The sequence below is a fragment of the Pan paniscus genome, chromosome 4 (genome assembly GCF_029289425.2).
Source record: "Pan paniscus chromosome 4, NHGRI_mPanPan1-v2.0_pri, whole genome shotgun sequence".
In the NCBI taxonomy this organism is placed as follows: domain Eukaryota; kingdom Metazoa; phylum Chordata; class Mammalia; order Primates; family Hominidae; genus Pan; species Pan paniscus.
Window position 1 is genome coordinate 74,331,380 of NC_073253.2, and position 61,509 is coordinate 74,392,888.

The following is a 61,509-nucleotide window of genomic DNA, read 5'->3' on the forward strand; positions in this document are numbered from 1 at the left end:
TCTTCAACAGACTTGTACAGAAGGGCCATAGCTGTGATTGCTGTCATACAAGGAGGCAGCCCTTGAGCCACAGGGTCCAGCTGTTGGCTACAATTGCCAATAGGTCTCTGATGATCACCATGTTTCTGGGTCAGTACTCCAAATGCAGTACCCACAATTTCATGTGCAAAAAGGGAGAAAGGAAATTTGTAGTTTGGGTTTTCTAAGGCTGAGGCATCGGTTAGAATTTCCTTTATTTGTTGTACAGCTGATTGTCCCTCTGGAGTCCACATGATGGGATCACGTTGTTCATTTTTTTAGGTATGCATGCAGAGGTTGAGCCATAAGGGAGAAAGTTGGTATCCAGTTTCTATAATAGCCTGCCAGGCCCCAAAATCCTCTGAGTTGTTTCTTAGTGACAGGCATGGGGAAAGCTGAAATTCCTCTCACACTGTCAGGGTTAATACTCAGTCCTTTGACAGAGATAATATGCCCCTAATACTTAAGTCTCAGTAAATATAGCTGAAGTTTGTCTTTGGACATTTTGTGTCCCTTGATGGCTAACTGTTTGAGTAAATATAGACTATCTTCTTGAGAGGAAGAGAATGTGTCTGAACAAAGGAGAAGATCATGCACATACTGGATGAGTGTTGAGCCCTGGGTAAAAATTAAATCCTCTGGCTGGGTGCTGTGGCTCATGCCTGTAATCCCAGCACTTTGGGGGGCCGAGGTGGGTGGATCATGAGGTCAGGAGTTTGAGACCTGCCTAGCCAACATGGTGAAACCTTGCCTCTACTAAAAATACAAAAGTTAGCCAGGCATAATGGCAGGCGCCTGTAATCCCAGCTACTCCAGAGGCTGAAGCAGGAGAATCGCTTGAACCTGGGAGGCGGAGGTTGCAGTGAGCCGAGATCTACCATTGCACTCCAGCTTGGGTGACAGAGTGAGATTCCGTCTCAAAAAAAAAAAAAAATTAAATCCTCTAAATCAGCTTTTAATATTTGGGAAAAGTAAGTGAGACTTTCTGTATACTCTTGGGGCATTACTGTCCATGTGTATTGTTGTTCTTTCCAAGTAAAGGCAAATATCCAAATATTGGCTGTCTGGACCTACAGGAATACTAAAGAAGGCACTGCAGAGACCCACAACTGAGAAATACTGGCTGTGTGAGTACAGTTGATAGAAGGGTGTGTGGGTTGGGGACTGCTGGGTGTCTGGGTATTATGACATTGTTTATTGCCCTAGCGTCCTGCACAAGACTCCATCTTCTCCTGCTTGGTTTCTTGACAGGGAATATAGGGCTATTGCAGAGGCTTGTGCAGGAAATAATGAGCCCCTTTTTCAGATAATCTTGTGTGGTAGGGACAGTTTCATCTATGGCTCCCTGTCATAGAGGATATTAAGATTGAGTAGGGGTTTCTTTGGGTTTTTCTCTACCTTTATTGGAATGGCTGAGAATATATTCCCTATATCTGTATCTGACTGAGACCATAAGTGGGATGGGACATCCTTTAGCAAGTGCTCTGCTTCTGTTGTTAACAGGAAGATTGGGGAAACTAAAAGGAGTTTTACTGCTTTCTGCTCTTTATTCCAATGTTCTTTCTTCTCCCCTAATATTTCCTTCTCTGCTCCACTTCACTTTCCTTGTCACAAGATGATGTTTTAACATTATTGGTGCTAAATTGTGGTACATTGTCAGGACATTTTTTAATTTGGTATTTTTGGTCCCCTGACTCCAATTCTTAAAAAAGTTCGCCTTTTGATGAAAAAGAGATATGGGCATTATGGATGTTGAGGAGATCACAGACCAAAAGATTGACAGGGGCCCCAGGGCATATTAGAAACATATGGGACCTACTTAACGTGTCACACTTAGAGCCTGGATCAAGGGGGTGATTCCATTGAAATGATAAAGTACAAGTTTTGACCTAAAACATGAGATTGTTTTATTAGACACACCCAACATGTTAATTATTTTATTACTCTGAAGAATGAGGTTTCTAAATAAGGTGGGGTTTATCAGAGATATAGTCATGCCTGTGTCAATTAAGTCAGTTGTAAGCTCATGGTTTATTATTATATGAATCTCTCCCAATTTGTTTGTCAGGGTAGAATATTTGGAGAAGCGAAACCCCTGCACTTTCTCGGAGCATCCCTAGTCTTCGTGAGTTGCATTCTCCTGCCTTTTCTTTTGTTTCAGCCTAAGGCAGCCTCGCTTAAGGTATCCTCGTCTTTTACAGTAGTAACAGACTGGGAGGCAAGAGTCTTCAGATGGAGAGAGCTTAAAGTCTTTCTGGGGCTGAGAGGTTTGAGAAGTTAATTGCTTTAGCTGTAAATGCATAACCTGGGCAATCTTCTGTTTCTCCTTTTTTTTTTTTTTTTTTGTCATAGCGCAGGATATTTGATCAGCTAAGTTAACTAGTTCATTAGTCTAGTCATGGCCCAATTTGTCATGTGCCATTTTACAAGGGTGGCTAAATCATCATCTAGTCTGTTTAAGAAATTTGCATTTTATAATGTATTATTTTTTATTGTTTTCAAAGCAATCAACTGACATCCTGCAATACTTAAAGTTTTATCAAAATATGTTAAATAATTTAAAAGTGATTCATTTGGGTTCTGGCAGCATTGTTGGATTTTATTCCAATTCACAACCCTTTGGAACACGGAAGGAATAATATTTAACAGAGCAGTCACTCATTCCCGTGCCTCTTTATGCCTGTCTTCTGGATTTTGGGGTGCTGGTTGTTGGCTCTATTGGGCCTTCAGGGGTTAAATCTGCTATAGGGTCTGACCACTGTGCTTTTTCCAGCCATTCCTTAGCTTTAGCTTCTGAGACCAACATGTAGACTAGCTGATAAAGGTCTGAATGACCTGGGTGATAGGTTCTGATAATGAGCTCATATTTTTGGGCAAAACCAATTGGATCTTTATGGAGGTCAGGAAATTCTTTAACTATGCCTCGTAATTCAGCCTTTGACCAGGGTTGGTAGACAATTGGCAGGGATCCCTTACCTGTTACCGGTTGTTCCTGAAATGGGGCGATCATGAGAGATGTCCCTGTAGGGTCCCTCATTTTCACATCTTCCAGATGAGATGCTGCCATTGGGGCTGTCAGGGAATCATCAGGGAGTGGAGTCTTTGAAGTCAGACTACTGTTGAGTGGTAAACATGGAGGAGAAGGGGGGAACAGATCTGACCTGGAAAGTTCAGAGAGGTCAGGGTAGAGTGAGGGTGGAGGTGGAGGTAGGGGAGGTGCCAATAGCTCTTTAAGAGAGATAAAAGATTACAGAGTTCTTGATGAGCATTTCTAAGTTGTTTGTTGGCCTCCCGTAGGGAGACGAGGCAGTCTTCCTCCCTTTTGCTATTCTCCAGATACCATTGAAAGTAGCTCCCCCATTCTGGCTGTTTAGTTTTTGTGCCTGTGTTTTCCATCCTGGTTCACAGTTACACTAATTTGGGCATATCAAAAGATCCCCATTTAGGCCATTGTAACTTAGAATCTGCTTTAGTTATAGTGGTCCACTTGGTTAAATATTTGCATGACTATTTGCCACAATACCCATCCGGAGTTTCTGAAGGGGGAACTTTATGTTCCTCCGGGGTCTTAGAGACCTTATTCCCCATAATTTAGAGTTCCTTTTTGGATTTCACCAAGTTGGGATGTGTGTTGGACCCCAAATGTGCTGCTTGCAGACCTAGCTTTTCAGGGCCATCACAACCTAAACTGGTTCAGTCCACCCATGTTGCGGCTACCTGGCATATGTGTCAGGGGCTGAAGGTGTGGGAGGGGTCAGCTCCTTATATGAACCTGTCAGCTGAGATTAGACCCTAAGTATGTTCTCCTGAGGGGGAAACCTATTCAGAGGCACTGAACATCTTAGGGAGTGCTTCTCTCCATCACCCTCACGTGATTCTCAGTCACCTGAGAATGCCACAAAAGGCTGAGAGGAGCAAGGTGCTCCTATTTGTTTTTCAGAGTGGAGAATTCCACCCTCATGAGCTAGAGGGTTTGGAGTTGGTCAAACCTGATAGGGGAAAGAACCGAAACACACACACACACACACACACACACACACACACACACAAACCTAGAAACAAACAACAAAACCGTTAAGCAAAACTAACAATAATGACACAAATTATATGATTTCTGAGTGCTCTAAGTGTAAGTGGGAAATTAACACCAGCTGGTTGTTGATGCTAATTTTAGTCATTTAAAAGAATTTGTAAGACAGAATCCCAAACCTGTTCTTTACCTAGTGATGGAGGTCCAAGCTGAAGTCTGCTTTCTGCTGATACAAAAGCAGACAGGCTCACCTTCCTTGATGGAAATGAGTGGAAACTCCCACAAAAAAGGAGTTTTTTTAAACAGCAAATAAACCTCAGACCTCAAGATCCCTGATACAGAAGCAGATAGGCTCACCCTCCTTGAAGGAAACAAGTGGAAACTCCCGTAAAAAAGGAGCTTTTTGTTTGTTTGTTTGTTTTTTTAATAACAGCATATAAACCTCAGACTCCTAGATCCCTGAAAAACTTTGGAAGATCAGGGATCCCTGGAGGAAAGAGATCCTGGACTTCAGAAAATTGTCCTATTGGTTTGGGCTATGAGGTGCCCAAGCCGGAACCAAACACGAGAGATGAGAGGCTGCAGGCTGGGTCACTTTCACTCAGGATCCCTCCATGGTTACTAGATGTCAATAGAGAAAAATGATGAGACAAGCCTCAATCATTTTAGGAGATTTATTTGCCAAAGTTAAGGACGCGCACCAGGAGATAGGTCTATGCCTTTCTCCAAAGATGATTTTGAGGGTTCTAAATTTAAAGGGGAGAGGGTGGGATATTGAGAAGTACACAATTTTCATGTAAGGGGTGGGTAGGGAAAAATAGTCATTCATGCCTTTGTCTGGCTCAGTGAATCTGCATTTTTTTTTTTTTTTGAGACGGAGTCTCACTCTGTCACCAGGCTTGAGTGCAGTGGCTCGATCTTGGCTCACTGCAACCTCCGCCTCCTGGGTTCCAGCGATTCTCCTGCCTCAGCCTCTCGAGTAGCTGGGATTACAGGCACGCTTCACCACGCCCAGCTAATTTTTGTATTTTTAGGAGAGACGGGATTTCACCATCGTGGCCAGGATGGTCTTAATCTCCTGACCTTGTGATCTATCCGCCTTGGCCTGCAAAAGTGCTGGGATTATAGGCGTGAGCCACCGCACCTGGCCAACTTGCATTTTTTATATAAGATGATATAAAACAAATGGAGCAGAGAAAAAAATGCAGGGAATCTGCATTTTTACATAAGATAACATAGACAAAATTGGGCAGATATGCATTTGTGTCTGGTGGGCTGGGGGTGACTGCACCTGTAAAAATAAGCTGTCAATTTGCATTGCCATAGTGAAATTTTAAGAGCTCACTAGGAATTTCCTTGTGGGCAACATATGGGGGAGGTGTGTAGCTTTCCATCTTGTAGCCATCTTATTTAGGAACCAAAAGGGAGACACAGGTTTGTGTGACCCAGTTCCAAGCTTGACTTTTCCCTTTGGTCAAATGAGTTTTGTGTCCCCAAATTTAATTTCCTTTCATAATAACATAAAATTCTCCAAACCAACAGTAACTACTTAATATCATCAAGTATTGTGCTCATTTTTCTCTCATACTCCTATAATTTTTTAGAATTGGTTTAAATCATACTATTTAATATGCTAACACTTCTAATACCTGACCTTTCATATCTCTTTCCTTGTTTGTTTTCTCTTGGCAGCATTTCCCATGAATATATTATGTATTTCATTTCTTACTGTGTTTAGCCTCTGTCTGTCCAGCAAACATATCTGGTGTAATAATTAGCTGTCAGAATAATTGTTGAATAAATGAAGAGCTTGGAGCTTGATAGCAAGTCCTTTATTTTGCTAATGCATTATAAAAGGTATAAGACTAGATGGACTGGAGTCTTGTGAAGCCTGGTAAACCTTCCCCCCTCCACACTTCTCTTTCTCCTTCTCCCTTTCGCTCCCCCAACCCAGTGTGTGTGTGTGAGTGTATGTGTGTGTATGTTTGTGCATCTGTCTGTCTGGCTCTCTCTCTTTCTCATTTCCTCCCTCTCCACAATGGACATGTCTAGGTGAAGGATGCACAAATGTAATGCTTTAAATAAAATGTAATGCTTTAAATTCAGATTAAAAATGTAATACCTGTAGACTGAAGGCAAGAATAGTACAAGCAGAATTCAAGGGCCTATTACAGCCGGTAGATATAATCCATTGAAGGATTTCTCTGTCTGTCTAGAATTGCACTGAAAGCCTTTCCTAAAGTCTTGGTTTGAGGATAGAGAATACAAAGGTGACCATATCTGGTGTAGTGATCCCTGTCTTTCGCAGGGTTGACCCGTCAAGGGGGCAGAATTACAAGCTATTCTCAGTTTGTGCTTTGGGGAGATTATCAAAATATCTCTAGTTCTATTTTATGATACACATTCAGAATCATAGTCTCTGTGTTTGAATTTCAGTCTCCAGGTACAGACCCGGAGTGACTTCCAGAATTAGAACACTACTAGCTCCTCTTCATGAATGTTATCTTCTAAAGAGGCCCTCAGAGAGGGTAGATCAGTTTCCCTTAGGGATTGCCTCTCAGAGACATCTTGAGCTTGGGACACCAGCTAGAGATTTTCAGCAGGTTTCTGGGGAGAATGGGGGCATGGAGATGGCACTATGAGGTAATAGAGGCAGCTGGAAGGGAAGCAGAGTAACATAAGTTCAGACAGCTCCACGAAAGACAGGTGGTTTCCTTGGGGATGGAGCCTTCATTAACGTGATTTACTGAGGCCCCTGTCATTCCTGGCTCTTAGTAAGGATTTTCCAGATAGGACAGCTGTGATTACTCAGGCAGAGAAAGGTTACAGATCAGGTTACCAACCCCCTCCTACTGACTTCAGGTAGTTTGATAGGGTGAGGGCAGATTATCCCATGAAGCATGCACCCAGGGAGGAGGGGCAGCGGGAAAGAGAACGAACAGAAGGGCAAGAGAATTGGCAGGATCCGTCTCCTACCTCTTCCTAGGCCCACAGCCAGTGCCTTTGGAGTACTGAGGCGCACAGAGTCTCTTAGCCCGGCGCAGGGCGCGCAGCCTAGGCTGAGATCCGCCGCTTCTGTGGAAGTGAGCATGGCTGGGCAGCGGGTGCTGCTTCTAGTGGCCTTCCTTCTTTCTGGGGTCCTGCTCTCAGAGGCTGCCAAAATCCTGACAATATCTACACTGGGTGAGTGCTTGGCCGGAGAATTCCCAGACAGGCGCGTCCCGGATCCCCGCACTGCCAGGGCTCCAGCGAACGGCGATTGAACAGAGTTATCCAGGCGATTTTCCAGGCTGGGCTTGCGGACCTGGCTGGAGGAGGGAGAAGCACATCTAGCCATGGGGCAGAGAGGGGCCTCTATTGCTGAGGTGAGGAAGATAGTTTTTGAGAAAAGAGACTCTCCTTTCCTCTCTCTTCTTGTTCAGGACGCGCTCCCCATCCCGCAGGACTGGGGCCAGAAATTTGAGACCAGGACCAGAGTTTGAGTTCCTGGGCTGCCTTCTCCAGAGCGCAGTGGGACTTTCAGAGGCTCACCCTAAGCTCCATGGGGCCGGGAGGTGCACAGTAGCTTCCAGTAGAAACGGTGGTGACCGTTTCCAGCCTCTTGGAGACCAGGGAAAGGCACTCCTGAGGGCAGCACAGCAAATGTTGTGAAGCTGCATCTGGAGCCAGGGTGGCGCAGGCAGGTATTTCACGGCTGCAATGCCAGCGGAGTGTTTTTCTCCAGGGGAAACCTGGAGAACTGCCCAAGGCTGAGGAGAGAACCCAGGTCATTCGGATCTTTTGGAGCCTCCTTCCTTTTACCTGTGCCGCTGACCGTTTTTGAGGGATTCATGAGACTGTTAATTCTGCATTTTGGGCCTCAGTTTTATTTTATTTTTATTTCAAAGGAAGTAGAAGATGAAAGAAAATTATATATGAGCTCGATCCCAGGATCGATCTTCCCCAAGACTTTATTTTAATCCGTAGTGGGCGCTAATGGATTCCTTTTAGATCACGGAGAATCAGGGCTCGTAGAGCTGGAAGGAACCACGGATCATCTAATTTAGTGCCCATTTTGATTTTCTGAGAGGGCAACTGAGGGACAGGGAAGTGAGATGCCTTTCTTAAGAACACATGTGGCCTCCTTAATGTCCCATGAAGAATTGTTTAGGGTTTCTTACCCCAAGACCACGCTCACCACAACTTCCGCTCTGAAGCCGTTTTCACTAAGGATTTTCTTTCTTTCTTTCTTTTTTTTTGAGACGGAGTCTTGCTCTGTCGCCCAGGCTGAAGTGCAGTGGCGCCATCTCAACTCACTGCAAGCTCCGCCTCCCGGGTTCACTCCATTCTCCTGCCTCAGCCTCCCGAGTAGCTGGGCTGGGACTACAGGCGCCCGCCACCACGCCCAGCTAATTCTTTTGTATTCTTTTAGTAGAGACCGGGTTTAACCGTGTTAGCCAGGATGGTCTCGATCTCCTGACCTCGTGATCCGCCCGCCTCAAATCACTAAGAAACTGTGTTAGTTCATTTGAAGCCTTTTCCCCTACTCACTGCTACTGAGTGTTAGTAGCAGTGAAGCAACAGAGCTTCTTAACTTCTTGAAAGTACACAGCCCTCCTTCCTCAGACTTCAAGAGGGAGCTGGTGTCGTTTCTGAATCCAGACGCTGGAATCCTGGTCTTTGCCCCAGAAAGCCATTTGACTCCTTAAGACCCACTATGAATGGCTGTTTCTGTGAGGACCCCTTCTTCCTGAGTCCCTGTTCTTACATGGATTAAAATGTGAGCAAGACCGTTGCAGATTTGTACTTTATACATCCTTTGTTGCTTTAGACTATTCAAGTCTGGGTATAAGTAGACTGAGTCATTCAGAGAGCTGCGCACTATTTCTCTACTCCCCTTCCACCTCCATCCTCAAACTCTTGGCATTTTTCCATTAATTTCTCTTCTGATCTTTCTTTTTCTGCTGCTGAGAACCTTAGCTTCCAGTGAAGGGTCTGTGTTGGAACATGCACTAAGAGAAGATATTAACGTGATAAAACTTTTACCTCTTTTGAGAACCAAGCTTCTCTTTCCTTAGCATGGTAGGATTTTCCTAGAATCAGTGATTCTTTAGTTTCTGGTGCAACCAGGATCTATAGGCCCACCCCAAGGGCTCCACAGTTGTCCTCAAATATCTTAATTATAAGTTGTACATTGGCCCAAATTGAGTAATTTCCTGCCAAATACATTTTAATCACAAAGATTTGGGCTCTAAGTAGTAGCTTCTGTCCAATGGCAGTTTCTTAGACTCACCTTGTAACTTCTATATTTCTGTCTCCTACAGTAGCATACTTTTCCAGAATAGGATGAAAGATAGCTCTGACTGATTGCCCATTAGGAACTCTTCATACTAATGTACACACTACTGTGCTGTATTTTCTATTATTGCAGTTATATTTTGGAGACAATGTCTCTCTAAGGCCCCAAGTAACATGCAGCACGTACCTTAAGATGAGCAACTTTTACAGGCGTAATCACAGAGAAGCTCATTACACTGACATGGAGTCTTTGAGCCACAAGCGGAAATCTTTGATGGAGGATTGCCACAGGTCCCGAACATAGGACAGGAAGGCTTTGGATGCATGTACTGGGCATTACCCAAAGTGAGGTTGAGGAACAGGAAGCGCTTATCTCCATCTGCTCACTGTTCACCTTTCCTCTTCCCTATACTTTTTCTGCTGAATTTCCATTCCCTCCTGCCTACTCCCATATTGTCATCAGAAACTCTATTTTCATCTTTACAAAAAGACATTGTGCATTGTTTCTAGGTGGAAGCCATTACCTACTGTTGGACCGGGTGTCTCAGATTCTTCAAGAGCATGGTCATAATGTGACTATGCTTCATCAGAGTGGAAAGTTTTTGATCCCAGGTATCTTTTTTAAAAACTAATTTTTATATTATTTTACTCTAAGCAAAAAGTGATAATATATTTTTTATACAGCTGCATAGTAAAAACTTCTTTGAATCTAGTCTTATTTCAGGATGAATAAATGTGTGTGTGGGTGTGTGTTCATGTTAAGTATTGGAATTCTTATTGGGTCTGTAGACTAAGACTTCACATAACATACTTCTGTATTTTACCACTTACCTGGGTGTCATTCTATTCTAGACAACTCTCCACACATTATTATTAATTATTTTGAGGAATACTACACAATGGTATGGCTTAAAGTTTTTTTGAACAGAAATGTTTAGCCATATTTCAGGCTTTTATTATGTAAGTATAGAAGTTCTTCTTATCCCACAGGTTACTTTCTATTCTTGAGAGACTTGAAATTTATGAAAGATTTCCCAGGGAGTCTCTTAATTATTAACTAAGATGAGAATATATGATTAACACAACCTCATATGCTTGAAAAATTTGTAGCTATGCATAAGTTGTACATAGTGATGTCAGAAGTTTTTAATTGATTCATTTCCTCCAAAGAATTGTAACTAAAATGAAACTCATAAATTCCTGTTGACAGACAAGGAGACGGAGGTCCAGGGAACTGAAATAATTTGTTTAATGTCAAATGAAAAATTAATAACAGAGTTGGGCGAATCTGGGTCTTCAGGCTCTGGGTTTCTCAATCTGAGGGTTTCTGAAGCTTTGAACAACATCAAAAATTAACCATCTTGGGAGAAAAAGTCTGAGTCATTATAAAATTCTGAAGGTAAACTTCAGGCCTTGTTAATGTTTAGGTAGTTTTAATGCACTTTTGATCACCTTCTAGATTGAGTTTTGGAATGTTCACTGAATATCCTTTTTATACATTTCCCTTTGTATCTGCCTTATAGTGTCTGATTTCTCAGCAGTAATATATGGTCATCTTATTTTGGTGGTTCCAATAGCTTTTGACAAACTGCTGAAAGCTATAGACCCACTACTTTAACAGACCATGCACACCAAAATCTACAAATGATTCTGTGGATTCATGAATCTGTTCAGCTTTATCTTTGGGTTCAAGTGTTGGGCTTCAAGTGTTCTAGAGTTTCTTTCAGTATTCCTCAATCTTTGGACATTTCTGCGGTTGAGATGAAATATTCTTCCTTCTAGTTTGCAGTAGTATTTGGGTAGAGCTCTGAAAGTAGGAAAAGCACTTGATTGGGTTGTTTTTGATAGTCTGATAGCCAAATCAGTGTATTGAAATACTTGTACATTTGTAACTACATGTTTCCATCACTTCCTTATTTAAAACTTTAATAAATAAGTGACTTCAGGGATACTGAAGAAGTGTAGGTTTTTTGTGCTCACGTGCAGTATTTTTCCAACTCATAACTGAAATCTCAAGTATAGGATAGCAGCCTAAAGGAGAACATAATTATTTGAGGTTCTGACTCTTTTTCCTTTTAAAAAAATTTATACATTTTTATTGCTGCATAATAGATGTACATATTTTCAGGGTGCATGTGATAATACATTTATATAATTTGTAAGGATCAAATCAGTGTAATTGGGATATGCACGACCTTAAATATTTGTTTTTTCTTTATTCTAGAAACATTCAAACTATTCTCTTCTAGCTACTTTGAAACATACAATAGATTATTGTAAACTATAGTCACCCTACTGATCTATCAAACACTAGATCTTATTTCTTCTGTAAAGCTATAGATATGTACTCATTAATCAACCTCTATCCATATCCCCTGTCCACTACCATTTCCGGTCTCTAGTAATCACCAATCTACTCTCTACTTTCATAAGATCCTCTTTTGTAAGCTGCTACATATGGGTGAGAACATTGGATATTTTTCTTTCTGTGCTTGGCTTATTTCACTTAATATAATGGCCTCTAATTCAATACATGTTGCTGTAAATGACACAATTTCATTATTTTCTATAGCTGAATAATATTTCATTGTGGATTTAAATCACATTTTCTTTATCCGTTGTCCACTGATGTGCACTAAGGTTGATTGCTTTACTTTGGTTATTGTAAACAGTGCTGCAATAAACATGGGAATGCAGCTATCTCTTCGATATATTGACTTTTTTTCTTTTGGATTATATATCTAGTAGTGGAATTGCTGCATCATATGGTAGTCTGTCTTTAGTTTTTTGAGGAATCTTGATAGAGTTTTCCATAGCAGCTGTACTAATTTACAGTGTATGAGGGTTCCCCTTTCTTGACTTTCTTGTCAGCATTCATTATTCCGTTTTTCAGATAAAAGCCATTTTAACTGTGATGAGATGATATCACATTGTGATTTTGATTTGCATTTTTCTGAGGATAAATAATGCTGAACATTTTCTTATGTATCTGTTGGTTATTTTGAGAAATGTCTATTCAGATCTTTTTCCCATTTTTAACTATTTATTTGCTATTAGGTTGTTTGAGCTGTTTATATATTCTGGTTATTAATCCATTGTGAAAAGAATAGTTTGCAATTATTTTCTCCATTCTTTGGGTTGTCTTTTCATTTTGTTGACTGTTTCCTTTGCTGTGCAGAAGCTTTTTGGCTTGATGTAATCCCATTTGTCTATTTTTGCTTTGGTTGCCTGTACTTTTGATGTCTAACTAAAAAAGTCTTTGCTGAGACCAATGTCTTGGAATAGTTCCTCAATGTCTTCTTCTAGTAGTTTCATAGTTTTAAGTCTTAGAATTAAGTTTTAAATCCACTCTGACCTTATTTTTTTGTATGGTGAGAGACAGTGGCTTGGTTTTGTTCTTTGTGTATATCCAGTTTTACAGATTCTCCAGCACCATTTATTGTAAAGACTATCCTTTCCTCATTATATGTTCTTGGCATCTTTGTTGAAGATAAGGTTGCTATACATGTGTAGGTTTTTATCTGGGCTCTTCTGTTCCATTGGTCTATGTGTCTGTTTTCATGCCAGTACCATGCTGATTAGGTTATACTATACGTTTGCAGTATATTTTGAAGTCATGTAGTTTGATGCCTCTGGCTTTCATCTTTTTGCTCAGGATTGCTTTGGTTACTCAGGATCTTTTATGGTTCCATATACATTTTATAATTTTTTTCTATTTCTGTGAATAATGTCATTGATATTTTGATAATAATTGCATTGAATTTGTAAGTTTGCTTTGGGTAGTATTGGCATTTTAACAATATTTATTCTTCTAGTCCATGAACAAGGAATAGCTTTCTATTTATTGTGTCCTCTTCAGTTTCTTTCAGTGGAGTTTTATAGTTTTCCATATATATCTTTTACATCTTTTGTTAAATTGATTTCTAGGTATTTTATATTTTTTGTAGCTATTATAAATGGAATTTCTTTATTGCTTTCTTTTTCAGGTTGTTTGCTGTTGGCATATGGAAATGCTACTGGTTTTTGTACTTTGATTTTTTATCATGCAACTTTACTGAATTTGCTTATGAATTCTAATAGTTTTTTGCTAGGGTCTCTAGGTTTTTTAAGTATAAAATCATGTCTTCTGTGAAAAAGGCTAATTTGACTACCTCCTTTCCAATTTGGATGTCTTTATTTATTTCTCTTGCCTAACTTCTCTGTCCAGAACTTCCACTATGATGTTGAATAAAAGTAGTGAAAGTGGGCATCCTTGTCTTATTTCAGATCTTAGAGGAAAGGCTTTCAGTTTTTTGCTATTCGATATGATTTTAGTTGTGGTGTGTCATATATAGCCTTTATGATTTTGAGGTATGTTCCTTCTATACCTAGTTTGTTGAGGGTTTTTTTTTAAATCATAAAAAGGTGTTGAATTTTACTGAATGCTTTTATGCATCTATTGAAATTATCATATGGTTTTTGTTCTTGGTTCTGTTTATGTGATGTATCATGTTTGTTGATTTGCATATGTTGAACTACTCTTGCATCCCTGGGATGAATCCCACTTGATCATGGTGAATGATCTTTTTAATGTGTTGTTGAATTTGTTTTGCTAGTATTTTGTTGAGGATTTTTGCATCTATCTTCATCAGTTATATTGGCCTATAGTGTTTTTTTTCTTATTATGCCCTTGTCTGATTTTGGTATCAGAGTATGGCTGGCCCTATAGAATGAGTTTGAAAATAGCCCCTGATCTTTAATTGTTTTGAAGTCTTTCAGTAGAATTGGTTTCGTTATTTGGATGTTTGATAGAATTCATCAGTGAATTCATCAGGTTTTGGGCTTTTCTTTAATGAGAGACTCTATTATGGCTTTGATTTCATTCCTCATCATAAGTTTGTTGAGGTTTTCTATTTCTTGATTGCTCAGTCATGGTAGGTTTTACGTGCCTTGGAATTTATACTTTTCTTCTAGTTTTTCCAATTTGTTGGCATATTGTTGTTTGTAATAATATAGAGACTTTTAATGCTTCTTTGTATTTCTGTGGCCTCTGTTGTTATATCTTTTTTTCTGTTTCTGATTTTTTTTTTTGGATCTTCTTTTTTTATTTTTTAGTCTGGTGTATTAATCTGTTTTCACATTACTGTAAAGAACTGCCTGAGACTGGGTAATTTATGAAGAAAAGAGGTGTAATTGACTCACAGTTCCACACGATGTATAGGAAGCATGGCTGGGAGGCCTCAGGAAACTTACAATTGTGGCAGAAGGTGAAGAGAAAGCAAGCACATCTTACCATGGTGGAGCAGGAGAGAGAGAAGGCAAGGGAGGAGGTGCTACACATTTTCAAACATCCAGATCTCATGAGAACTCAATCACTGTCAAAAGAAGAGCAAGGGGAAATCTGCACACATGATCCAATCACCTCTCAGCAGGCCTGTCCTCCTTCACTAAGGATCACAACTTGAGATGAGGTTGGGTGGGAACACAAAGCCAAGCCATGTCATTCCGCCCCTGGCCCCTTCCAAATCTCATGTCCTTCTTACAACTCAAAACAAAACCATGCCATTTCAACAGTCCTCAAAATCTTAACTCATTCCAGCCTTAATTCAAAAGTACAAGTCCAAAGTCTCATCTGAAGCAAGACGAGTACCTTCTGCCTATGAGCCTTTTAAATCTAAAACAATTCAGTTACTTCCAAGACACCATGAGAGGATAGGCATTAGGTAAATATTCCCATTCCAAATGGGAGAAATTGTCCTAAACAAAGGGACTATAGGCCCCATGCAAGTCTGAAACCCAGCAGGGAAGCCATTAAATCTTAAAGCGCCAAAATAATTTCCTTTGATTCCATGTCTCACATCCAGGGCATGCTGATGCAAGGGGTGGGCTTGCAAGGCCTTGCATAGCTCTGCCCCTGTGGCTCTGCAAGGTATAGCCCCTATGGCTGCTTTAATGATCTGTTGTTGAGTGCCTGCAGCTTTTCCAGGAGGATGGTTCTACAATTCTGGTTTCTGGAGGACAGCTCCACTAGGCAATGCCCCAGTGGGGACTTTGTGTGAGGGCTTCAGCCCCACATTTCTCCTCTGCACTGCCCTATTAGAGGTTCTCCATGAGGGCTCCACCCCTGCAGCAGACTTCTACCTGGACATGAAGGCATTTTCATATATCCTCTGAAAACTAGGTGGAGGCTTCCAAATCTCAACTCTAGCCTTCTGCACATGTGCAGGCCTAACTCCACATGGAAACCACCAAGTCTTGGGGCTTGTACCCTCTGAAGCAATGACTTAGCTGTACCTGGGCCTCTTTTAGCTGTGGCTGGAGCTGGAACAGCTAGGGGTGCCATGCCCCAAGGCTGAACAGAGCAGTGGGGTCCTGGGCCTAGCCCACAAAACCATTTTCCCCTCCTAGGCCTCTGGGCCTGTGATTGTAGGGGCTGCCATGAACTCTCTGACATGCCCTAGAGATATTTTCCCCATTGTCTTTGTTACTAACATTTGGCTCCTCTTTACTTATGCAAACTTCTGCAGGTATCTGCTTGAATTTCTCCCCAGAAAATGGGTTTTTCTTTTCTACCACATGGTCAGGTGGCAAATTTTTCAAATGTTTATGCTATATTTCCCAGTGAAATATAAGTTCTCTTTTCTTATGCAAATGAACATGGGCTTTTAGAAGCAGCCAGACCATGTCTTGAATGCTTTGCTGCTTAGAAATTTCTTCAGCCAGATATCCTAATCATCTCTCTCAAGTTCAAAGTTTCACAGATCTCTAGAGCAAGGTCACAGTGCCACCAGTTTCTCTGCTAAAGCATAGAAAGAGTGACCTTTCTTCAGTTCCCAATAAGTTCGTCATTTCCATCTGAGACCACCTCAGCCTGGATTTCATTGTCCATATCACTATCAGCATTTTGGTCAAAATCATTCAACAAGTCTCCAGAAAGTTCCAAACTTTTCCACATCTTCCTGTCTCCTTCTGAATCCTCCAAACTGTTCCAACCTCTGCCTATTACCCAGTCGCAAAGTCATTTCCACATTTTCAGGTATCTTTATAGCAATGCCTCACTTCTCTGGTACTAATTATCTGTATTAGTATATTTCTACACTGCTATAAAGAACTACCTGAGACTGGGTAATTTATGAAGAAAAGAGGTATAATTGACTCACAATTCCACAGGCTGTACAGGAAGCGTAGCTGGGAGGCCTCAGGGAACTTACTATTACAGCAGAAGGCAAAGGGAAAGCAAGAATGTCTTACCATGGTGGAGAAGGAGAGGAAAATGAGCAAAGGAGGAAGTGCTGTACACACTTTCAAACAACAAGATATTGTGAGAACTCATTCACTATCATGAGAACAACCAGGGGGAAATCTACCCCCATAATCCAATCATCTCTCACCAGCTCCCTCTTCCAATACTAAGGATTGCAATTTGTGATAAGATTTGGATGGGAACACAGCCACACCATATCATCTGGCTAAAGATTTATTGATTTTGTTTATCCTTTTAAAAAATCAACTTTTTGTTTCATTGATCTTTGTTTTAGTCTCTATTTCATTTATTTCTGCTCTGATGTTTTTACTTTTTTCTTTCTTCTGATTTTGGGCTTTTTTTTGTTTTTATTTTTAGAGTTCCTTGAAGTGTATCATTAGATTGTTTATATGAAGCCTTCCAAACTTTTTAATATAGACATTTATTGCTATCAACTTAACTCCAGTGTTTCTTTGTTGATTTTATGTCTAGATAATCTGTCCATTACTGAGAGTGGGAAGTTGAAGTCCCCTACTGTTATATATTGCAGTCTATCTCTCTCTTTATATCTATTAATGTTTGCTTTGTATACTTGGGAGCTCTGGTGTGAGGTGCACAGATATGTAAAATTGTTATATCTTTTTGCTGAACTGACCCTTTAATCCTTCTATAGAGACCTTCTTTGTCTCTTTTTACAGTCTTTTATTGGTATTCTTTTTTCTTTTTTTTTGACAGAGTCTTGCTCTGTCAGCCAGGCTGGAGTGCAATGGCACAATCTTAGCTCACTGCAACCTCTGTCTCCTGGCCTCAAGCGATTCTTCTGCCTCAGCCTCCCAAGTAGCTGGGATTACAGGCATGTGCCACCACACCCAGCTAATTTTGGTATTTTTAGTAGAGGCGGGGTTTCACCATGTTGGCCAGGCTGGTCTCGAACTCCTGACCTCAGATAATCCACCCACTTCTGCCTCCCAAAGTGTTGGGATTACCAGCATGAGCCACCGTGCCCGACCATATTCTATTTAATCTGATATGTAAGTATAGAATTCCTGCTCTCTTTTGGTTTCCAGTTGCATGACATATGTTTTCCCATCCCTTCACTTTTACTCTACTGTGTCTTTATGGGTGCAGTGGGTTTCTTTTTATGTAGCATATAGTTGAGTCTTGTTTCTTTCTCCATCCAGCTATATGCCTTTTAATTGGAGAATTGAATCTATTTACATTCAGTGTTTTTTTTGATATGTAATTACTTACTATTGCCATTTTGTTGCTTGTTTTCTGGTTGTTTTGTAACTTTCTTTCTTTCTTTCTTTCTTTCTTTCTTTCTTTCTTTCTTTCTTTCTTCCTTTCTATTGTCTTCATTTGTGGCTAAGTTGTTTCCTCTGGCAGCATGTTTAATTCATTGTGTTTTATTTTTAATGAATCCTATTATAAATTTTTGCATTGTGGTTGCTGTGAGGCTTCTAAAAATCTTATAGACATAACAAATTATTTTAAATAAATGACAACTTAGGTCACAAAGAACAGAATACAAACAACAACCAAAAAGAGAAAGAAGACCTCTGCACTTTAACTTCATCTCTCCCTCATTTTGACTTTATGCTAGCTCAATGTGTATACTTTTATATTGTCTATCTATTAATAGGTTGCTGTGGCTATTATTTTGTTTTCAATAGATTTGTCTTTTGGGCTTCATACTAGAGTAATGAGTGGGTTTCACACCACAATTACCATATAGAGTATTCTGGGTGTGTCCATGCACTTAATCTTACCAGTGGATTTTATACCTTCAAGTATTTTATTTTTGCATGTTAGCGTTTTTTTTTTCTTTCCCAGATTGGAGAGCTCTCTTTAGCCTTTCTTATAAGACAGATCTGGTAATCTAGTAGTGGTGAATTCCCGCAGCTTTTATCTGGGAGATACTCTATCTCTCTTTCGTATTGGAAGAATAGCTTTACTGGATACAATATTCTTGGGAAACAGGTGTTTTTCTTTCAGCACTTTGAAAATGTCATTTTACTCTCCCTGGCATGTATGGTTTCCATTGTGAAGTCTATTTTCAGATGAATTAGACCTCTTTTGTATGCTACTTGGTACTTTTCTCTTGGTGCTTTTGGGATCCGCTCTTTGTCCTTGATCTTTGAGAGTTTATTATATACCTTGGGGTAGTTTTATTTGGGTCTGTTTTGTATTCTCTGACCTTCCTTTTCCTGGATATTTATCACCTTTTCAAGTTTTGGAAACTGTTGTGTTATTATTTATTTGAAGAAGATTTCTATCCCTTGCTCTTGCCCAACTCCCTCTTGAACACCAATACTTTTTAGATTTGGTCTTTTGAGGTAATTTTATATACCTTGTAAGTAATCTTTGTTCCATTTCATTCTTTTTTTTCTCTTTTTAATCCTCTGACTTTATATTTTCAAATAGCCTGTTTTTGAGCTTACTGATTCTTTCCTTTACTTGATCCATCTTGCTGTTGAATATCTCTAATGAATTATTCAGTTCAGCAAATGGGTTTCTCAGTTCCAACATTTGTTTCATTTTTTCCTATTATTTCATTTAAAACATTTTTTAGAGATAGGTCTTGTTCTGTCACCCAGGCTGGAGTACAGTGGTGGTGCAATCATAGCTCATTGCAGCCCTAAACTTCTGAGTTCAAGAGATCCTCTGCCTTAGCCTCCTGAGTAGCTGGGACTATAGGCCTGTGCCAACACATCCAGCTAATTTATTTTTTGATTTCTTTTTTTTTTTTTTTTTGAGATGGAGTCTTGCTCTGCTGCCCAGGCTAGAGTGCAGTGGTGCAATCTTGGCTCACTGCAACCTCCACCTCCCAGGTTCAAGCAATTCCCCTGCCTCAGCCTCCCAAGTAGCTGGGACTAAAGTTGCACACCACCATGTCCACCTAATTTTTTTTTTTTTTTGTATTTTTAGTAGAGACGGGGTTTCACCATGTTGGCCAGACAGGTCTCGAACTCCTGACTTCAGGAGATCCACCCACCTTGGCCTCCCAAAGTGCTGGGATTACAGGTGTGAGCCACCATGCCCAGCTGCTTTCTTTTTTTTACAGATGGGGTCTCTCTATGTTGCCCAGGCTGGTCTTGAACTCCTGGCCTCAAGCAATCCTCCCACCTCAGCTTCTGAGTAGCTGGCATTATAGGCATGAGCCACTGTGACTGGCCTAATTCAGTATTTTAAATTAAATTTCTCTGATAAATTTCTGAATTACTTTTCTGTGATATCTTGGAGATTGGTGAATTTCTTTAAAGCTGCTCTTTTGAATTCTTGGTCAGAGAGTTTACATATTGCCATCTTATTAGGGTCAGTCACTGATGTATTGCTGTGTCTGTCTGGGGAGGTCATGGTTCTCTATTTCATGTTGTTTCTTGTGGATATAGGTCTATGTCTTTGCATTGAAGGATTAGTTATTTTTTCCAGTTTTCTTTGTCTGTCTTGTCTTGGTTTCAGTTGGATATGTTTGGTTAGAGATTCTTTGCACTTTACCTGTTGATTTCTTTTTCTTGCTTTTTTCTTTTCCTACTAGGTTGCTGCCTCCTTTTCAGCTCTAGATAGCACCTTAATCCCAGGTTTGCCTTGGTTCTGGCACAATCAGAGTGCCACTCATCCTGAATGGAGAAAGTCCCAAAAGGGATATCTTGGTAGTGTAGGAAGGCTGGTTAGGGATTTGTGTCCAGAAAACCTGTGGAATGGAGCTTCTACAGCATGGTATTGCTGAACATCCACTCTGATTTGGCATCTCCTTTGACTGAGTTACACAGCAGAGTATCCAGAGTTGGGAATGGTAGTCCTGCCTCCTCCCTTTGTCTCTGGGCTCCCTTTGTCCCTGTCCTCAAGGCTATTTCTCCTTTCAGACACTCTCAGTGCTTCTTGTGGGTTGAGGCAGGGACAGGTCTTCTGTCAGAGGACCCAAGATAGTGGGGAAGTTGGTTGTCCACCTCGACTTCACTTTTTTCAGTGTAAAACTGAGAGACAGGGGAAAATTTTCGGCATGCTTGGTGCTGGGCAGATATGGGGGACGGGCATCATATATATGGAATTTCACTTGTCTTAATGTCTATTTGGAGTTTTTTCACTCTTCTGTGGCCCTTGGAATTGTCTCATTCTCATATTTGAGTTCTGGGATATTGCTGGTGATAATCTCAGCATTGTATATTTATTTTTGGTTTTCTGTAATTGCGGAGTGAAGCTAGCTTGATTCTATGATGCCATTTTGGAACCAGAAGGCCTCTTTTTCTTTCTTTCTTTCTTTAAGACAGTTTTCTGTACCTCACCATCTACCTGGTATACTTTTCTCCAAGCAACAGGTCCTCATTGTTTTTGGGTGACTGCCCAAGTTACATCAGTGATCTTCATGGGCTGACTCCAAACACTCAGGCCAGTGATTTTCTTCTCCTGACCAGAAAATTCTCATCCTGACCAGCAGGTCAGTTTTGACTTTTTTTAGTAACTAGGTAGGAGAGCAGATCAATAGCTAATATAAGGAAATCCCTGATTTTAATTCAGATTTCTAATTGGGCCACTGGGCTTTTCTCTTTATTAGTGGTGTTCACCATAGCCCTGAGGAGTGAAATGTACAACATCTTTATCTGTCATAAAAGGTAAAGTAAATTTCATATTGTTAAGATTTATGGAACTTAATAAAGTAAAATTGTCTTTCTTCTGAATATCAGAACCCATGGATAGATAATGACAGGAGTTAGACAGATAATGATCAAAATGGCATACTTTTCCCAGCTGCTTGGAAAGCTTATCTTTAGATCTTTACTAAATATCAAGAGTTGAATCAAAGATGAGTAGGGATTTGTAGAGAGGCCTTGTATGATGTCTGGGTATTATTCTACTTGATTATTTCTGGTAGTCATTCCTGGCCATGGTAGTGTTCTGACATATATGTACTGAGCTGTTCTCGGGAAGATCCCAACTTGACTTTTCTCTCTACAGCTCTCTCCCCTCTGGTATTGTTTTGTGAATTCTGTCTGCCTTGTTTTCTCTGAAATCTGAATCCATTCTCCTCCATTTAGGGAGAAGGCCTGGCCAGATGTGGCTACCTTCTCCATGAGCTCTATTATGAAAATGTTATCCAGTCAGTAATAAATGTTCTGCACTGACTGGTGTCCAGTATTTAGAAACAATTTTTTTTCATAGATTCTGTCTTCTTTATTTTTAGTTGTTTAAAGTAGGAAGGTAAATCTGCTCTATTACTTCCTCATGGCCACAGATTGAACTTCCTTTTCTTCATTTTTAAAACATTTTACAGAAGTAATATTGACTTATAAATAATAAACTGCATATATGTAAAGTATACAATTTGAAGCTGGGCACAGTGTGATATGTTTTGACTGTGTCCCCACCAGAATCTCATCTTGAATTCCCACATGTTGTGGAAGAAACCTGGTGGGAAGTAATTAAATCATGAGGACAGGTCTTTCCTGTGCTATTCTTGTGATAGTGAATAAGTCACATGAGACCTGATGGTCTTAAGAAAGGGGAGTTTCCCTGCACAAGCTCTCTCTCTCTTGCCTGCTGCGATGTAAGACATGCCTTCTGCCTTCTGCCATGATTGTGGGGCCTCCCCAGCTATGTGGAACTGTGAGTCCATTAAATATCTTTTTCTTTGTAAATTACCCAGTCTCAGGTATGTCTTTATCAGCAGCATGAAAGCAGACTAATACAGTAAATTGGTACTAGTAGAGTGGGGTGCTGCTGTAAAGATACCCAAAAATGTGGAAGTGACTTTGGAATTGGGTAACAGGCAGAGGTTGGAACAGTTTGGAGGGCTCAGAAGGAGACAGGAAGATGTGGGAAAGTTTGGAACTTCCTAGAGACTTGTTGAATTTTTTTAACAAAAACAATGATAGTGATATGGACAATGAAGTCCACGCTGAGGTGGTTTCAGATAGAGATGAGGAACTTATGAGGAACTGAAGCAAAGGTCACTCTTTGCCCCTGCCCTAGAGATTTGTGGAACTTTGAACTTGAGGGAGATGATTTAGGGTATCTGGTGGAAGAAATTTCTAAGCAGCAAAGCATTCAAGATGTGACTTGGGTGATTTTAAAAGCATTCAGTTTTATAAGTTTATAAGGGAAGCAGAGTATAAAAGTTCAAAAAATTTGCAGACTGACAATGTGATAGAAAAGAAAATCTCATTTTCTGAGGAGAAATTTAAGCTGCTGCAGTAATTGCATAAGTAAGGAGAAGCCAAGTGTTAATCCCCAAGACAGTGGGGAAAATGTCTCCAGGGCATGTCTGTGGAAAAACCATAGACACTCAGCTGCTGCCCATGAAACCAACTGGGATGGAGTCTATACCTTGCAAAGACACAGGCTGCCCAAGACCATGAGAACCTACCTCTTGCATCAGTGTGACCCAGATGTGAGGCACAGATTCAAAGGAGATCATTTTGGAGCTTTTAGATTTGACCGCCCTGTTGGATTTTTGATCTGCATGAGATCTGTAGCCCCTTTGTTTTGGCAAATTTCTTCCATTTGGAATGGCCCTATTTACCCATTGCCTCTACCCTCATTGTATCTAGGAAGTAACTAACTTGCTTTTGATTTTACAGGCTCATAGGCAGAAGGGACTTGTCTTGTCTCAGATGAGACATTGGACTGTGGACTTTTGAGTTAATGCTGAAATGAGTTAAGACTTTGGGGGACTATTGGGAAGGCATGATTGTTTTGAAATGTGAGGACATGAGATTTGGGAGTGGCCAGTGGCAGAATGATATGGGTTGGCTGTGTCCCCACCCAAATCTCATCTTGCACTTTCACATGTTATGGGAGGGACCTGGTGGGAGGTGATTGAATTATGGGGCAGTTCTTTCCCATGCTGTTCTTGTGATAGTGAATAAGTCTTATGAGATCTGATGGTTTTGTAAAAACTTGTGTGTTTCCCTACACAAGCTCTATCTCTCTTGCCTGTTGTGATATAAGATGTGCCTTTCGCCTTCTGCCATGATTGTGAGGTCTCTCCAGCCATGTGGAACTGTGAGTCCATTAGATCTATTTTTCTTTTCTTTTGGCAAATTCCCCAGTCTTGGGTATGTCTTTATCAGCACCATGAAAATGGACTAATACAGAGTGGTTCATGCTTGTAATCCCCGCACTTTGAGAGGCTGAGGCGGGTGGATCACTTGAGGTCAGGAGTTCAAGTCCAGCCTGGCCAACATGGTGAAACCCCATTTGTACTAAAAATACAAAAATTAGCCAGGCCTGGAGGTGTGCACCTGTAATCCCAGCTACTCAAGAGGCAGAGGCAGGAGAACTTCTTGAATCCCAGGAGGTGGAGGTTGCAGTGAGCCAAATCACACCACTGCACTCCAGCCTGGGTGACAAAGTGAGACTCTGTCTCAAATAGAAAAAAAGTAAAAATTGAAACATATGTACAATTTGATGTTTGAACATATGTATATACTTGTGAATCCATCAACATAATTAGGATATGAATATTTCCATCATTCCAAGAAAATTTCTTTTGTCCCTTTGCAATCCCCACTATGGGTCATCTCACCTTCCAGCTCCCATTGCTAGTTACTCACTAATATATCACTATGTGTTAGTTTGTATCTTTTAAATTTTATGTAAATGGGATTATAAGGTATGTATTCTTTTATTTTGCCTTGTTTTAATTAACATTATTGTATTAGTTCATTTCACATTGCTATGACATAATGTCTATTGCCTGAGGCAGCATAATTTATAAAGAGAAGAGGTTTATTTGACTCACAGTTCTGCAGGCTGTACAAGCATGGCACCAGCATCTGCTCAGCTTCTGGTGAGGCCTCAGGAAGTTTACTGTCATAGCAGAAGACAAAGGGGGATCTGGCTAGTCACATGATGAGAGAGGGAGCTAGAAAGAGTGGGTGGAGGTGCTAAGCTCTTTTAAATAACCAGCTCTTGTGTGAATTCACTACCATGGTGACAGCACCAAGCTGTCCATGAGGTATCTGATCCCAAGACTCAAACACCTCTCACTAGGCCCACCTCCAACTTTGGAGGTCACATTTCAATGAGATTTGGAGGGGGCAAACATCCAAAGAATATCAATTATTATTTAAAGATTCATTCATATTGTGTTTATGAGTTATTTATTCATTTTTATTGCTTACTAGTATTCTATTGTATTCGTTACTAAAATGTGTTTATTTAGTTTTCTGTTGATAGACATTTGGGTTATTTTCAGTTTGGGACTATTACAAATAAACCTGCTATGACCGTTTTGTGTACAAGTCTGTTATAACTTACTTTCTCTTCCTTCCTTCCTTCTTTCCTTCCTTCCTTCTTTCCTTTCTCTCTTTCTTTCTTTCTCTTTCTTTCTTTCCTTTCCTTTCTTTCTTTCTTTCTTTTTTCTTACTTTCTCTTCCTTCCTTTCTTTCTTTCTCTTTCTCCCTTTCTCTCTTTCTTTCTCTTTCTTTCTTTCTTCTTTTTCTTTCTCTCTCTCCTTCCTTCCTTCCTTCCCTTCCTCCCTCCCTCCGTCCCTTCTTTCCTTCTTTTTTCTTTCATATTTTTTTTTTTTGAGGCAAGCTCTTGTTCTGTTGCCCAGGCTAGAGTGCACTGGCACAATCGTGGCTCACTGCAGCCTCAAACTTGGGCTAAAGCAATCCTCTTACCTCAGCCTCTTGAGTAGCTGGAACTACAGATGTGCACCACCAATCCCAGCTAATTTATTTTTTGTAGAGTCGGTATCTCACTATGTTGCCCAGGCTGACCTCAAACTTCTGGCCTCAGGTGATCCTCCCACCTTGGCCTTTCAGAGTGCTGGGATTACAGACATGAGCTACTATGCCTGTCCTACATTCCGTTCTCTGGGTTAGCAACTAGAAGTGCAGTGGCTGAATCATACTGTTTAACTTTTTAAAAAATTGACATACTTTTCCTAAAGTGGCTGTACCATTTTAAATTCTTACCAGAAGAGAAAGTAGGGAATGAACCATTAGTTATCCTTCTTAAATTGGGTTGTTGCGGTTTTTCATTAATTTTAATCACAGGGCATATTAATACTTAGAGATGCCCTAAGAGATCTTCTATAATGCAAACTAACTCTTTTTCTACCTCCAATGTGTAGGAGCAACACAGTTTGAACTTGATAATCAGGATCACCAATTTCAATCAGTACAGTAACTTCTTTTGCCATTTGATTCAGAGGCATGGGGAGCCAAAAGTGGCTGGATTGCATTCTTACTTTTCTGTTTAATAGAATTATTTTTGTGTCTCTTGGTGGAAACATTCCTTCCTTTGGAACTAAAATCCTAGTCTGAAAGAGCATAAGGCTGCAGGAACAGGAAGCAAAAATATTGATAGTGGATCACTAGGGGAAATAGTGAGTGGTGATGCTGCCATTTCTACCCCTTGATACCTGAACCCATGAATCCTGGCTATGGGAGAAGAAACATCATATATTAGATGTGATTAAGCACATATATAGTCTCCTGGAGAACATTGCCCCAGGCTTGCAATGTATTTCCACCACCTGTAGCTGTAACTGTGTCTTTTAAAAATTCTTCAGGGAGGGATAGCATTAGGAGATATACCTAATGTAAATGACGAGTTAATGGGTGCAGCACACCAACATGGCACATGTATACATATGTAACAAACCTGCACGTTGTGCACATGTACCCTAAAACTTAAATTATAATAAAAAAATAAATAAGTAAATAAAATGAAAAAAAAAGTAAAAAAAAATCCTTCACTGTTTCATTAAGTCAGCCACTTTAGGATGGTGGGGAACATGGTAAGACGACAAATTCCATAATTACGCGCTCATGCTGCAGTTTATTTGCAGTTAAGTGAATTTCTTTGTCAGAGTCAATGCTGTGTAGAATTCCACATCAGTAGATAAGGCATTTTGTAAGTGCATGGATGGTAGCTTTGGTGGAAGCATTGCATGAAGGGAAAGCAAGTCAAATCCAGAGTAAGTGGCTTTTTGAGTAAGAATAAAGCTCTATCTCTTTCATAATGGAATTGGTCCAATGTAATCAATCTGCTACCTGGATAGCTGACTAGGTTACCCTGAGGAATGATGCTAATCAGGCAATCAATGTTGTTCTCTGTCACTGGCTGACTGCGTACTCTGCAGTGACAGTATCCAGGTCAACTTGGTGAGTGGAAGTCCAGTTTGATATGCCCATACATAAACTCCATCCCTGCTACCATGGCCACTGTGTTTATGAAACCATTAGGCAAATGACAGGGTTGGCTGAGGAAGGAACCTGGCTGTTATCCACAGAACAGGCCAACTTCTCCACTTGATTATTAAAGTTCTTGTCTGCTGAGGTCACCCTTAAGTGAGCATTTACATAGGACACAAATATATTTATGTTTTGCCCATTCAGATAGGTCTTATAACATACTTCCCCAGAACTTCTTGCCACCAATTTTTAAGTTATGTTCCTTGCAAGTCCATGATGATCTAGCCAAACCATTGGCCATAGGCAATGCAATGGACAAGTGTGGTTTGTTGTGGAAGAGAAATGTGAATACGTTTCATGCAGACTAAATGGTGTCACAGGGCTGGAGCATTGATGTATCCTTGAGGTTAGAGAGTGAAGGTGTATTGCTGACCTTGTTAGATAAAAGCAAACTGTCTTTGATGGACTTTACTAACGGGTGTCAAGAAAAATTTGCCAGATCAATAGTTGCATATCAGGTATCAGGGATTGTGCTAATTTGCTCAAGCAATGAAACTATTATCTGGAAGAGCAGCTGCAATTAGAGTTTCCTATGTGGTTATGTTTATGACATCTATCATTCTCCAAGATCCACGTGTTTTCTGCACAGGTCAAAAATGCAAGTTGAATAGGGATGTGATGGGAATCACCACCCTTGCAATCTTTAAGTCCATAATTGTGGCATTAGTCTTTGAAATCTCTGTAGAGTGCAATATTGCTTTGGTTTTCTGTTTTGCCAGATACAGGTCATTTTAGTGACTTCCACCCGTACTTTCCAACCATGTTAGCTTACACTCCACACTTCAGAGAAGCAGCATGATTATTCTGCCAATACCGAGTATATCTATTCCAATTATGCATTTCAAATCTGGGGAAATAATCACAATCAGTTTGGGGAATTAGACTCTTGGAATTAGGGTCTAATTTCAAGGTCCAATGTTCAGTAGTCTCTGAAAAATATAATTATTTTTATTTCCCCAGTGCATAGCCACACTAGTAAAAAGCTGTAGGTTCCTTTGGAGAAAGCTGGAGAAAGATTAACAGTATGTATTTCTGGTAGTGTAGTGGGGTCTTTTCCCAAGGTACTTTGCCTCCTCTTCTTTCCAGGGCTTCTGTGTCCATAAATTGTCTGAGGTCCGTGTTTTTGTAATTGAAGTTATACTTTTGTTTAATCTATTTAGGACTCCTTTGCTTGTACTGATCAAGTAACAATTTTGTAAACTGCTCATCTTCTTTTCTTTTAGGGATGCCATGATTAATTAGCTAATGCTCTAGGTCTCCATGAATCAGATTATTCTAATTATTGCTTTGACTCTGCTATTCCTCGTGGTAACCATGCGTACCTTGATTTTGGTGCTTAAGTGCTATCACTTGACCCCAGCCACCCCAAGATACAATTAACTCCATTATATTTAGGGAATCCCACTTCAAGGGCATCATAATTTCTGACCCATGAAGGAGAACAAACACAGAGCCTCTGGTGGTGCTGGGAAGCCCCTTGCAAATTTGTTTCTCACAGTCATGGTGAAAAAAATGTGTCCTCTTGTTCTGTTTCCTTCCTGCACTGGGTTAGCAGTCCTTACATCTTCATTTCCCTAAGCTGTTAGATACTTTTCAGGGTACCAAGACAGATCTGGTATTATATTTTTATTTAGTGTAGTCCACCCTTTCATCCATGTTTAATTCAATTAACCAAACAGAGCCCCTTTAACCTATTGGGCTACAACGATGAATCAAGAATCTCTGTCTAGTGGCCTCATATCAATAAATTCAATCTAATCAAACTTTACATACCTTTCACCATTACCTCACATACTCTCCTACACATATACCCTAGATTTTTGTCATACATATTGTTCTTTTGGTGTATAGTGAACCTTCTTATGGGTAACCTTTGACACTTTCTGGAGCTTGAGTCTATTTTTGAATCTAAAAATAAAGAGGGATGCTAAACAGTATCTTTCAGCAAAATAACTCAGAAAGAGACTGTACAGTTTCTCATGCAAATGAGATTAACTTCTCCAGATGGGTGTAGAAAAGTTGCTTCTACTGATAAAGAAGATTCAACAGAAGTTAGGGGTTCAATAGCCCCAGATTCATAGGATCTGCCCAAATGTCCCTATCTCAGTTTTTAGGATCTCCTTTCCTGATCATTGCCTTGACTTTAACAGAAAATACCTTGCAAGGTGGAGAATTAAATTGCACTGTAATTCAGTCTCAGGAGGAGACTGGGTTTGATTTTCACAAACATTCAACCCAGTAGCTATAGGAGATTTTTTTTTTTTTTTTCAGGGCAGACAAAGAAGCTTTCAGGTCATTAATGTGGAGACAGAGCTTGGAATTTAAAGCCTTGATCTCATTCTTTTCTTTCCATGCTTTCTCTATCAAATTAGAAGAAACCAGCTATCTTCATTATACTCATTAGTTTGATATAAATATCCCAGAACATTGCCTTTTAGAAGCATTTGCTTAGGAGTATCCAATGATTGCCACCTAATGCCACAGGATGAGTGCCCTCTTTACCACTGAAAAGAGTTATTGGCTTCAAATATAATCAATATTTGAATCACTTTTTTCTCATAATAGAGAACCAATCCTAGGAAACCAGAATCCTAGGAAATCAGAAAAACAGTACCAATTGGACACACACACACACACACACACACACACACACACACACACACACACACACCACACGTATTTCAAGGACTTGGTTTACATAATTTGAGATGTTAGCAAGTCCAAAATCTATAGGTCAGGTAGGCAGGCTGGAAAGTCTCAAGCAAGATCTGATGTTGCAGTCTTGAAGCAGAATTTTTTTTTCCTCTGGGAAACCTCAGAGTTTTTTGTTTGTTTGTTTTTAAAACCTCTCAACTGATTGGTTAAGACCCAGCTACATTATTGAGGGTAATCTATCTTACTTAAAGTCAACTGATTGCAGATAATAAGCATACTATAAAATATTTTCATATCAACACCTAGATTAGTGTTTGATTAATTAACCATGTACTCTCTCCTAGCCAAGCTTACAAATAAAACTATCCTAGAAGCAAATTTGGAGTCCTCTGTTTTATGGCTTCCTTCTCTGCCTGGGAAAAAAATCTTTGAACGACAGCTCTGGACTTGAGGGTGGTGCGCTTCTCTTTGAGTCACATCACTACTTTGGGATCTGAGTGCTATGTTGAGGGGTGGGCAGTAGGCATAGGTCTCCTTGCTTTCCTCCCCCAGCAGGAAACCTCACACTTACAAGGTGGGTCATGGTTAAGCGGCACCCCACTATTTGCAACAGTGCTGTGCCCAAGGTTGAGCTCATGCTTCACAAGTGGGGTGGTTGGTAGAAGGGAGCCCCCACCTCTTGGACACATTTGGCCAGAACTTAGCTACAGCAACAGGCAGAAAAGGGCAGAGGAGAAATGTTTACAGTTTGCCCCTCCCAGAAAAATACCTCTCTGGCTGAGAGCTGGGGTTGGAGCAAAAGGGAGGGAGCCTGCATTCTTGGCTGCAGTTTGGGAGTTGGTGGGAGCAGTCAGAGGACATTGGCCTCTCAGGGTTGGTTGAGTAAAGGGAGAGAGTGGGTCTTCATTCACATACCACAGACCCTAGGCTCAGTTTTCAGTGAATTTTGGTAGATTTTCTTGAATAAATATTTCTTCTTTTTCTATATGCCCTAGAACCATTTCCAGCATGTGTGTGTGTGTGTGTGTGTGTGTGTGTGTGTATGTATGCGTGTGTGTGTGATTTTCACCAGTTTTGGTATGAACAGTGTCTGGAGAGTTACTCATGCTATTATGCTGGGAATGGAATGTTGGTAATGATGGAGCATTGTTAAACTTACCAAGCAATTCTTCTCAGGAATGTAACTGAAGCACCATGCCTTCTACTTTGTGTGTGGCAATGGCACATCCCTTTTTGTGAGTTCCTTTGTATATATAATATGTCTTGAATAAGCGCACCCTGTGTATGTCTTGAATGATTGTGCTTGATGAGTCTCCTCCAAGGAGGACATCCTCATTGTAATGTCATAACTGCTCCTAGGGAAAGTTGGATATGATGATGGTCTTGCTGGCAGTGATTGTGGGCCAGGATATTGAGGTTCCCCACAGTTATCCAGTTACAGGTGATTTATGGCCTTTTAAAGATAAAGATAAAGGGAAACTGACTGAGATCCTATTGAAATAGGCCTTGAATGGAACATATTTGTCAAATCTATGATTGCAAAGTATTTGTTAGTATTCAAACGTAGTAAGCAATTTTTAATAACCATGGGTATGAGGTTCTAAATGTGATGGATCCTGGCATTAAGGCTGTAGTAAAATGTTGTGAGGCATCATTAATTCTTGCTAGGTTTAAAAGTAGTCCAAATTGGGATTTTAAAGGGAGAAAGAATGGAGACAATTAATGCTTTTCTAAATAGATCTTTCATAATGAAATTTAATCCATAAAGGCCCTGTTTTAATCTATTTTGGGCAGTGTTAATAATTTTAATATATTGAAGCAGATCCACAGCATCACTTTTTGTTAAGCCAATTCTAAGTGCCAAAGAAACAATTTTATGTTAGTTTTTTAATTGTTAGTTAAGAGTAGCCATGCCCAGAATGGAATGGAATATTTTAGGAAATGAGTCTTAAGACTATGGAGTATTGATATGGTTTGGCTGTGTCCCCACCCAAATCTTATCTTGAATTCCCACGTGTTGTGGGATGGACCTGGTGGGAGGTAATTGAATCATGGGGACAGGTCTTTCCCGTGCTGTTCTTGTGATAGGGAATAAGTCTTATGAGATCTGATGGCTTTTTTTTTTTTGAGATGGGGTCTCACTCTGTCACTAGGCAGGAGTGCAGTGGCGCTATCTCAGCTCACTGCAACCTCTGCCTCCCAGGTTCAAGTGATTCTCCTGCCTCAGCCTCCCGAGTAGCTGGGACTACAGGTGTGTGCCACCACGCCTGGCTAATTTTTTTTGTATTTTTAGTAGAGATGGGGTTTCACCGTATTAGCCAGGATAGTCTTGATCTCCTGACTTCATGATCTGCCTGCCTCAGCCTCCCAAAGTTCTGGGATTACAGGAGTGAGCCACAGTGCCCGGCCGAGAAATGATGGTTTTATAAGGGAGAGTTTCCCTGCACAAGCTCTCTCTCTCTTTGCCTACTGCCACCTATGTAAGACATGACTTGCTCCTCCTTGCCTTCTGCCATGATTGTGAGGTCTCCTCAGCCATGTGGAACTGTAAGTCTATTAAATCCTTTTTCCTGTATAAATTATCCAGTCTCAAGTAGGTCTTTATCAGCAGCATGAAAACAGACTAATACAGGTATTTCGTACCAATGCTTAAGATGGGGCCTATATATTTGCCGTCTATAATATATTGGATAACTCCTTAAGAGTACAGAGGTAATATTACTTAAATTTAGTGAAATATTCTGATATACCTGTAACTTTTGCCCAATTGTTGATTAAGGTTATTACGGTTCACAAGGGTGTATTTGATCTGATGTTAATCTAGAACTTACAATGTAGAGAGAAAATAGCCAATCAGTGTCCTTTTAATTTTTCTGTTAAAAAATAAATGTTAAATTTCCAAAGGGTTAAGTTGTAGACCTTTGTTTTAGTTTTTGTTCTTGCATCCCACCTGTCCCCCTCCCCACCCCTTTTGGCTAACCTAATTCTCTCTTTCTCTTTTTGGTTGTTATCAGGTGTACTTTGGTGGTGGTGGGTGGGTGGGTGTCCTTTCTAACATGCTCATCTTTGTAAGTTTCTTTCTGAGAGAGTTCCAATGAGTATCAGCAAGGTTAGAGACCTTCTTTCTGGTAATTTTGAGAGACCCAAGGCTTAAATTGGGTTTGAAGGATCTCTTTGGCTGTATAGTGTTGTCATGGGTGCTTTTCCTAATAATTCTGTTCATCTGGAGCATTTTTAGCTACAGAGATATAATCAGCAATAGTAGCAAAGGCATTTTCTGAGGTCCCAGTGGACCATCTATTTTTAGGATTGTGGATATGAGCATGCCACACAATGACTACCATTCTTCACACCATTTGGTGGGATCATATATTGCACTGATGTCAGTCTTAACCCTGAGTGCTCTTTACAATGGTGTGTGTGTGGGAGGTAATATATGATTGGGACACATAACCAGTGCTCATAGGGTAAGAGTTATTCCACTGAGTTACTGTCAACCACAGCTCATGCTGTAGTTGAGAAACACAATTCCATCTGAGACATACAGATAGCTTTGTTTGAGACACATGATCCAGGGCTACTGGAAAGAGGATCCCTGTTTGTCATTCCTGTCTCACAATGCAAATTATTGAAACTTCTGATTGAAACTTGAATTGAGGTGAGGATTCTCCCACTTTGGCCTGGCTTGTTTGGTTTGGAGTTCTCATTAGTAACAAGGGAGAATGAGTTGAAGTTTTCTTCTCAGTTTGCCCAGACGAGGCACAGAAAGTGAAGTAGGAGCTGGGGCTGGAAAGGAGTCAGCAGTCAAACTCCAAGAATGGAGTCAGACTTCTTATTACACATGGGTGATGGGGGAGGGGTGGGGCTGGTAAGTAGAATGAAGGGGACTACCATTTTTTAATTTTGCTTTTTAGAACTTTTTGACTGAATAAAAACCTATTTGTAGGTATTATTTTAAGTCTTGAAAATGATTTTTTCTAAAAGAGAAAAGAGCTTGGGCTCTGAAATCAATCTGACCTACATTTAAACACAAGCCCTACAGCTCATTATGTGTGCAAAGGAGACAAATTACCTCACACTGCATTAGTTTCTGTTGTCTCATCTATAAAATAAGTGTAATAGCTGTTCCTTTAAATGAAAGCTTTAAGTGGAAACTTTTATAACTTTAAATTGAATAAAAGTGCCTGGATAATGATAAAGTCTCAATATTATCAGGTTGTGCAATTGAATGAATGAAAAAGAAAAACAAAACCAAATCAACATAAAACTTTAAACATTTCCATAAATGTAAAATTAATAGAATAAAACTTTAATATCATCATGCTAATGTTAATCCATGTTGTATGATATATTTACCTTTTTAACCAATTGGTGTTTTCTTAGATATTAAAGAAGAGGAAAAATCATACCAAGTTATCAGGTGGTTTTCACCTGAAGATTATCAAAAAAGAATTAAGAAGCATTTTGATAGCTACATAGAAACAGCATTGGATGGCAGGTAACTTCTTTTCATTCTATGAAGCAAAGAGTCACTATTTTAGTGATACAAATGAATAGAGAGATGCATGATATTTGGAGTGAGTTTTAGAGAAATAGATGGGTGGGTGATGGATAGATGGAGAAACAGATGATGTGTGAGTGGATGAATGGATAGATGGATGGACGGTTGGATAAATGAGGGGATGGAGAAATAGAGGACAGGTGGGTGGTTGAGTGGATAGAGTAGACAAGGTTTGCATTCCCAACAATTGAGTCTATAGTGTCCTTCTTCTACCGTAAGAGTTCTATAGAAAGCAGGGGATTGCTCCTCTGAGCCTTGCTTACAACACTTCACCTATAATCTTTGTATGCATTCTCCCCAACAAAGAAGCTAGGATCTTCAACTCTTTTGTTTGTCAAGAAAAAAGAAACACCTATTCTCACTTATTTTCCCTCCTTGTCCTCTCATAATTTCACTAATGGAGAAAACTCTTATGAACATTGATTTTTCACACCTTGAACCTTCACCTTTTAAACTCCTTAAAAACAATCAAATGCCCTGACGGTATACAATGAGAGATGAGCCTGAGACTTCTTGCTCTCACCTGGAATACAAAGAATCTCCTTCATCTGCCACATAAAAGAGGAGAAACACAAATCCATGCCATTCTTAGTTAATTATAGTGGCTTCATCCTCTTTGCTTTCCTTGAAAATTCTACTCAGTAGTCAAGGTGGTGCTCAAATCTAATTATTCCATAAAGCTTGCTTCCTCACTCAAGCTGGAAGACCACTTTCTCTCCTCCATAGGTCTGGCATATAGCACTCATTTGATACTTAGCCTATGGCATCTTGTGTTGTTACATATTTTTAAAGTATATGTGTTGTCTCTTCTCTTCCAGCTTGATTTCTTTGAAGACAGGTTCCAGATACATGTTAAATATTGTCTAAGTTACTGGGATCAGTGCTTTCCTGTGATTTTTTCAATTTATTTACTTGAAATATGATTAATGTTGTACTTTTGGGAAGTTTATACTGTATATATTGAATTTATCCACAATATTTAAAAATCATTCTTTATGTAAAATTTTTAAAAAAATGAAATAGTGGATAATTTCAGAGAATCACCATTGTTGTAATTTAAAGTTGATTCTTAAGAACAGGCAGAGATCTGCATATCACTCATGAGTTCTAAACCTGTAGGCCTTCTTTATGTGAAGTGACATGATATGATGGTGTATGGGTTACAGGCTTGCTGGGCTATTGCTTCTTCCATTCTTCATGTGATTAGGAGGTCTGTGGTCTCCAGAGCACCTGTACCTATTACCACTGCTCAGGAACTATTTCATCTCTTCTTCTGTATTCTATACAAACAGGATCATTTTCCATGCAAGCAATTATGGGAAGACATTGAAGGGCAGTAGCTTCTGGAATAGTGCCATAGGCAAGAGTCTTAACTAGGTGTCAGTAAAACTTTAGCATTATTTTATATGAATGTTCCAGCCAGCATGAAGTGAAAAGACTGATAATAAATTTCAAACCAGGCTTTTATTTTTATTTTATTTTTTACTGCTTAACTCCTAGGCTAGGAAGAAAAATCTCGTTTCAGCTGAGATTTTGGATTCTAATATTGTCATCAAAAAGTTCATTGCATGAGACAATCTGTCAAATGCAAGATACATAGTATTTTTAAAAAGACTACATCATCAATATTTAAGGAGCCTGTCAAATTACTTACATAGATTTCTGGAGAAAAGATAGTCACTCACAAAAAGTCAGTATATAAATGAAGGTTAACAGAGCATCACAGGATTTATAAAGGAGACATATAACTCTGAGATCTGCTATAGTCAGAGATGGCTCCCAGAGTAGAAGGACGTTGAATTGGCATTGATGGTGGTGGGAATTGGATCAGGGGAAGAAATAGGATGGGAGCAAGTGGGGACATTTTAGAGAGCAGAAATATCTGGACCAGAGTGACCAGAGCTGAGAGTATTTGTTGAAACATTGTAGAATGGGTGGATGGATACTGGTTGTATTCTTAACACACCTGAAATATTTTTTGAGTCTAACATTCTCCCAAATACGGTAAAATTATACTTTCCCAAATATTTATTATTTATTTTCTTTATTACAGAAAAGAATTTGAAGTCTTTGTAAAGCTAATGGAAATATTTGGGACTCAATGTAGTTATTTGCTAAGCAGAAAGGATATAATGGATTCCTTAAAGAATGAGAACTTTGATCTGGTATTTGTTGAAGCATTTGATTTCTGTTCTTTCCTGATTGCTGAGAAGCTTATGAAACCATTTGTGGCCATTCTTCCCACCACATTTGGCTCTTTGGATTTTGGGCTACCAAGCCCCTTGTCTTATGTTCCAGTATTCCATTCCTTGCTGACTGATCACATGGACTTCTGGGGCCGAGTGAAGAATTTTCTGATGTTCTTTAGTTTCTCCAGGAGCCAATGGGACATACAGTCTACATTTGACAACACCATCAAGGAGCATTTCCCAGAAGGCTCTAGGCCAGTTTTGTCTCATCTTCTACTGAAAGCAGAGTTGTGGTTTGTTAACTCTGATTTTGCCTTTGATTTTGCCCGGCCCCTGCTTCCCAACACTGTTTATATTGGAGGCTTGATGGAAAAACCTATTAAACCAGTACCACAAGTAAGTGAACCCTTGGCATTCAGTTTGGGATTAACATAGAGTCCTTGGGTGCATAGTTGGTGGCTGCAACCTACCAGTGGGATCCTGAGGTTGAAGTAGGGATAGGCAAAGGAGGCACCTAGGGCACGTTCTTAAAGGAAGTGCTGACTTTCAGGGTTTGGCAAGTACAGTGTCAGGCCTTGCAGGATTCTGAGATAGAAGATCTCCTTAAATTGGCTCCTCTCTTGCCATGCCCTGGTCTTAGAATCAGTGGGATGAGCCCTTTAATTAAAGTTGCTATTTTCATTTTAATTTTTATGTTGTGTGATTATGTGTAAAATAAATACGTAGTTAGTGCCCATTACATGCAATAATTGTTAAGGAGATGAGCTACTCACAGTGAAACAGACAACACTGTGGATTCGGGGTAAGCAGGGTGGGACTGCGTGGGACTGACAGCAAGAACTGACAGTGTTATCTCCAGTGTTGCCTGCCTGTAGAGCCCTGGCTCCTGGTTCCACCTAGACTTTCTGACTTGATTTGTCTGGGGTGGGCCCCTGCCATTGTAATTTGTAAATGCTGCCTGGGTGATTCAAATGCACAGTGCCGACTCAGAACCACTGCTATAGAAGGTTTTCAAAGGGAGGAGAGCTAAAATGAGTTGGCAGCCTGTTGCCTCTGAGCACTGGGTTCCCATTTTACAGAAGTTATTACATTTAGTATCTTGCCATCTATAGGGAGGTGTGGTCATCTTCATTTTTATTAATGGAGGAGGACAGAAGCACAGGTGATGTAGGTGACCTTCCCACCACTGTGTAGTGCAGAGGCCATGAGACCCTGGATTTGGCCTGGACTTTCCAGGTACAAAAGTGACTATTCTTCCTCCCCTGATCTTATATTGAGTAAGCAGGAAGAGTTGGGGAATGAGCTATGGATGAGGTGGGCTTTGCATTTGTGGTAGGTGTATTTAGGAATGGAGCTGGGAGGGAAAGCACCCCAGGTCAGGGAGCGGGGGACTTAACATGTGGAGGTGCAAGTGAGATGGCCATAGCACTGGGTTCTCTGGGTGACGCTGGCTAGATTAGTGTAGTAGAAGATTCAATTGCATGAATAAAACCATGGGGATTTAGTTGAGGTCTTAGCTACCAGGAGGGTGGGTCAGGTCTTGGCATTGGGGCAGTTGTGGAAATTGTTAAGAAGAGAATAATGGGAGTTGAGATTATGAGATAACAGATGCTTGTTTTCAAATATTTTTTCTCTTTTTGATTGCTTTAATTGTGGACAAATATTTATAATATAAAATATACCACTTTAACCATTTTTAAGGGTATGCTTCAGTGGCATTGAGTACACTTATATTGTTGTGCAACTATCATTACCATCTGTCTCCAAAACATTTTTTTAACTTCCCAAATTGAAACTTCCTATGCATTAAACAATATGTTAAATAGAATGAGCATTTGGCTCAGCCACCAAAGGTGCGATTCAGAACAAAGTGGTTTCCATTTTTTGTTAGAGGTGCCATCCCCACCCCCCATTCCTACAACTACAGGCATGAGCAGTGCACAGCACCTCTCCTTAACCCCTCTCTTCCCAGCTCGGTACCTGGCTGTGTCCACAGCATGTACAAGCCATGCCCAACAGCCACAAGGGGTGGGAAAAAACTGGGCCTGCCATTCTGGCCCCATGAACCAGCTGGCCAGCGCCTCCCAGTGGAACTTTTTCTCCCCTGGCCAAGGAGTTCAGCCTGGCCTGAACCGGGGGAAGGCTATAATGATTAAAGGAACCTATTTGCACAGAGCAAGAGGTTCTTTCCGCAGGACCTCCCCTTTTTGCACCTTAAGCTGTGTTTTTCTTTCTTTTTTTTCCTTTTCTAATCGAGAGGGTTCCTTTTCCCAGCACGCTGCTTCTGATAGAGAAAATAATGGAGGAGCGACCCCTGCTGGCTGATAACTGCAAATTCGGCAGGGCCCATTTGAGACAATCTAAACAGACACATGCAGCCCCTGAAATCCGTTTTTGTCCCAAACTCAATTCCAGGTTTCAGGCTGAGGGCCTAGAAAGGAAAACCCGATCTGCCCGATCTGAGGGATCAAAAGTCAGGCAACAGGCACAATGTAAACGGGCAGGACAAATTCCTGCTGACTAAACCCCCACTTCATAGAGGGAGGTCATGCTCCAGGCATAAACGAGGCCCAGGGAACTGAAAGGTTTTCAACAGCAGGAGAAATAGAGGCATAGGTGAGGGGAGATAATTCCTATTCTCTAGCCCCACCCTGCTTCACGGGTGCAGACCACAGTGGCACCTGTGGGTGGCATCCATAAAGTTGCCAGGACTCAGGGACAACAGATGGAAGAGAAAGTCCCTTGCTTTCTCTCTCCCTCACACCCTGAGTTTTCGTTGAAAGAAGGAAGGGAAATGAGGGACACCTCTATTTCCCTGTCTTTCAGAATGGGCAACCAGCTCTCTTCACCACCCCCAGCTTATTCTCCTCTGGAGTGTATTCTGAACCACTGAGACTGCTTTGACCCTCAGAATCTGGAGGAAAAACACCTCCTAGCCCTCGGAACAAAGGTTTGGCCAAATTATGAAGGACTGGCTTGGTCTCAGGAAGGAACCATTCATTGTGATACCATCTGGCAGCTGGACCTTTTCTGTAGACGTGAGGACAAATGGCCTGAGGCCCCACATGTGCAGTCTTTCTATACCTTGCAGGGAAATCTAGACCTTTGCTGACAGTGTAGGATTGATCCAGCCCTCCTGCTTGTCATTTTAGAAGAGGCTGCAAAGGGCAATTCCAGGGAACTAAAGAAACAAATCCCAGAGGCACTCCCAGCAGAGAAGCCAGCTCCCTCCAGCTCTGCTCCTCTGGGTTCACCTCAACCTCTCTATCCAGCTTCAGTCTCTCGCTTGCCTAATCCTAGAAATCCTCACCCTAGACAAGCCCCAGTCTCACTCCTGCCCTTCCAACAGATGCCAGGTGAATTTGGCCCCAGTAAGGTGCAGGTCTCCTTCCTCCTACAGGACTTAAAGTATATTAAGGGGGATTTTTGGCAAGTTTTCACATGACCCTGACAGAAATATACAGGCTTTCCAGAATTTAACCCAGGTATTTGAACTCTCTTGAAGAGACATTGTGTTACTTTTGAATCAGATCCTGATGAACACTGAGAAGCAGGCTGCTCTGCAAGTAGCAGAGAGATTTGGGGATGAGGTTTGTTTCACATACAGTGTCAGGAAAGGGGGCAAACTTTATCCAACTGGAAGAGAAGCAGTACCAGTAAATGACCCTGGATGGGATCCCAGTGATGAAATGGGAGACTGGAAGAGGAGACACTTTCAGGTATGCATCATGGAGGGATTACGCAAGACTAAGACCAAGCCTCTCGATTATAACAAGCTATCTATGATAGACCAGGGATTTAATGAAAATCCCACTACCTTCTTGGAGAGGCTAAGAGGGGCCTTGGTAAAGCACACCTCCCTATCTTCTGATTCAGTCAAGGGACAACTAATTCTGAAGAATAAATTTATTACTCAGGCAGCCCCTGATATCAGGAGGAAGTTGCAGAAATGGGCCCTGGGACCAGGTAATACTTTAGAAGTCTAACCGAAAGTGGCCATCTTGGCCTTTTGCAATAGAGATAGGGGGACACAAGAAAGAGGCAGAAGCATTAATGGCCACGATGCAATCCCACAAACCCCAGAATTCCTAGGGTACACTTGTTAATTGCTACAGATGTGGCAAGAACTGTTATCTCTCTTCTAAAGTTGAACCGCTTCTATACAAGGTTTAATTTCTTTCACCAGGGTGAAACAGCTCAAAGCAGAATGTTTTTAGTATTTTCACTTGTTATTTCTGTGATCTTTGGCACTAGATTATTTTCTTTTATAATACACGTTTAATCCATGCATACTTAACCTTATAAAACTTGTTTTTTCCTCTCACTTAGAGGCCATCAAACTCCAAATGGTCAGGCAACTGGAGCCTCGGACAATGGCTCCCTTTTGCAAGGACCCTTTGATAAACCTCTGGGAGGAATCTGACTGCTGTTTTCTCCAAAACAGTGCCACCTGTCAGCAGAAATTAGCTAAGATTGGCCATCGTCCATATTCTAATGGCAGTTATATTTGCCTCTGCAGAGAGGGGAGATGATACGGCTAGGAGACAGAGAAATACTGGGTAGAAGAGGGCAGTTCCCTGGCAAAGGTCCCACCTTCAAGTCTGGAAACCTCTGGCCCTAACTGAGAACATGCATTCCTGTTTTCACACACAAAAGTTGCCTTTTGGCTCTCCACGCACCCCTCTCCTGTACTGATATAAACCTCAGACCTCAGGTTCCAGAAGCAGATGAAAAGGAGATGAACAGAAGAGCAGAAGAATGGCATAATGGTGTGGCAGAGAGAAGAGAAGGAGAGTCTGAACACCAAGAGGAGTTCGGCTGGGAGCGATTGGAGAGGAGATCAGCCACTGGACAGCTGAACTCCAGGAAGACCATCTTCCCATTCCATCTCCTTTCCAGCTCCCCATGCATCCTATCTCTGCCACTCAATAAAACCCCCACATTCACCATCTTCAAGTCCATGTGCAACCTGGTTCTTTCTGGATGCCGGACAAGAACCTGGGTTCCAAGAGGGCATTGAGCTGGTTAACACTTAAGCCATCTGTAGATTGCAAAGCTAAAAGAGTGCACTGTAACACACACTGTGCTCACTTGGGCTTTAGGAGTTGCAGGCACCCACCCTTATACACTGCTGTGGGGCCAGAGCCCCAAAGCACTCACCCAGGCTCATGCACCTGCCCATCTGCATGCTCCCCCTACTGTAAGGAGTTTGAGCAGCAGTGGAGGCTGCGGCCAAACTGACAAGCCACACCCTTGTCACATATCCTGCGAGGGGGGGTCAGGGAACTTTCCCATTTCACTGTCATCAAAATTTATTTGACCGTAATGCAAAAGTCTATTTCTGGGCTCTCTATTCTATTCCACTGGTCCATGTGTCTATCTTTATGGCAGTACTACATTACTTGGATTACTGTAACTTTGTAATATGTTTTGAAATCAGCAATTGTGAGAACTTCTTCTCTGCTCTTTTTCAATATTGTTTTGAATATTCAGGGTTCTTGATAGTTCTTATACATTTTAGAATGATTTTTCTGTTGCAAAATAAGTTACTGGTATTTTGATAGGGTTTGTATAGAATATGTACATCCCTTTGGATTGTACATATTTGACATCTTAATAAGTATCCCAATTCATGAAGCCAGAATGCCTTTCCATTTTTGTGTGTGTGTCTTTACTTTCTTTCAGCAAAATGTTCATGTTTTCAATGTAAAATCTTTCACCTCCTTGGTTAAGTTTATTTTATTCTCTCTGATATTATTGTTGATGAAATTGTTTTCCTAATTTCTTTTTTGATTTGTTCATTGTTAATATATGGAAATGCAGCTGACTTTGGAGACTTGAGTTTTTTCCTTCGACTTTGCTGAATTTGTTTATTAGTTCTAACAGATTTTTAATTTTTAGAGTGTGTGTGTATGTTATTTTTAAGGTTTTAAATGTATAGAATCATGTTATCTGCCATTATTTCTTCAAATAGCCTTTCTTTCCCTTTCATTTTCTCTCATAGGGCATATATTGATCCACATGATGATGTCCTATTGTCCCTTACATTTTGTTCATTCTTTTTTTCTTTTTCTTTCTCAGACTTGAAAATTTCAAATAATTTGTCTTCAAGTTCACTGATTATTTCTTTTACCCGTTTGAGTTACCTATTGAAACTCTTGAGAAAAAATTCAATTTAATGATTTCATATTTTAGCTCCAAAAATTTCCCTTTTTAAATTAAAAGGTTTCTCTTTGTTGATATTCTAAATGTGTTTATATATTGTTTTTCTTGTTTACTTTAGTTTTTGCCATGTTTTCCATGAGCTCCTTGGGCATATCTAAGACAGTTTCTTTAAAAATATTTGTGTAGTAAGTCCAATGCCTGTGTTTCTTTAGGGAAGGTTTCTGGACGTTTATTTCGTTTTTTAAAATTATGCATTTTGACTATTTCTTTGTATGCCTTGTGATCTTTTGTTGAAAATTGGACATTTGAACAATTAGTTACTTCTGTCAGTCTTTTCAGTCTGGCATGGAAGAGCATGTTTTGAGTGTTTTGATCAAGATTAAGGTCTTCTGAGGTATTTTTTGGTTATGTGTCTCATCTGGACCTTTGTGTGTGCTTTTCTTCCTCCAATTCCCTCTGTATGCTCAGCTGTTTTTGAATGCCTTAATTTCCCAATGAACCTCACCCAAACTCTTCTTGGACTTTAGATGTTCTATTATATTCTTCTGTCCATAACTTCTTGACCCAAGCCTTCATAGGTCTGCAGTATCCCTTAAGCTTTCATACGTCATGGTACCTACCACTGCTTTCTATGACTTCTGTCAGCTTGAAATCTGAGCTTTGTCACCATTCCCAGTGTGAGCTCTGAATCAGGTGAGACAAACCAGTCACTAAGTAGCCAACAGACAGGTTAGAATGTTGTAAATAGTTTCTATTCTGCTCCTTCCGGCTGAGGGAGGGAATGCACAATTGAGCTTTTGCCTGTGGACTGTGGTCTGCCACTCCAGGGCAAAGGTAAATAAAATGGATTAGAAATTTATACTGTTTGAAAGTAGCTTTTTCTTGATTGGGCATTTGGTTGCTTGCTGTGTATCTTTGACTGGTTTTCAAAACTCTACGGAGTTATTTGAGTCAGTCTCCAGTTGATTTTCAAATGTTTCTCTGAAAGAACAAGGGCATGCGGCTGCTGATTAACATTATTGCTCTGCTTCTTTTGATTTTATATAATGATTTTATAATTACAAGAACAACAAAGCTGTTTTCAGTTTGTTAATTGAGATGGTAGTTCAAGCAGTGTTATGCTGGATGGAATCAAGTTTTCCTACAGAATGACCCAGTAGAATGAGGGGCTCAGAACTAGAGACAGTCACAAAAATGCTGAGAGAGGAAGAGTCTGAAGAAATGTTTGGAAGTAATAATTGATGAAACAGTGCTAAAGCTAAGTTTTAGAGCATTAGATCATAATCTTTCTTAAGAATTACCTGAGGACCAAAATAGGCTAGGTAGCTATGCAAATATCAGACAAAATAGACTATATGTCAAAAATATTTACAAGAGACAAAGAAAGGCATTATATAATATAAAATTTTATGTTTGCATTCACATAATTATAATATTATAAGTATCATTTAAAAATAATATATGAAATATCATCAACAATATATAAGAGCTATAAGTATATATGCACCAAACAACAGAGCACCAAAATATGTGAAGCAATAATTGATGGAATTGAGGACAAAATAGACATTACTACAGCAATAGCTTGGGACTTCAATACCCCATTTTTAGTAATGGAAAGATTATCTACACAAATGATCAATAAAGAAAGAGTTATCTTTTTTTTTTTTTTTATTGCACATCACTCCTTTATTATACTGACATGGAAAAAGGATTTAGTACAGTTATGCTCAGATGAACACTGGACCCATGTGGCAGGGTCAAGCAACTAGAACATGATTCAGAAATCAGTGAAAGACACACTTGGACAGGACCAAGAGGCATTTCACTGCCATGAAACAAGGCAGGAAGGGATTCTAATACACACACCAGGAAGCACTCCTGCCCCTCAGAGGTCAAGGAGCTGATCCTACATTGGTATGAGGAATGGCTTATTTTCTGATGACCACATGTGGGACTATTTCAACCGCCACAAGAAACCCCAGGAGGGTTATTGTTTTGTATTATTTATATATACTATACTTTTTTAATAAAAGTAAATTAACACATAACGAAATTCAGGATTGATCCCAACCTAGAGCCAGATCCTCTGGGGTCAGGGAGGAAACAGTTGTCACATCACCACGCAGGTTACATTCGTCTTCCACTGGAATGACTAGAGCCCCCAGGCAGTGGGCAGTGGCCTGACTGCAGAAGAGCAGAGGACAGACTCTGCTCATGGGGACAGACAGGCTCTGTTGCTTCTCCTCACTGGTCATGACTTAGCATGGTTCCTCCCCAAAGTCCTTAGTAAACAAAGCACTCGCAAAAACCCAAGTCACTACTTTTAAACTCTTGGATAAGGGGAGCTTTTCCATAGCTTAGACTGAGAACCTGTGCTCCAGAACTGCTATTCTGACTAGATTGTATGAAGGGAGTGGGTGCAGGCGACAAAATGGCTAAATGAAAATGGGAGCCACTGGTCCCCATCTGCAGCTACAACTCAAGATGTCTACAGATGTGGTCAGTGTGACATGTGCAGGTGGGAGGGGCAGAGGGACAAGACAGGCAGGGAGGGTGCTCCTGGGGACAGTATCCTCCCCGCCGGCCTTCACTTCTTGGCCTTGCCCTGGGCAGCCACAGCTTCCATGGCTTTGCGCACCGTCTCTTCATCCCCCAGAAACTGCATGGGCTTGATAGGCTTCAAGTTCTTGTCCAATTCATAGACAATGGGAATACCAGTCGGCAGGTTCAGCTCCATGATAGCCTCTTCAGAGAGACCCTCCAGATGCTTGACAATGCCCCGGAGGCTGTTGCCATGGGCTGCAATCAGTACACGTTTCCCCTCCTTGATCTGGGGAACTATTTCTTCATTCCAGAAGGGCAGAGCTCTGGCAATAGTATCCTTCAGACTCTCACAGGAGGGTAGCTGATCTTCTGTGAGGTCTGCATACCTGCGATCCTTACTGATGTTGCTGTAGAAAGGATGGTCGGGCTCCATCGGAGGTGGTGGGACATCATAGGAGCGCCTCCAGATCTTCACCTGGGCCTCACCATGCTTTGCAGCAGTTTCTGCTTTATTGAGACCGGTTAGACCCCCATAGTGCCGCTCGTTGAGGCGCCAAGTCCTCACCACTGGCAGCCACATCTGATCAATGGCATCTAGCACTGTCCAGAGGGTCCGGATCGCTCTCTTCTGCACTGAGGTGAAGCAGATGTCAAACTCATAGCCAGCATCTCGTAGCGCCTGCCCGCCGCGCTTCGCCTCCTCGTGGCCCGCCGGGCTGAGGTCGGCGTCGTACCAGCCGCTGAAGCGGTTCTCCAGGTTCCATGCGCTCTCGCCGTGCCGGATCAGCACCAGTTTGTAGGCGGCCATGGCGGCGGGCTGGCAGAAAGAGTTATCTTGAACACCATCATAAACCAACTGGACCTAATAGAAATTTAGAGAATACTCCACCCAACAACAGCAGACTACACCTTCTTCTCAAATGCACACAGTATATTCCCCAAGATAGTCCGTATGTTAGGCTACAATATAAACCTCAATACATTTCAGAAGACTGAACTCATCAAAGTGTTTTCTGTGATCCCAATAGGATGAGCTAGACATCAGTAACAGGAACAAAAACTTAAAAAAATCACAAATTTATAATTTATATGCAAAAACATGTCCTCAGATATCAGAAAATGACTTCTAGGTCATCCAGACACAATATGAGCGCAGTGCAGAGGTCACTGAGCTGTGCCAGGAGCCATAATAATAGCTTCGGGAGAGTGAAGACAAGGCACTGATGGGAGGGTGTGTTTAGTAAATAGACTGGGTTTCATTTCATGGACACTTAGGCGTTCTCAAACAATTTTGTCACCTCCTTTCTTTTGTCATCTCTCTCTAGGACTTGGAGAACTTCATTGCCAACTTCGGGGATGCTGGGTTTGTCCTTGTGGCCTTTGGCTCCACATTGAACACCCATCAGTCCCAGGAAGACCTCAAGAAGATGCACAGTGCCTTTGCCCACCTCCCTCAAGGGGTGATATGGAAATGTCAGAGTTCTCATTGGCCCAAAGATGTTCATTTGGCCACAAATGTGAAAATCGTGGACTGGCTTCCTCAGAGTGACCTCCTGGGTAAGGACTGCTTAGGTCTGCTCTTCTCTTTCCATTGACCTGTCTTTGGTGCTCACCAGTGTTCTGACCTCTAGCTGAGCATTTGTACCAGCCTAGGTAGTAGCTACTCATAGGTAAAGGTAATGCTCAGAGGGCAGGAAAAGAACAGCTAACTGGAATTCTTTGGGAATCAGGCTGTACTTCAAAAATGGTGAAAACAGCCACTTTCTCTTTTTCTTTCTAACCCAAGCGAGGCCTGAAGTTTCCAACCAGAGGTGATATGTATGTGGTCATGTTGCCTTGACCCTACTACATTTGACACTGAACAGAGTCACCCCAACACAATCTAAGATAATATGTAAACTCCAAGAGTATATATCTGGGAGTATGTTGCCCCTGTTCTGTGGTCTTCTGACCACCTGTTTAGTAATGTGCCATTACACAAACACACATACACCTATATAAATACATCTTTTTTATCTACTAAGGATGCGAAGGACTCATACATTCACAACATTGATGCCAATATTGTTTGAAGGATGTGCCACAATATTAGTGCCAAGCTGAGTAATCACATAGCCAGGTATTGAGTCATTTGGTAACAGAGCTCCTTAAAGTTCAATAGGTTTTATTGTCCTTGTGATACTTTTTGGAGACCTCTCACTGACATCCTCAGTGACTGGATCAGAGATTCATAACTAAGTTTATGGCTCAAAGTCAGCTTGGTAAATTAAGATACATGTTTCTGTATATTTACTTTATAAGACATGGGACAATGAAAAATGTTTTCATTTTCAAAGGAAACAAGTATATTCGAATCCACATTTCTGTTTAGAAACATAGATTTAACTCTTCATTATCAAAAGTCACTAGCTTGCTCTAAATAAGGGTGGGACAGGCAGACAGGAACTAGAAATACGGAAGTAGAAGTGTACGGTTTATTATTCCTTGCTTTCACAGCATTCTTCAAATGGAGAAAACAGAAGGAACAGAGAGCAGGAAGTAAAGGGAGAGATGAGGTGAAGAGAGAAGGATGGCTGCATGGATGGAGAAATATGCCTTGCTTATCATTCTTCTCTGCAGCTTTCCCTGTATTCAGAGACTTAGATGGATTGGGGCTGAGGTGAGGAATCTCTACAGAAAGGGAGGCTTGAATCTTGTATCCTGGAATGTTCACACTTAAGTGTGTCCCAAGCAAAATCAGTGAATTCATTTTCTCAACAGACCTTGATTTCATTGGTGTTTCATCTGACTTTTCTGCTTTACCTGGTATTCCAGAATTTTTCATCCTGAAGTGTTCCACTCTCTTTCTTATTTGCCACAGCTCACCCCAGCATCCGTCTTTTTGTCACTCATGGTGGGCAGAACAGTGTAATGGAGGCCATCCGGCATGGTGTGCCCATGGTGGGATTACCAGTCAATGGAGACCAGCATGGAAACATGGTCCGAGTAGTAGCCAAAAATTATGGTATCTCCATCCGGTTGAATCAGGTCACAGCCGACACACTGACACTTACGATGAAACAAGTCATAGAAGACAAGAGGTATGTGGCTCTCCGAGCATGTGGTCACTAAGGCTGAATGAAGATAGAAAACAAAAGGGATACTCCGTATGTATTTTTCACAATAATAGCTGAAACTTCTGTGACATGGAATAACATGTGTGTGATGCTAACAGCCCACCTGTTTTCTCTAGTAAGTCTCTAGGAAGACTAATTTAGGTTAGATGCTGAGAATTACTTTCCTACCTTAAGGTTGTGATGGTGACAAATTATATACACAAGATCTCTTTGACTGATCTTATATTTGGAAGCCCCTCTAGTGGAATTCCAACTGAAGCAGGGGGTTTCTTTGTGTGTTTCCCCAATGTGCCTGCTCTTCTCACCTCTGGCTTCTTTGTCTGTGCTGCTCCTTAGAACACCCTTCCCTTCTCTTCACAGGACTGGCTGCTTCATGACATTTGGGTCTCTTCTCCAATGTTTCCTCCATAGACAGGGTTGTGTCTTTGACAATCCTAACTAGCCTCCTCTCCCACTCAGCCCAATCATAATAACTATTTCCTTCCTAATACTTTTCAAGATTTGTAATGACTCCATTTATTTATGTTTTTATTAATTGTCTGGCCCCCAAAACAAGAGAGTAGAGAGTCAGCTTCATAAGTACAGCAATGTGTCTCTCTTTTTTTCAACTATGTTCCCAGTGCTTACTGCAGAGCCTGCCACAAAAAGTTTCCATGAATTTCAGTTAAGTGAGGAAATAAAAGCGGCATAGTGACCTTCTTGGTTACTGCCCATCCAGCCAATGATCTTATAATCAAGAAGGACTGAATACCTTATTATGGTTTCAGAAACACAAACCCTGAATCAGGTACATATTCTCTCATATATGGTCATATGTATTTTTTCCTTTAGTATACCATAAGCATCCTAGGGATATGGACTAGTTCTTAGAGATTTAATCACTTTCCTACAGTTTAACACTTTTAGAATTAATCATTTGTTTTTGTATGTGGGTGTTTTTATTGAACTTTTCAAGAGGATTCAGTGAGACAGTGGCAAGGCCATGCCAACAAATTTTCTTTGCAGCCCAGCCTTGGTGCATGTGTTAGAAAAGTGTTTGTATGCTTGTGTGTGTGCTCATGCAATACAAAGTCTGTAAGACTTGTGAGGCTACGTCAGTAACACACCCTCTCTGTCTCTGCCAACAGGTACAAGTCGGCAGTGGTGGCAGCCAGTGTCATCCTGCACTCTCAGCCCCTGAGCCCCGCACAGCGGCTGGTGGGCTGGATCGACCACATCCTCCAGACTGGGGGAGCGGCGCACCTCAAGCCCTATGCCTTCCAGCAGCCATGGCATGAGCAGTACCTCATTGATATCTTTGTGTTTCTGCTGGGGCTCACTCTGGGCACTATGTGGCTTTGTGGGAAGCTGCTGGGTGTGGTGGCCAGGTGGCTGCGTGGGGCCAGGAAAGTGAAGAAGACATGAGGCTAGGTGTAGCCTTGGGTGAGGGGAGGGCATCCCTGGTCCTTTGAAGGTTCTCCCCACCCCAGCACACGCCACCCCTCTGTTCTCTCTTCAGCTCCACCTGCCAATGATCCTGCAACTTGCTTCTTTCTATTCTCTGCCTCTGTTTAGAAATCTTCATGCACCACTGAGGCTTCTTGACTTGCCCCTTGTGACTTGGAGCCCCCAGCTCAGATACAAATTTTCACCTGCCAGCCCTGCCTCCTCCTTTCTCCCTTTTCCTAGACACAGGACTCTGACAACTTCATCCTCCTCGTTTAGATGACTTCCCAGTTTCCAGTCCCCGTTTCTCCTTCTATCACTTTTCATAAAAAAACACAGGAAATATTTGACATATCTTCCATTTCAAATTCTTCCATTTTATGCATATATCTTGCCCTTCCTATAAGCTCTCCTCAAAGCTTGGGAAACCTGGTCTGCTCTCCTGCATTTAGGAAAGGAGAACCCCTGCCAAGACCTTTGCTCACTGCCTGAGACCCCTTCCTTAGAGAGCACCTCCTTTGCTGGTCAGACATGGAGCCTGCAGTTGGTCACAGATGATACTGCTTTATTTCAGTTTTTACAGTTTCCTTCTTAAGATTCCCGTCTTATAAATGGAGTACAGGGAACCTCAAGTAGTGAAGTGGAAATCCATGTGTAAGGCTTTGTGGCTTCAGGTACCAGTGGCTAAGGTAGTTTTAAAGACTTTGTTGATTTTAGAAAATTCCATCTTCCATCCCCTACATGGCAGTTAGTACCCTTCTATATGGTAAAACCTTAGAGATTACCTTAATCTGCTAGGAACAGAAGCAAGAAAAACTGTGGCATAAACACCCCCAGAGTTTTTGTTCATTTGTTTCATCTTTCTTGATAAAGCCCGAAGGTAGCCCATTCAGGGCTGTTGTGGTTGGTTGCTCCATCATGTCATCAATAGCCCATATCTTTTCTTTTTTATCTTCCTTAGTGTAACACCAAACTACCTCTCTGATAGCTGGTGTTCATGAAATATTTTACCTTCAAATGATTGTACCTTTTTATTTGCTTTAGAGTTCTGAAATAAAATGAAATTCCACTGTAATAAAACTGTCAAATGCATTGTGTCTGATGAGTTAAAAACACAGAGTAGAAAACAGGCATATGGAGAGGCCCTGGATGAACCATAGTTTTAGATTGTTTAATTCTAGAATTGTGAAACAGATCTTGAAACAATTCAGATCAAAAGATGAAACTGTTACAAATGCTCCTGCAGAAATAGAGAATGCCCCCCACCAAAAACTCTGCCAATTCCATGAAAGGATTTGCTTGTGAGTCTGCAGAGCTGAGTGCTGGATGTCTATCCATTTTGTGAGTTCTCATGACACAAGAGCCAGAAGCATGAAGCATGCAGAAGTACATTAGAGTGTGTGTATCTGTGTGCGTATAATACAAGGTTACATTGCTGTAATTCTTATGAAACCACATGAATTGATCGATGGCCATACTCCCATGAAGGGCAGACATGGATCCTTCCCTGTGTTTTCTGTTGAATCAACAGCCATGATTTCATTCCCCTCATGAACAACACAAGGTCTTAGGGATAAGCCTCCTGGCCAGTAACTCCCCTCCCACCCCAGCACATAGCCTTTCTCTAACACTTGGTAATTCATTGAGGTCAACTTTATGCCAGTTGTATAAACTTGCATCCCTAAAATCTGATCATAAGCAGCCAATGAGCCAGAATGATGCTTCTAATCTTGCTCTGTCCAAGCACCCTCCACAGGGCTGCAAGCATGGCTCTGACAACCTGGAAATCTGGTGTTATCCCTCACTGTTTAAAATCTTTGTTCCCATTGTGTGGAATATAAGGGCTCTATGATTTGGTCCTGTCTACCAATCTAGGCACACCTGGAGCAGTTCTCCTCCCACTCTTTTCCAAATGTTCACTACACCCCCTCAGAGCACATTTTGCTGTTTTTAACCTCTGGGCTTTGTCTATGCCCTTCCTTCTCTCAGAAATATCATCCTATTCTTGCTGGAATGAGAAACTTCTGCTTATCTGTCAATATCCGGTGTCATTGTGTTCACATTGGTAAGCCTGTGCCTGACCACTACACTCGAAATGGAGCTCACTGCATTCTCTTTTGAAGCATTTTTCTTACTATATCGCGATTATTTATTACAATATCTGTTTCCTATTTAGAAACCATAAAGACAGGGACTGGTTCCTATTTATCTTGTTATTATAGAACCTGGCATAGTGCCTGGAACAAATACTGCTAGGACAACTGGATAATATTTAGAAAAAAGGCAATATTTGATCCAGACTTCACACTATATCAAAAACTGAATTCCAATACACCAGATATCTAGGTACGAAAAATGATACCATGCTGAGTCTAAGAGAAAAAGTGAATTTTTCCATAGCCTGTGTATAGGAAAAGACTTTCTAAATAGGAATAAAAAGTCCTGATACAACAAGAGAAATGTAAATTAATTTGACATAAAAAACTTTGGCATGGCAAAAATCATGGTAAGAAGATTAGCGATCCAAATTAAAAAGTCGGAGAAACATAGCTGCAACATATATCTCACACATAGACCTGATATTTCTGATAAACTAAGAACTCTTAAAATTGAAGAAAGAATCTATGATACATATACATACTGAAATAATATTCAGCTTTAAACTACAATAAACAAAAGCAGAATAAGCTAATATGGAGCAAATTCCAATATAGCTAAGTAAAAAAGAGCAAAGAGTAAGAGTAACTATAGGATGTATCCTTTTTTTTTTCATAAGCAAAAGGGAAGTATGTGTATGGGGGATAATGAAAAAAATATATATCTATGTGCATTGCCTTGCGAAAACAGTGCAGAGGGAATAAACCAGAGTGTGATAGATTATCTATGAGGGTGGTGTTTGAATAGGGTGGAAGTATCCATGGGTTTATGTTTTTACGTAGTTTGGATTTTGGAAACGTTAATATTTTGCATACCAACTATATGTTTAAATAAACAAGGAGAGAAAAGCCAAGAACTGAAATACAAATGGAAACAAATGAAATCAATTTTTTCCAAATGAAAATGTAACTATACTGTACTGAAAAAAATTAGCATCATTACCTTTTAAACACAGTACTTTTACTATATACTGTATACAATCAATCAAAAGAAAAAAAAAGAACTCCAAATGAATCTTGTAGTCTATTGAGTAATTGTGTTATTCTCAGTTGGCAAATTAGTGTATCTGAACCTAATTTCTGTACGTTCTAGGATTGAGTAAATGCATCAATGACAGTGAGATTCAGATTTCTTATTTTGGAAAAAGGAATTAGAAATGTAAGAAAGGGGAAGATTAGAATAACCTCTGTAGTGTTGTATTGGAACTAGAGTTATCAGTATAAATTTATAATTTTACATAATACAAATATAAATATAGGTATAGGGAGAAATATAGGTATGTATTCTTTATACCCACATTTATTTATTTATGTTTCTTAGCTCTGTCTATGGAAGAGGAATTACAAACAATGGCACTTCATTAGCAATGAACACACCTAGGCAACATACCCTGTTTCTGAATATCACTCCTCACTAAAAGGTTTCCTTAAGAAATTGTAGGTTCTAAAATTGGGACAGGGAAAGTGCAAGATAAGCCTAGAGCATCATGTGCAAGAAAGAAATAAAAAGCTCCAAAATAATGGAGCTTCCACAGGAGCAACACTATGAACAATGACAGTAATAGGTTATATCTTACTGAATAAATAAGAATTCAAGAGACAATACTGATAATAAATAAATAGATTACATAGATAGATAGATAGGACTGAAGACAAATGTTAAAACAAAATGTGATATAAAACATAGAAGGGATGTTAGAGTTTAAAAAGCATTAATTTGTCACCATCATCTTGATAATTGATTCAGACAAGAATCCTAAAGGATGATAAAATGTGAGTGGAAGTTTGATAAGGAATAGGATGCTTATACAGCTTCAAATTAATTACTAATTATAGGTGGAAAATAGTAACTTTACGGTTGAGAATTTTGGTGGACATGACCTTAGCCAAATGATCAAATTCAGTATCGCGAATAATGGGACCATCTCAGGTCATGTGCCTCCTACTGTGATTCACTGAGATAGAGACGATGTACCTTTGTAGCATTTTCAGCAAAACTACACAACACAAAGTGTAATGAAAAATCATCAGACAAATCCAAACTGAGAACCATTCTACAAAATAAATGGCCTGTATACTTCAAAATGTCAGTGACATGAAAGACAAAGAAAGGCTGAGAAATCAGTCTTTACTGAAGGGATGAAATCTTCAGGATAATCAAATGCCCTGAATAATCCTGGATTAAATTTTGCACCAGAAAAATAATATTACCACATACCACATTGGATGTTATTGGGACAATTGGCTAAATTTGAATAAGGTCTATAGATAAGATAATGTTATTATATCCATGCTAAATGGTACCTTCGTCATGAAGATTGTTTGACTGGGAGGCTACAATATCTGAAATATAGTAATTGTCAACATGTATGCATGTAATGCCATGGCTTCAAAGAGTATAGCACAAAAATGCAGAGAACTACAAGAAAAAAATTGAATAATGTGAGGAGAGTTTTAAAAGCTTTCCAGTGAAAAATTTCTAACATTTATAAATGCAGTACTTGGGCTGAGCACGGTGGCTCATGCCTGTAATCTCAGCACTTTGGGAGGCCGAAGCTTGCAGATCACGAAGTCAGGAGATCGAGACCATCCTGGCTAACACGGTGAAACCCTGTCTCTACTAAAAAAAAACACAAAAAATTAACCAGGCGTGGTGGCGGGCGTCTGAAGTCCCAGCTACTCAGGAGGCTGAGGCAGGAGAATGGCGTGAACCCGGGAGGCGGAGGTTGCAGTGAGCCGAGACCGCGCCACTGCACTCCAGCCTGGGCGACAGAGTGAGACTCCGTCTCAAAAAAAAAAAAAAAAAAAGGCAGTACTTGGTGTCTCCCATCCAGCCTCAATGATTACCAACTCCTGGCTGATACAGTTTGACTCTGTGTCCCCACTCAAATCTCATGTTGCATTGTAATCCCCAATTTTGGAGAAGGGACCTGGTGGGAGGTGATTGAATCATGGGGGCTGATTTCACCCTTGCTATTCTCATGACAGTGAATGAGTTCACACGAGATCTGGTTGTTTGAAAGTGTGTAGCACTTTCCCCTTCACTCTTTCTCTCTCAATGCTCTAGCCCTGTGAGACATGCCTGCTTCCCCTTCACCTTCCACCATGATTGTAAGTTTCCTTAGCACCCCCAGCCATGCTTCCTGTAATAGCCTGTGGAACCATGAGTCAATTAAACTTCTTTTCTTTCTAAATCACCTGGTCTCAGGTAGTTCTTTATAGCAGTGTGAGAATGGACTACTACGTTGGCCAACTTTCTTTATACTTTCGGTGCCCCCACTCATTTTCCATTCCTTGTCACCCAAAGAATTTTGAAGCAAATTCCAGATATCATAGCATTCCATCTGTAAATATTTTAGAATGTATCTCTGAGAGTCTCTCTTTTTCCATACCACAGTAACATTATAACACATCCTTAAATCAACAGTAACCTCCTAATATCAAATACTCATTGTTCAGAACTCTCTGACAGGGATATGAGATTTTTAAGAGCTCAGTTGAATCACCCTGATACCCCATCCTTCATGTGTCCTTCCATGTTATTTATCACTAACACACCACATATTTGATTTATTTATTTTGTTATCATTTGACTCCCCCACAAGGATGTAAGTTCTGGGAGGCAGGTGTTTTGTCTTTGTTGTTCAATGCACTCCGTGCAGCAACCAAACAGTGCCTCACAGATGATTACCTATTAGTATGCTTGTTGAGTTAAAGAATAAGTTTAGGATGAGAAAACAAATTCTCTGTTTGCTAATGCATTATTGGAGGTCTAAAAATAATAAATGGGCTGGAGCCTTGTGATGCCTGGTAAAGACCTACCCCTGCCCTCTGCACCAGCTCCTCAGTGACCAATGGACATGGTTGTGTTGCAGAAATGTCTAAGGATGCAATACTTTAAATTCAGATTTTTTTTAAAAAAAGGCTTATAGACAGAAGATATGTAATAGTGCAAAGCAGAATTCAAGGGCCCACTTTATCGTGTAGGCATTGAAGGACTTTCTCTGTCATTTTGTTGTTTGTTTGTTTTTTAGATACAGGATCTCAGTATGTTGCTTAGGCTGGCCTCAAACTCCTGGGCTCCAGCCATCCTCATGCTTCAGCTTCCTGAGTAGCTGGGATGACAGGTGCATGCTATGGTGCCTGGCTCTGCCTGTTTGAGAATTGCACTGAAATCCTTTATTAAAGGCAGCATTATATTGAGGATGGGGAATGCAAAGATGATATTTGGGAGTAGTGTGCCCACCCCTTGCCAGGGCTGACATTTCAAGGGGGTAAAATTGTAAGCTGTCTTCAAATTGTCCCTGAGAAGACTGTGGAAAAAGCACCAATTCTATTTTATACTTATTCAGGATTATAATGTAAACTTTAGAGACTTATGCTTTCAATGAAGAAATGAAAATACAGGGGGGCTTAACCCGTTTGGACACTAGAATCATTTTATGGATATGATATCTTCTAAGGAGGCTGCCTGAGTAATAATCGTAGGCCATTTCCCCTTTGTAGATCATTATCTTTTGGGGATTGGCTTCCAGAGTTCTTGAGCTTGCGACACTAGCTAGAAATTTTATGCAGGTATCTGGGGAAATGAAGCATAGGGATGTCAGTATAAGGTTACAAAAGTTGTCAGAATCAAAATGGAGTTACCTGTGTTAAAACCCTGATCAATGGAGCCAGGGAAGGCGGTGAAGGGAGGTTCTCATACAGTATCCCTAATAACAAGAACTATTACATAAGACTGTAAAAACTACAACCTTGGTTAGGCCACTGCACCCTTACACAAAAGAATACTTCTGTGAGGATATCTGTCCAGCAACTGCCTATCCTACCTTGGACTGATGTCACCCTTGTTATTGATCCTTCTAGCCAAGGATAATTGTCTAAAAATGACCTGTGTAACCCTCTTCATTTTTCATTTAAAAAGCCTTATTGTCTTCCTTTATCTCCCTGAATATGCCCATGTGTATTCCCACTGGAATGACCATTTCTTTTAAAGAAGGTCTCCAAAAGGTTTCTTTTAGAGAGAGCGTCTCTCAATGTAAGCTATTTGGGTTTGACAAGGTCATCAGAATAAGAAAGGAAGTGTGGCACCATAAGGTCAAGGAAGGATCCATAAAAGGGAGATGGGTTCTCGTCACCTCAAGCTGCAGCTGTCATCCACGTGATTTCTTAGGGTCCCTAGTGTTCTTGGTTCATACTGATTTCCAGGAGGGGAGAGTGGTGCTTACATGGTTAGGGCAGGGTTCAGGGTTCAGTTCACCAATCCCCCCTTTCCGCTGCCGCTGGTTTGGGAGAGTGAGAATAGGGTATCTAACTGATCATGAATTGAGTAAGAAGGGGCAGAGGCTGAGAGGGAACAGACAGAAGAGAAGATAGACCGGCTCTCCTCTCCTACCTCTTCTCAAGCCTATAGACAGGGCCTTTGGTGCACAGGGTCCCTTAAGCGTGTGCAGGGCACACAGCCGAAGGGCTGGGTTCTGGGGCTTCTGCAGGAGTGTGCATGGCTGGGCAGCTGGGCTCTGCTCCTAGTGGGCTTCCTTCTCTTTGGGATTCTGCTCTCAGAGGCCGCCAAAATCCTGACAGCATCGACACTGGGTGAGTGCTTGGCGGGAAAATGCAGAGAGAAGCATGTTCCAGGCACCGCGCACGGGCACTGGCAGTTCTGTCAGAGGGTCATCCAGGTAGTTTTCCACGCTGGGCTGGTGTCTCGGGCTGGAAAAGGAAGAGAGAGGCTGGCAGGGGCCGTGGAGCCAAGAAGGGCCTCTAACCAAGGGTGGAAAAGACAGTTCTGGAGAAAACGGAAGTTTCCTTTCTTCTCTCCAGCTCTGGACGTGCGCTGCGTCGCGCAAGGCTGGAGCCAGCATTTAATTTCCCAGTCCAATACGTTCGCCCCGGGCCTCCTTCCTCAGTGCTGGATAGACGTTTCGTTGCTCATTCGTTTCTTCTAAGGGGGTGCACGGTAGCTGTCAATAGAAATTGTAGCAAGCATTTTCAGGCTCTTAAAGACCGAGGAAACGTGCTCCTGGGCGTGTCACAGCAAATTGGGGTTGTTTTCGTCCAAAGGAAATCCGGAGAACTGACTGGGGCGACGAGAGGACCCCTGGACAATTGGGTCTTTGGAAGCCCTTTTATCTTTCATTCAAGCTCCTGGAAAGGTTTTGAAGGATAAGTGGGGCAGTTAGTTTTGCATTTTGTGCCCCTATTTTTATTTCTTTTACTTTTACCCCCAAAGGAATAGAAGATAAAAGAGAAAATATATCAAGGGAAAGGAGGGAGCTCCCCAAGACCCTTCTTAAGCCCATCCTGAAAGGACGGTGGGCTCTCTCTTAGATCAGTTTAAGATCATTGAGAATATGGGATTCCTGGAGCTGGATGAAACCAAGGAGTTCATTTAATTCGGCCTTTCCCTTTTGTTTTCCTAAGGGGGATACTAAGGATTAAGGAAATGCAGGCACCGTTTGCAAGAGCGCACCCAGCTTTCCTAATGGCCCATGAGGAGTTGAATCAAGATTCCTTACTCCGAGTCAGGCCCGGTGGCTCACGCCTGTAATCCCAGCACTTTGGGAGGCCGAGGTGGCTGGATCACCTGTCAGAAGTTTGAGACTAGACTGACCAATATGGTGAAACCCTGTCTCTACTAAAAATACAAAAATTAGCCGGACGTGGTGGTGTATGCCTGTAGTCCCAGCTATTCGGGAGGCTGAGGCAGGAGAATCGATTGAACCCGGGAGGTGGAGGATGAAGTGAGCCGAGATTGTGCCACTGCACTCCAGCCTGAGTGACAGAGTGTCACTCCATCTCAAAGCAACAACAACAAAAGCAGTTTTAGAAAGCTGTGACTCAGTGTTAATCTTTTTTTGCGTGTTCTTTTTTCCTGATCATTAGGAGAAATTAAAAGCTCATCTCTTCAATTACACGTTTCCCTGCCTCAGACTTCAAGAGGGAGTTGATGTGGTTTGTGAGGTGCTAAAATCCCAGGGTTTGTCCTAGAATGCACTCTGGCTCGAGACCCACCATGAATGGATGCATGTGTGGTCACCCCTTCTCTCTGCTTCTTACATGGATAAAATGCAAGTAAGAGCAGGCAGTCTGAGGGGTAGGGGATTTTCACTTTATATATTCCTTATTACCTCAGACCACACAAGTGTGGGTGGTAAAAATAGTCACTCCCACAGATACACACTATTTCTCTAGCATCACAGCCTCCACTTCGAATCCAATGGCTATGGGACTTCAGCTCCCAAATAACACTTGCTTCTAATTTTTGGCTATTGCCATACCTTCTTTCCTGATCTGGCTTTCTCTGCTGCCAAGACTCTTAGATTCAAGAAAAACGCCCATGTTGAAGCATGGTTTAGGAGAAGACATATGTAAAATTAAATGATTCAAACTTAGAGCTGTTGAAACTTTAACTTACTCTGAGCCTTGAGAGGAATGTGAGTTACATAGCATGCAGTCAAGTAGCATGCAGCTACAATTTATGCTTCTCTGATTATAGATTAACCTCCTTCCTTATTCTTCTAATGATAATTAGGAAGACCAAAAGGTGCCAGAGATAAGACTCCCTCAGGTCCTAGCCCCTTCTTAAGCAGTAACAAAGCAATCTTCCTGGGGATGTAGCAATCTGTAAACAATCAAATCGCTGTAATGTATACACTGGCCTTGTATGGCAAATGTTGTAATACTGCTAAAACTTCTCTGTTCCTACCTTTTAAGTGAAATCTTAACTTCTCCATTTCAGAACACTGACCCCATTTGTTTGGAGTCAGTGTTTTCTGGGTGGTCATCCTCAAGTTTTGCACTTGAATAAACTCTATACCTAATCATGTTTTCTAAATGTCATTATGTAAGGTTGACACATTAGTGTGATGGAACTTGTACCTCTCCTGAGAATCAAACTTTTCTTTCCTTAGGATGCCAAGATTGTTCTAGAATGGGCGACGTCCTAGTCTCTCTTGCAACTGGGATTCCAGTTGCAAGAGAGACTAGGACGTCGCCCATTCTAGAACAATCCCACAATTTTCCTGAATGTCCTAATTTAACTTTGCACAAAATTCAGGCCCCAAATAAGAAACATCCTGCCAAATATTGAAAGTAATGGCAAAACCGCAATTACTTTTCCACCAACCTAATACATTTCAATCTCAAGGATTTTGGCTGTAAGTGTTGACTACGTATTTCTCCCTCCAATGGAAGTTTCTTGGACTCACCCTTTAGCTCCTATATTTCTATTTCCTAAAGTAACATAAAATTCCAAAGTGAAGGATCCCAGAAATAGCCCTGATTGGTTGTCCATCAAGAATCCTTCAACTCACATTCACAGCTCTGTACCATATTTTCCACCAATGCAGTTATTTCTTTTGGACACAGTATCTCCATAAATTCTCTGATTAGAATGCAACATGTATCTTGGAATAAGACATGCCTAATGTCTGAGCACAGAGAAGAAGCTCATCACACTGACATGGAGACCACGAGTCAGAGAAGAAATCTTTGGTGGAAGATTGCCACAGATCAGGGATTTGGGCAGTTGGAATATAGGTACCTGGGCTGGGGCTTACCTAAAGTGAAATGGAAGAACTGGTGAAGCTTATCTTCATGTGTTCACTATTCCACTTCTTGTTTCCTAGGCTGTTTTCTCCTGGCTTTCCCCCATACCTCCACAAACCCCTGTCATGTGGGCTGCACCCAGCAAAATCATAGGGGTGGAATTGCCTGAGGCCTTGAGGGCTCAATCCTAGCCCAGTGTGTCCAGGAGGTGGCACATGGAGTCAAAAGAGATTATTCTCTAGCTCTAAAATTTAATGTCTGCCTGCTGAGTTTTGGTCTTACTTGGAGCCTGTTACTTTTGTTGGGAAAGGGAGCATGGAAGGGTGCTCTTTCTCACTTTTGGAATAGGAATGTCTGTCTTATGCCGTATCACCATTGTATCTTAGCAGATGTTACCTTATTTTGATTTTACAGGTTCACAGATGAGACTCTGGATTTTGGACTACTGAGTTGATGCTGAAACCAGTTAAGACTTTGGAATTAGAGGGTTGGAATGAATGTATTTGTATGTGATAAGGACATGAGTTTTTGGAGGGCAGGGACAGAATGTTGTGGCTTGACTGTGATTTTCTTTTATCTGACCATCCCTGGATTTAGGTCTAGTAATCATCGGCTGATTGCCATATTGTTTTTATCAATGATCTAGTATAAAACAGGTTGATCCAACCAAATTCAGATTCCTTTAAAAAGATGGTTTTTAAAGACAATGTTTGAGATTTTTTTCGGACCTAAGAAGGGCCCCTCCCAGCTGTCTCTTTTCCCAGTTTCCTCTGGCAAGTTAGTCACCCTACAGTTTCACTTGTATCTCCAATGAATCTACCCATCGCCTATCAACTGCCTCTCACAGCTAAGTCCACCGTTTCTTTGTTTTTTTCTGTTTGAGTTCTCTTAGGCTGGAACCACTCCATAGTTTTTGTTGAAGATAGAGCCAATTCCTTTGCAAAGTCTATCAGTCAGGGTTCCTCATTAAAACAGAGCAGTAAGGTACCTTTTTTTTTCCAAGGAATTGGCATAAATGATTTTGGAATTGTAAGAGTTGGCAATCTGAAATCTGTGGAGCAGGCCAGCAGGCTGGAAACTCTTGGGTGGGAACTGATATTCCAGTCTTGAGGCAGAATATCTTCAAAGAAACTTATTGCAGATATTAATCACGTCTAAAAAATAACATCAGAGCAACACATAGATTAGGTTTTGATTTAATAACTAGGTACAATGGCATATGTCAAAAAACACAGTTTTATACAACTCTTCTATAGCATACTGGGAATATACTAACTCTTCCCCAGAGTGGAGGTCCTTGGGTGATGTTCACTCTTATTCTTGATATTCTGTAACATAAATACTGTGAAGTAATATATTAGATTTTAAGGAGATAAAGTGAGAAGAATACGAT

General features: G+C 40.9%; 2 protein-coding genes across 2 annotated transcripts; one reads left to right on the forward strand and one right to left on the reverse strand.

The window, feature by feature from the left end:
* Positions 1-6,988: 6,988 nt before the first annotated feature.
* UGT3A1 (UDP glycosyltransferase family 3 member A1) lies at positions 6,989-52,581 on the forward strand. Its single transcript, XM_003806659.5, has 7 exons — positions 6,989-7,231; positions 9,836-9,937; positions 33,791-33,905; positions 36,022-36,553; positions 46,195-46,426; positions 47,730-47,949; positions 49,113-52,581. Exons 1-7 carry the CDS (start codon positions 7,138-7,140, stop codon positions 49,387-49,389), a joined length of 1,572 nt encoding a protein of 523 aa, XP_003806707.4. The 5' UTR covers positions 6,989-7,137; the 3' UTR covers positions 49,390-52,581.
* On the reverse strand, positions 43,981-45,685 carry LOC100980335 (phosphoglycerate mutase 1). The gene has a single exon (XM_034960174.3). It carries the CDS (start codon positions 45,675-45,677, stop codon positions 44,913-44,915), a length of 765 nt encoding a protein of 254 aa, XP_034816065.1. The 5' UTR covers positions 45,678-45,685; the 3' UTR covers positions 43,981-44,912.
* Positions 52,582-61,509: the final 8,928 nt, after the last annotated feature.

What these genes read in the sequence shown, in the direction of transcription:
- UGT3A1 (XM_003806659.5), top strand. Translation starts at nt 7,138, where the DNA reads ATGGCTGGGCAGCGGGTGCTGCTTCTAGTGGCCTTCCTTCTTTCTGGG. An exon ending in GAAACAGCATTGGATGGCAG is followed by an intron (nt 33,906 to 36,021) that starts GTAACTTCTTTT and finishes TCTTTATTACAG; the next exon opens with AAAAGAATTTGAAGTCTTTG. An exon ending in TCCTCAGAGTGACCTCCTGG is followed by an intron (nt 46,427 to 47,729) that starts GTAAGGACTGCT and finishes TATTTGCCACAG; the next exon opens with CTCACCCCAGCATCCGTCTT.
- LOC100980335 (XM_034960174.3), bottom strand. Translation starts at nt 45,677, where the DNA reads ATGGCCGCCTACAAACTGGTGCTGATCCGGCACGGCGAGAGCGCATGG.